At 41.8% G+C, this 72,089-nt stretch overlaps 1 pseudogene; it reads right to left on the reverse strand.

Moving 5' to 3' along the window:
* Nucleotides 1-43,220: 43,220 nt before the first annotated feature.
* LOC147457357 (large ribosomal subunit protein P2 pseudogene) lies at nt 43,221-43,725 on the reverse strand (annotated as a pseudogene).
* Between the last annotated feature and the right edge of the window lie 28,364 nt (nt 43,726-72,089).

Genomic DNA, 72,089 nt, shown 5'->3' on the forward strand with positions numbered 1-72,089 from the left:
AGGAGGAGATAATTTTAACATCATAGGAACAATTACAAGTTGTGATAGCTTATCATGGTAGTGAGATGCTTATCAGTGTTGTGAGGAGTTCATCATGGCTATGGGTTGCTCATTAGTGTACAATAACTTATGAATTCCTTGCCCATCCGCTTGTCGAGTTAATTGTATCTATACAAGTGGGAGAGCTATTCGATTATTACAACCAGAGATTCTAGCACCAATTTATGGCAACACAAGGCCACCAAGGAGCCAACTCCCACTCTCGCTCCTCCCCTCCTTGCGTTGCCGACTCATGGCTCTCTTGCTCCCTTGCATTAGTATCAGCTTCCCCCGCAGTTTCCCACAAGTAAGCTTGGTTGTACACCTCTTTGAAGGATGATCATATGCTCTGATACCACATGTGAGAGACTTTTCCTCGTTTCTCTTGCTCCAACTTGGCTATGGCTTCCATGCCTTCTTCTCCCCTTGCTTCCCCTCCGTTACACACCCTCTCAAGCTCTCAATTTTTCTCCTTGTTTTTTTTCTCTTCTAGAATTACAAACACATTCATTGGCACACTTAAATTCTTTTTGACCCAACCATTTAATCCCTTTGAGAATCTTCTATCCCTATTCACTCCTAGCTGGTCCTCACTTGGAACAACCCTTGAGCTGACATTCATGGTCGCTTTAGCAAGCTTCTCGATAAACTCAATCGGCCCTCCTAACTAAGAATGTTGTCATTGTCTAATAACAACATTGAAGCTTCAAGGAAATGTCTTGTGCTCATGATATAGATTATAAAATCTGCATAGAGCTGGAAGCCAACATTGGTTGTTCTGACAAAGTGTTAGTGTCACAGAATTGGAATTTAACTGCAACAAAAATTATGGATTAACTAGAATAATTATTCAATTCTATAACACTGAGCATGTTTGAGCATGATAATTGCAAAGCAAGTAGTAACTCAGATTCAAATCACACATCATATACATATGTTGAAGCTGAGTCTTGCCATACACCGAGCGACATTTTTGGAACAAACCAAAATTTGAGTGAATATTTATAGTGCATGGGCCTAGTTGTTGAGCCCTCTTCTCCATGAGAGAGAGAGAGAGAGAGAGAGAGAGAGAGAGAGAGAGAGAGAGAGAGAGAGAGAGTTTACAATACTCTTGAATGAGAAGAGCGATTTGTCTTATGTTTATGTCACACTAGGGCAGGGAAGCAAAGGCCACATGGAGGTGGTAGCCAGTCATTTGCAGATGAAAAGAGAAAAGTTAGTTTCCATTCCTTGTCCGAGGGATGGCCTCACAAACTCGATCAAGTTTTTAAAGTAGTGGCCAACAACAAAAAGTACATGTGGGAGTTCATTTCAGAGGCATTGAATCTTGGCTTCCAAACCGGAGGTTTAACCACTTGGGCTACTCCTTTAAGAAAAATGTGCAACTTTTGTTTTTGACTCCAATGTGACATAGGGTTAATACCTATTTGCAAAAGGAGGGTGGGACAAGTGTCCTTGTGTGACAAGGGACTTAGAAGCCCTTGCATAATACGAAAGTCAGTGGACCTTTTTTTTGAATTTTTTTTATGTATATAAAAAATGAAAAGAAAGAAGTGAGACTTTCTCTCCATGTTAGAAAAAAACGGGGTCCAATGCATTTTAACAGGTTGAAATTATAAAATCTTGACTCTATTTTGAGCTTGTCTTTAAGAAATTCAAAGTCTCAAACAACTTTAAGAAAAAATATTAAAACAATTACACAAACTTTAGTGTCATTACCAGCAAAAGCTTCAAATTTTGACCTAAGTATCGAGAGAAATCCAAGTTTGCCCTTATTTTCACGGATTAGAGAAAATGTATTTTTCTATCCTTACTCTCTCTCTCTCTCTCTCTCTCTCTCTCTATGTGTGTGTGTGTGTGTGTGTGTAGTATAATCTTCCTCACAAGGTGTGTCGGACGTGCAACCCTTTCAGGGATAATTTTTTTTAAAGCACATTGAAGAGCTTTAAAAACAGTGTATTCACTTTTGCATTTAGAACAAATAGAGAGAGATAGTTACCGTACATTAAGCATTTTCTTTTTGACAAGTAAATTTTCGAGTCCCTCCATGCACTGGTACCCGCCACTTGTGTGTATCGGTCCGACCTACGACCCAACCTGCATGTGCGACGTTTGTCATCTTTCCATTTTCTCCCCATCGTACATGGCTCGGCATCACCCCAAGATTCACTAAAATCACCACACTTTCATTTAACAAAACGGGGTACCCCCCTACTCACTTTGTGTTCACTACAAGAACACTTTTTTTTAAAGCCTTTCTAAAGGACTTTAAAAAAAAGAGATTAAAAAAAAAGACCTCCCTAAAGATCTGCGTCCACACAAATCCCTTTAGGGAGGTTTATTAAAAAAAGGTGTTTTTGTAGTGAACACAAAGTGGGGAGGGGGGATCGCAAAGCTGCAGTGATGGTGGCATGTCCTCATCAGTTTGTATGCTTACTAGATGAACACATGAATGAGACGATGATGGATGCGGGCTTACAAAGAAGTACCAGATTGGGATACAAATCAACTCAAGCTATCACCTAAAGGCGGGCAACTCATTGTTCCAATTGTACCAAGCAAGGAGGAATAAAAAGGAAGCAGTTAGCAGACCAAACCATGAAGTAATCAATCTTCTCCATCCTCTTGACAAGTAAATGCTACAAGTAGCATGCAAGGAGTCACACAAATTTGGGTACCAAAAGCACAGCTTCAAGACAAGCCGATTCAAATCTGGGTGCCCAAAACATCACTGACAAAACCAAAGAAGGTTCCAAAGGTCAAAACACAGAGACGAGCTTCTCTGAGCAAGGAACCTAACTTGAAAGGGATTTGGTAGAAAAAGGAGCACTTATCTTCTCCACAAACCGTAAAACCAATCAAGCAATGGAGAGTTAAGTCTCAGAAGACTCCACCACACCATTCCAGACCAAGTACACCAACCTACCAATGGCGAGAAAAAGCTCAACAACAGTCAAAATTGCTACCAGTAGCTCAAAAAATCAGCGTGTTGAAGCATCCTGATGGTACAATCAAACAGAGATCACACAAGCTATAGGATTTGCTCTTTGGAAGACAACATCAGAAAGCCTCGACATCAAAAACCCTTGAGTTAATTACTCAAGACCCAAGTCTTGCACAACATATTGGTTTGAATTGTATTGATCTTCAAAGCATAGTAGAGCTAACCATTTCTATGCATAAGACACGATTGTTCAACCCATGCACACAGTCGTTCCAGAGTACGCCATCTAGGAGGGGTGGAAGGGCACTAAGTAATTAAGGGTAATGTTTGAAGAGGGATAAAAAAAATTTAATGTTAACGTGTGATTTTTTGCAAAATTACATAATAATGCCCTTATAATTCATCATCAAGGAAAAATTCACTGATATATCTTCCCGATGAGTGTAAATTATGTATATACTATTAGAAAATCATCAAAAAATAGTCCTTCTTGGTTATTTTTCATCATTTTTCTTGATAACGAGACTTAAAAATGAAGAAATCCAACATAAAATAATAAAGCTTGGTTTTTCAATAGGTTTTCTTAATTATTGGATTTTCACTTTTCTTTTTTAGCCATTTTGTTATTTTCTTTGATTTTTTTAATAAACAGGTCAAAATTTAATAATAAATAGCAAAGAAGCTCAGATGGAAAAATGGAAGACATGGTGGTGATCAGAAAGACAAGGCGGACAAGTACAAAAAAATTCAATGGAATCGAAAGATGGAAGTGGGAAGCCTAAATTAGGCAGCCAAACCTACTTTTGCAAAATTCTTGCAGAATGAGCTACAAGGATTCCGATCGGGGAAATTTTTGAGTCTAACATAGATTTCACGGCCTAGTAGGACTAACGGGGGAATTTGTGGAAAATGGTTCAGGAAGTCCGAGTATAGATATCCCAAGTAGGCTAAAACCGCCTCATTCCACTTGTTACCTTTGCAGAGAGAGCTTTGTTGAAGATGATGAAACAGGAAACAGAAGGAAGACAGCCACTCAGAGTAGGAAGAAGATGGAGAAGGAGAAGACACAGAGCGGAAGAAGATGGAGAAGGAGAAGACACAGAGCTTGTGTACGAGATCTCTGTAGTCTCTCTCTCTGTATTGGAATAATAATATGTATACAAACTCAGAGCTACAAAGCTTATATGAAACCCTAAGAGATAAGGTGTCCTTTCACACCAGATGTCCAGGGGGAAAAACCCAGTGGGAGAAAAGTGCCCCTGGTGAAGCGCGTATACACACTAACACTACTACATGTCTACAAATCCCCCCTGTAGTGATAGTGTGAATCCGTACAAGGTAGCAGATCATCATGTGTATGAGAGTAAGCCCAAAGCTTTTCGGAAAGCTTCAAACTTTTCTCGTGATAACGCCTTCGTAAATAGATCTGCAATGTTATCCTGTGTAGGACAGTAAGTTAGTGTGATCTTCCCTGCATGTAGCCTTTCCCTGACATAGTGGTAGTGAACCTCTATGTGCTTTGTTCTTGCATGGAATACTGGATTCCTTGCAACTGCCATAGCACTCTGACTGTCAGTGAAAATGGTAGTGGGTGCCTGTTGACACTCACAAAGATCTGCCAATAACCTGCGTATCCATACACAATCAACTGTTGCCGTGAAAGCTGCCCTGTACTCAGCTTCACAAGTTGATGTAGCCACTGTGGGTTGCTTCTTGCTTAGCCAAGATATACATGCATTTCCCAAGAAAAAACAATTGCCACTTGTGGAATGTCGTGTGTCAAAATCACCAGCCCAATCTGAATCGCTGTAACCAAGAAGCTGCATAGAACTGTGCTTTCCATACATATCCCCCCTTGGAAAGAACATGGCAAGATTAGGGGTACCTGAAAGGTAACGAAGTATGCGCTTCACAGCTTGCCAATGATGCATACCTGGGCTGTGCATAAATCTGCTTGCTTGTGAAACCCCAAATTGAATGTCTGGACGAGTGTTGCCTGCCAAATATATCAAGCAACCAACCGCTGCTGCATAAGTATGTACATCAAAAGGTTCTCCAGCATCGTGCATGCTCAAATTTGATCCAGTTTCTACGGGTGTAGAGATTGGCTTACAATTTTGCATACCAAACTTGTCCAAAATTTTATGCAAATATTTTGCCTGCAACATGTATATGCCATCCTCTGATTGCACAAACTGAATACCCAAGTAATAATGTAGCAAACCAAGATCAGACATCTCAAAGGTTTTTCTCAAAGCATCTTTAAACGCTTCAATTTCATTTGCATTATTGCCTGTAAGAAGCATATCATCCACATAAAGTGTTAGCATAATGAGAACTCCATCTCTCTTTTTGACATACAAAGTACTTTCTGTTGGACTATTCTGAAATCCCTGGCCAATCAAATAAGTATGTATCTTCTCATACCATGCTCTTGGAGCCTGTTTGAGACCATACAAAGCTTTACGCAATCTACATACCTTTTGCTCTTGACCTTTTACAACAAAACCACTTGGTTGAATTACATACACTTCTTCCTGCAAATCACCATTCAAAAAAGCAGTTTTGATATCCAACTGATGCACTTTCCAACCATGATTAGCAGCAATTGCAACTAGTGATCTAACTGTGGACGCACGAGAAGTAGGAGCAAAGGTTTCATCATAATCTATGCCTTTCTGTTGCGCATAGCCTTTTGCCACAAGCCTTGCTTTGTACCTATCAACAGTACCATCTTGTTTCCTTTTTACCTTAAAAACCCACTTTGTACCAATAGGCTTTTTACCTGTAGGTAAGTCCACTAGATCCCATGTATGATTCTTATGAATAGAATCAATTTCTTGCTGCATAGCATCTTTCCACTGAACACACTCTAAAGCTTGTTCAAATGAATCAGGCTCATCTGCATCACAAAGAGTGCTAAAGCAAGCCAAATCTACTTGCTCTCTGCCAAAAGTAGTACCAGCACGTGTTTTTCGTGGCAACGGTGCATCCAACTTGCTATCCTGCAAAGTTTTTTGAACCCATTTAGGCAAGGTTCTTTCTTCCCTGAGAACTTCTTGCTCTTCACGCACAATTTCCTCTACATCATGAGGTGTCACATGCTGATCAAAAGATTGATCAAGATTATCAACCTGTTGTGATTCTTGATTCTCCACAAAAGAAGGAAGCAAACCTTCAAATACATCATGTGTCTGCATATGAGGTACATCAAAAGCAACCATAGGTTGAGCAGTAGTTTCTGCAAAAATTACATCACGACTTTCAAAAATCTTGTTTGTAGCAGGATTGTAAAGTCTATAACCTTTACTTCCACTACTGTACCCCACAAATATACATTTGATTGCTTTATCATCAAGCTTCCCACGTAACTGGTGAGGGATGTGACCATAAGCAAGACAACCAAAAACACGAAGATAACTGACTGAAGGTTTTCTGTCATACCAAGCTTCATATGCAGTAATGGTCTTCAAGGCACGAGTAGGACACCTGTTCAAAACATGTGCTGCACAAGCAACTGCCTCCATCCATAGCTTATGAGGCAAACTCTTAGCCTTGAGCATACATCTAGCTGTCTCCATTAAAGACCTGTTCTTCCTTTCTGCAACACCATTCTGTTGTGGTGTGTATGGCATAGTGCATTGGTGTTTAATGCCTTTCTTTCCCAAAAAATCCTTAAATGCACCTGACATATATTCACCTCCCCGATCGGTACGAAGAGTCTGTACTTTGCAACCTGTTTCATTTTCAACCATGGCGACATAATGTTGAAAAACTGCAAACACATCTGACTTTGCTTTGAGTGGATACACCCAACAAAACCTGGAAAAGTCATCAATGAAGGTCACAAAATAAAGGCTGTTTCCCAAAGATGGCGTCCTCATAGGACCACATACATCACTGTGTACAAGTTGCAACTTTCGTGTCGCTCTAACTGAACCATCCTGCGAAAATGCAAATCTGTGCATCTTTCCAAGAACGCAACCTTCACATACATGTCTTGGTGGCATCTCCAATAAAGACAAATCATGCACCATATTATGACGTTGTAAAGTCATCAAACTGCCATAACCAACATGCCCAAATCTAGCATGCCACAACTCAGCATCCTGCATGGCCTGAGTCTTTGTTTCTGCAATACATACCTGAATCTGCTTTTCATAACGATCTAGCACAAATAGTCCATTTTCCAGCGTACCTGTAGTGATAAGAGAATAACCATTCTCTCGATCTCGTACAGCACATCTGTCATCCTCAAAAATGACCCGAAGACCATTTTTTGCAAGAGAGGATACAGACAACAAATTCTTCTTGATCCCTGGAACATATAAGACATCTGGCAAGCATAAATCTGAACCATCTGAAATGGTAATCAAAATCTTACCAACGCCTTTGATTGGATAAGAAGCATTATTTGCACATGTCACCTTCTTTCCTGCTGGAGCTGCATCCAATGAACAAAACAAATCCTTCCTTGAAGTAATATGCATGGATGCACCACTATCAAAGTACCAAATCATTTGTGTCTTGTCAACACTAAGAATCACCAGAAGCTGAAACAACCAAACTTGACTCTTTCTTCTTTTCTTTAGCAATTCGCTTTTTACACTCACTAATGTAGTGACCAGGTTTCTTGCAGTAGTGACATTTACCTTTCTTCTTGGACTTGTCGGAATCACCTTTAGACTTCTCTGAAGATTGTCCTGCACTAGACTTGGAGTGATGAGCACTCTCTTTACCCCTGTTTTTGTTCTGTACAACAAGAGCATGATCCATACCATCCACTTGTAAAGACTTGTTCTTACGTGATTGATCCTCCTGCAATAGCAAAGCCACTAACTCTTCAAAATGAAGAGGGTCAGGATTAGCTCGCAAAGACAGAGTCAAAGAAGTCTGAAAAGTCAAATAAGATGGTGGTAGTGAATTGAGTGTTTTGGAAACCAAGTCCTTCTCTGGAATCACTTCATCAATGCTAAGCAATTGCTCTTTAAGATCCCTGATTTTTGTAAGATGCTCGACAATATCGTCACCTTCGTCCATCTGTATTTTGTCAAGTTGTTTCTTCAAAAACTCTATTCTGGCAGCGTTTCTTCCTACAAACATAGCTTGCAGAGTGTTCCAAGCATCCTCAGAAGTTCTGCAAGATCTGATATGTGGTGTGATTGTCCTCTTTATGGTTAAGGCAATCACAGCCATAGCCTGTGCATCTTTAGTATCCCATCTCTTTTGCTCTGGAGTGACTTGTGAGGGTCCTGCACCAATAGCTGCACCACGACCAGGTGTGGCAAGTGCAATGCTACCTGGACGAACTTCATCTCCAGATACATAATCCCACAATCCTTTACCAACCAAAACATTTTTGGCCATAAAAGACCAAAGAGAATAGTTGGTACCATCCAATTTGTCTTCGGATGTAAACGCACCAAAAATCTCTTTCTCCGTAGATTGAGCCATACTGTAGATGCACACAAGAGAGCAAAAGAACCTCCAAGAGATTCACAAATCTCCTCTCCAATCCAAGCAAAACTCTACACAAAATCTCAGCACAAAGCTAAGACAAGCTGCTTCCCAAAAGAACTGTTTACCTGAAGAAAATCTGTCAAAAAGCACACCCTCTTGATCTAAACGCCTCGGAAAAGTAACTTCTGCTACGCTGCTCAGAACGAAATTCTGAGGGCTCGAACGGCTTCGAAAGGGGGGTAAAACCTCAGGTCACCTATTCAGAATACTCCCGGAACGTCGAGGATGCTCCCACGAACAAATTTTCCGAAAACTGCCTGAAAACTGCGATTGCGCGCGCGGACGCGAAAACGCAAGTAGAGGCTCTGGAAATCACCTTGCTCTGATACCAATTGTTGAAGATGATGAAACAGGAAACAGAAGGAAGACAGCCACTCAGAGTAGGAAGAAGATGGAGAAGGAGAAGACACAGAGCTTGTGTACGAGATCTCTGTAGTCTCTCTCTCTGTATTGGAATAATAATATGTATACAAACTCAGAGCTACAAAGCTTATATGAAACCCTAAGAGATAAGGTGTCCTTTCACACCAGATGTCCAGGGGGAAAAACCCAGTGGGAGAAAAGTGCCCCTGGTGAAGCGCGTATACACACTAACACTACTACACGTCTACAAGCTTTTCGACCTCTTTCGCGTGTACTTTTCAGAGTCTACAATTGCCCGTTTTCAGCACCATCTCACACGAGACATGAGGGTAAGTTCTTTACTCATCAATGATCGATTTTGTACGGCTGGAATCTAGTCTAAACCTCTAGAAAAAACCCTAGAATCCGAGCAGTGCACAAAGACCTACGACCAAAAACTGATCATAGCGGCCTGTCAGCTCGACCAAATCAGATGGGATTTGAACTGTAGCATGCCCTAACATAATAGAACCTTTCTATATCATCAGTTTACCATTTGGCGAGGGGGCGAGAGGGTCCCCAGTAGAAAAGCTAAGTTTTTGGCAGATGCCAGAATTTGGTTCTGACTCCATAGACAGCTTGCCTATGAGGTTTATATACAATGTATATGATTGGTTTCGTGAAATCAATCAAGCAAAGCCCTCAAAAAGCATAAAATGACTCAAAGGCTACAAACCTTCAAATTCAATATACGAAATCAAACTGACCCCACATGAGCCACGATTGGATGAGTTGCTTCACGACTATGTTGCGGACAAGTCCAAAGCCTCACAAGTGACAAACCAACTCAACAAGTAGTGTAGTCACAGAAATCAGTGATTTCAGAGTCGATAAAGCACAAAGTGATGCCGACAAGACCAAACTTGACCAAATTCAATTTAGGACTTGTTTTAGGTGTATAGAATGTTTAGGTCAAAAAATTTAAGTTTTGTAAGAAAATTGTGACTGCTGTAAATAATCGTGATTATTTACTTTTGCACTATTTTTTCTTGGAAATTGTATCATCACCTCACCTATCATGTGTACACACCTATTACATGCCAACAATCAAGTATGAGCCAAAATGAGCACCCATAACTTGGAAAATTGCCAAAGAAACGCAGAGAAGTCTTTGCAAGTCAATTTTTGAGTTATGGACCACAATTCTTGATCCAAATCACCTCATATCACATACACAGGGCCTATACAATTCCTAGAACCAATTTGTACCAAAAAATGTTGATTTTGGTAGAAAAGTTAATAATCACAACTATTTACTTTCTAGCCAAAATGGGAGAATTTTTCTATTTTGCCATCATACATCCAAAGTATATGATGTGTTAAGCCCACTAGCCAAGTTTGAACCAATTTGGAGCTCAAAATCTCAAAGTTCCTTTATATCTACTGATTCAGAGACCTAAAGCCAAAATCTGGTACCATTTTCACCCTATGCATCCAAATCAGCCCATATTTCACTCAGAGAATGTATTTGGTATATACTTCAAGCATGTGATGCCAAGTGTACAAAAAGTTGGAGAAATTACTCAGCTATAAATAATCGCGATTATTTACTTTGGTTGTAAATTTTTGTTTGGACTTTACAATTTTGTTCCTTACATGTTTTTATGCACCTATGCTTGTTCAAAAATTGATTTGAATCAAATTGGACCAAAATTGTCAATATTTCATACTAAAGGATATTTCAAAGACAAATCTCTCAAATCTGCTAGCTTTGACACTCTATTCACTGAACAAGATCCATGCAAGCATCAGAGAGGGCCAAGAAGAAGCTCAACCAGAAAGAAAAGTTGCAAGAACTACCAGCATACCAACTGGACCCCGATTCAGTCAAAACCGCCAAGGCAACCTATCTCTCAAAGGCACAGCTTGAGGATCATCACACCACAGTGTTCACTAGCAGATTCAAGAGTGAGGAAGGAAATCAAGTAGAGTTGAACTCCTACCAAAAGAAAGGGATGTCACCGCAAAACTTGAGACCAAGGAAGCCAACCGCAGGCTAGGCCTCAAATTTTATGAATAGGAGCCGTGTGGAGTGGACTTACAAAAGGCTTATGAACTTTTGTCCATGATCAAGGAAGATGGAACTGTGCAGATTTGTGACCCACAAGGGAATAAAGTTGAAGCGGTGATAACCAAGGAAATAGTGGTAGAAGCACTCAGACTGCCTACAGAAGGAATGACAATGAGGGCAAGGGATAGGAAGACGGCCGAAACTTTCACAAAATAAACCACCGCGGCCACCTTTCAGACCTTATTCACAAGCAAGTTGAAGATCCAACAAGGTTATACCACCAGCACTTCCATTTCCTTGCTAAGAGGTCACCAAGGTATACAACACCAAACCATGCGGTTGCTGCCACCTTCATGCAAGTCCTCAAGTCAACAACCAGGCAATCGGTTAACCATGCACAATATGTCTTGACCACTTTGAAAGGAATAAAGAAAGAAGGAAAGATCCCATACCTGGGTGCACCAGAGGCGTTGACAAGAATTGTATACCATGCCATCGGCATGGCTAACAACCTACCACCTACCCCAGATCAATACACTTGGATAGTGTTAGCTCAACCATCTCCTTGAGCTACAAGATCTTCCAAAAGATCATACAAGTCAGGGGACGAGTCTGCTGAAAGCTTGCCGGAACGGCACAACAGTGAGAGCTCGAATAACGAAGAAAGGAGAGCGCACATAGAAGAGATGAAGAGAAAAGCCATGGCAGCACACCAGGAGGAGCCCATTCAAAAACAATCCTGGTTTGAAAGAGAGAAGCACTCATACCAACGCAGCCACCAAGCACAAGGAAAGGACCCAGAAAAGTGGGTGCCCATTGAACTTAAAGGACCAAGAATCAAGCATCACACCAGGAAGCAAGCTGAAGAACCCACGGAAGTACTAGAATGGATGTATCAAGAGGCAGAAGCTTTAAAGCTAAAAGAAACCGAAGAAGCGACAAGAAAAGTGAAAGAGGCAACAGAACATCAAGAGCAAGCAGAGGAAGCCACTGCACAAGGAGAAGAACAACATACTCAAGGTGATGTGTCTCCCCGCATCTCTTCTCCTATCTCTGAACACTTTGATCAACCAATCCGAGCCCACCACCACACCAACAGTTACAGCCACAACAACTGAGCCAATAAAAGAAGCAAAACTTGAACAGTAAGAAGCAGTGGAATCAGCACAACAAGTAGCTGAATCTACTCAAGAGCAGCAAATAAAGAAAGAGCCAGAGACAGAAAAGGAAGCCAGTCCTCCACCAGAAGAGAACACTGCACAATTTGAGCACACAAGAGAACAAGAGGCCGAGGAAACACCCTCTACCTCAACACAACAAGAGAAGGCCAAGGCACCACCCTCTACCTCAATGGACAAAGATCAGCAGTCAGAAGGGCATAAAGAACAACCAGCAGCCATGACGCAGCCAGAAGTAAAAGAATCTACAAAAACATCAAGACAACTAGCACAAAGTGAAGATTGGCAATCAAATGATGAAGTCATCCTATAAGTTAACGAATATGCTAAGCAAATGCAGGAGATGACAGAAAGACTTCGCTCAGCAGCACTTGGTCGTAGCACAAGGGCCAAAGAGTTAGAGATGGTGATTGACGCACTCCAAGGGGAGCTAGACGACAGACTAACTTTCATCACCGATCTACAGAGGCAAGTGCAAGAGTTGAGAGCGGAAGCTGAACAACATCAACTCGCAAGAAATAAGCAACAAAAAGAAATGGAAGAACTGGGTGAGTTACTCACAAAACTATCAAATGCATGCGAAGCAAAGGATGATCAGTTGACGAAAGTTACAAATAAACTTCTAACTACAACTCTATCAGCTCAAAAGATCCAGGTACAGTAAGATGTAGCCAATGCTTCCCTACAATACTCAGAACAAAGAATCAATGATTAGGCGATATTCTTGCGGCAAATACGAGATAATCCAACCGTTGTCTCAATAAAGGGAACAGACGAGTTCTACAAGGCATTAGAAAAGAAAAATAAAGATCTCAAACTGGAGATGAAATTAGAGCAGTCTTAGTGTAGAGACCTGGCTTTAATGCGGGTCCAAAGAGAAGATAAGCTGCTAAAGGAGATAGCTGAACTCAAACGAGTCAACCAGCTACTGAGAGAGGGAAGGACAGAAACGCAAGAAGAGGCAGGCACTTCGGAGCAACCTCAGATAGAAACTCCCTCAGTATCATTTGTTTACATGGAGACACAGTCCACAGTAGAGATGAGTTGCGAGGAAGAGTTTCAAGTACCAATTACGGAAGCAGACACAATGCCCATGGTCCAACTCTCAAAGACTGAAGAAGATGCACTGAAAGAAAAGATTATACAAGAGGTAGATGAGCAGTGGAAGGCAGCAATGGATTGGGAACTGAGAGTACTTCATTCCGTCAATTTCACACAACTCACTCCCAATTAAATAATGTGCAATGCCACTAACAATCCTTGCCCTACCCTCTGATTAAAGTTGAGTTGCTGCAAGTAAAAGAAAGGTTGCAAGTCGACGGTGCAGATAGAGACCACCCAAAGTGGAGGTTGAGCTGGCTAAAAAAGAATCCCAAGTACTTGATTCTGTTCACAAGAGCACCTGCAGCCCTACAAAAGGATCCCGCCTTCTGTCCTGTAGCAAGAGTAGGGACCTGGATAGCACATGTGGTACTACTAAAGAAGCGGCCAGCTTGGCTGAGTTACCTGAGATTGCCTGCTCTAGAAAAGGGACAGCCAACTGAAGAATACATGGTGAAAACCCTAAAGGGTGCCATGTCATTCTTTAAAAGTCTGCCAGATTTGTCATGTGCTATGTTATAAAAAATCTATCAAATGCTTCTCACCAGCATCAAAGTGTTCAATGAGCCAGAGCAAGCAGGTGCCCCTTGGATATCATTCCTCAAAGGTAACAAAGGTTTGTGCTATGATCTCAATGGCCAACCTTCTGAAGAAGTCCTCTATGTCTTCTATGCCAGGTGCATGTTTCTACCTTCTCACAATATGCTGGCATTCGAGGAAGCGTTCTACACGGGATTCTTCAGGCATAGTGAAAGAGAATTAAGCATTGATTAGTGTTAATCACGTCATACGAGCAAGGAGAAGCTCAAGGAATCCATAGCCACACACCTCCAGATCTCTCACCCAAGAGTGCTCTCAACAAATGAGCTTGAGAACCCTAATTTCTTTTACACACTACCTTATGTACCTAGGGTAAAAATATGCATTTCCCGGGCACCCAAGGCCTTTAGGGCTCCACCACTTACTGAATTTGCAACCTAGGCACACTAATAATTGACCTGTTCTTTACAGCTTGGAACTCCCATTGAGCCCATAACACATTAAAAATATTACAATGGCTTGAAATAAATCAGGAATTTACAACACATGACCATTTTGGGAGAACGTGAAAATGTGTAACTCCAATATTTACTACTTCTTTGTATTCATCCTTGATGTGCATTCGTACTTCTTCAATCTTTAGCAGCTTCTGTTAACTGACGTTGACTCAGTTAACATTCCCCCCTTCCAATTTTAGTGCCCGTCCTCGGGCACAGTTGAAAAGTGTCCGTGGAGACTGGAAGGTTTTTGATTGGTTGTTGATGGCTGATTTTCTTCATTTGTGTTGGATTTGTTGATGAGTTTCAATTTGTTGCAGCATCTTCATTCGTCCGAATATGTCTGATGTGAGAAATGATGTTGCATTTTCCCGTTGTAACAACACAATGATAAGTATACTGTTTATTTACGAAAAATATATACAAGAGAAGTAGAATGATGAGGTTCTAAATTAGGGTCTAATACCTGGATGAACAAAGGAAAAAAACCCAATGGGAAAAAAGTGTCTTTGGGATACACGCATTATTGGAGTACTTATTAGCATGGAAAATATTAATAAAGTACTCAAGGGATTATTTGTTGATAGATATGGAATTAAAAAGGCAAAAAATATGAGAGGGTAGCATGATAGAAGATTGGTTTGCCTGTTGTAGTCCACTCAAGGTGCATAGGTGGAAGCAAAAAAGAGTGTCTAATGCATATGTCCAATGATGGGGCATCCTATATATGCATACACAAAAATGCATGGAAAACAATATGCTGTGCAAGAAAGATTTTAAGGGGTTCTTCAGAAAGATGGTGTAGCTATAAAAGCATATGACATGGCTTTGCAAGCTGGTGACGAGGATATGTGCTCTCACCTTACTATGCACTGTGCATGAGTATTGGACTCTACGACACTCCACCAATTGTACGTTAATAGACTTTGACTTTTATGCTCATCTCATTCAGCATGAGCGACACGATTTGAATATGCTCAACTCTTCCAGCTTGAGCGTAAGCCTAATACCTACGACTCTTAGCACATAGTTTAATACGACTTGAAGCTTTGGGACTAATGCTTTTCTCATTTTATGGCTCAACAGCTCGACTTTGACTATGCCAAAAAGTGTTTTTTTGCACCTTGGTGACTTGACCTTTTACATTCTTGTGCTTACTACAAACATTTCTTCAATTAAAATTAAGATTGAATCCTCAAAAAGAGGATTAGTAAAGGACTAAGTTGGCATTGCAGGTTTCTTTTTCCATACATGTTTCATCATCTTTGAATCTGCATTCGCGTGGGTTGGGTTGTCCTTCTTTGATGGTATAGACTCCATTATATGTTTGATTCTCCAATTAGGCCTGTTGATAGGAGTCTTTGATGTTGTTGTAGGCCTCTGTTCACTGTCGGCATCTGGATTTTGACTAGGAGCATTGGAAGACTTAGGAATCCAAATCTCTTGATGACCTTTGTATCTCCATTGTTGACTTTGCTTCGCTCTGGGTCTTGTTGAGTTCTTGAGATCTTCATGCAGGTTTGGTGTAGTTGTAGTTAGCTTGCGGTTGACTAGTAGCCAAATCTTTGTATAACCTGTGTAGATTCCTTGTCTAAGAGGAAGATTCCTTGAGATCCTTCTTTGTTCTATATCCTCTTGCAAGTTGTGGTGGACTTTAGCATCTTTTGATTGTGTTCTGTTACATACCTGCTTCTTAGGTATCCTGGAATATTGTTGAGGTTGATACCTAGTGGGCCTTCTTTCTTAGGAGGGTCTTGATTTCACTTCATATGCTCTAACCTGCGGTTTTGGTACCCATATCTGTTTGTCACCTCCATAGTACTCCTATTTTTTAAAGCTCCATTATGATGCTATCCATCCCATGTGTTTGTCTTTCTGTGTTGATTTTTCTTCCTTAATCCAAACCGGGTCATTGACTTTGACTAAACTGCTCAAAACAAACACTTGCTTGACTTTCCTTTGCTTTCTTGAGTACTTTGGCTGAAATATCTTTGTTTTTCTGAGTGTCTCCTTAGAGGTTTCAGTTGGGTCAGCAATTGACTTGAAGTTTTGAAAAGCCTAACAACTTGCTAGAAGTATCTGATCCACGAGGGTTCTTTAATGTAGAAGCATATGATGTCACACCTTTTGTGCTAATCGGTGGAAGTTCCACTTTAGATTTACCTTTGTCTGCAAGATTTGTCTTTGATTCTTGTGACTTATACAACTCTGAATCTAGCATTAACGGTCCCTCTAAATGTTACTCACTACCTCTTGGAAAAGAAAGTAATAGCATTATGTCTTCTTTGTAGACATTGTACTGGTCTTACCATTGATGTCCAAGGATGACATCTGCAAGCATTTCCTTTGAAGACTTTACCACAAACTTTACCTGCTCTTCATGATGTTGGATGCTAAGGGTAGCAACCATCTCTTTTTTACTTGTAGCCTTACCCATGATTTCTCTATTATCTGGTTTGCCTTGAGTAATCTCTAGAATACTCTGGATGTTGTCTGCATCCATATTGCAATTTGCTTCTTTATATAGTAGAGCATTGCATCTGACACTTTCTCTTTTTGTACTACTGAGAACTACATATATTCTCATTGCTGGTTCTATTGAAGATCTTTGTCCTGCTTTTGCCATGGTCTCATCTTGATCTAACTGTGTCTCTATGGAAGGTGTCTTGAGACTTTGTGTTCCAATCTGATCTATAGAAGCTGATTCAACTGTCAATGTCTGGATTTGTGGACTTCCTACAACTTCTTGGTTGTCTGAAACCCCGTTCTTCTTAACTTCTAGCTTTGGTGGCATTCTCGGTTCAATAGCTATCATGGTTTTTGTTTTCTCTGTTTGATCTACACTTGCTATTTCCTGGTTTACTTTAAGCTCTTTTGCAGTTCTGTTTAATGGAGATGAATCATCTTCAATAAGATCTGCTTTGATATTAGTCTCCATTTTAACTGTGCTTGAGGACTTTGTGCTATCGTCCGCGGGTGACCATTGTTGGTCTTCATTCTTGGTTGTCTCAGAAGAGTGCATCTTCATTGAACTCTGTATCTCTAGGACCTTTTGGTCCATTGGCATTCCCATTATGATGTTATCTGGCATATCCTTTGCTGTGATCACGTGGAATTGAGCTATGATGATCTGTGAATTCACTTCAATGATAGTGGAGATGATTCCCCAACATTCTGCTCGTTTGTCTCCAGATATGATCACAAATTCAAGAGCACCTTCCAATTGTGGTTGGCCACATCTTTTCCAAGTGCGAAAAAACATAAGGTTCTTGTTTAGCTGAAAATCTAGTTTTACTTCTCTTGACAACTTTTCTTCATTTTCACCAACAATGTTGCACTTGATCGTCTCAAGATTTCTTTTTGAAATGAATAACTTTGTTTGGTTGTGTCCTTTGGTTGAGCTTTTTCTGCATTTTCTTTGCTTTGACCACCTACTTCAATCAATGTTGACTCGTCTAACTGTGATATTCAACACTTTTTTGCAATTTTTGAGCATTGTATGTCTACATCTTAGTAACCTTTGATCTTAAAAGATCCAATGTACTTTCTGGTAGACTTCCAACAACCATGTGATCTTTCAATGGTTTCTGATTTGAAGGGGTCTGTTGGCTAGAGGCTCTAGGGCTTCTAACTCGTGTAGCATTTCTTGGTACTAGAGTTGAGCTTACTGGATTTACATCTCCCCCCTTCCTAGGGTGATCACTATAGCCTATTTCATGTGAGAGTTCAAAAATGTTTGGCTCTGGTTTAGTCTCACCTTTTGGGATTGTGAAGACACACTTTGGGTAGCACTACTAATGTTTGACATCTGTAAACTTTCTGCATAGTTTCCTATGTATCTTCGTGAAAGATGACAAATTTTTTCCCAAGTCAAGCTGTAGATAGCATTATCTTTGCCCTGGTATTTTCTATCCCATGGGTCTCCTATGATATGAGCTTCTGTGGTTTCCGGATCTAAGGCATCATAGATTCTAGACTCTCGTCTATATCTACGCCTGTTTTGGTCAAAGTATATGCTTGTTTGGTTACAACGTCGAAATCTGATTTTTGATGGAGGAGAGTTTGGCTCTAAACAGGATTTTGGGTTCACTCGGGTAATATCCTTTAGCTCTAGAGAGGATGGGCTATAATAGATTCTATCCTTTGAAATTGACCATCCTTTCCGAATTATCATTGGAAGCACTTCTATGAGCTGGTACGTGGGCCGTTCAAACACTGCTTGATCCTTTTTGTACAGTTGCCCTTTTTGGTTTACATAGTGTGCATATGAATTATGGGTGCCATACAAAGCTAACATCATTCTGTTTGATGTGTCCCTCACACTTGTGAATGATTGCACACTTGTGGAAGTGGATGCAGAATCATTTTCAAACCTAACAGTCTTTTCAACATTATGTGATATCTGGACACCTTGACCAAATTCATACAGGAATTTGTTGTTCAAAGAATCAATTTTAAGCTTTTCAGGTGTCTGTGCATCTTTATGTTCATTTTGAACCTGCAGTCGTTTTACTGGTGCTTCTAACGGTAATGCTGAACTATCTGATTGCATTAAAAGTGACGAGTTAGATGCACTTACATTGAGATTCGCATTTCCAATTCTCTGCTTGCTTGGCAGTTGATGTGTCCTGTTGTATGGGTTTCTTGGACAATCTTTTGAAAAATGTTCGCCTTTTTGTCCACAATCTGAGCAATATGCCATGACTAGTGGTATTTCATTTGGTTCTGTCATGTCAAGCTCTTGCACAGGAGCTTCTATTTCTGTGCTTGCCAAGTTGTCGGCATCTTCTTTTAGAACACTAAGCATCAAGTTGTAGACTGCTCCATCTTGACCTTTTTATTGTCTTTGACCTGGTTCTCCAATCAGATTGGCTTTTATTAGTTGATCTATTGGATTTGGAAATTCTGGTTCTCGACTATAGATCTGACCACTCTAATCCATGTACAATGACCCTGATTGCATATGCACCAACTGTATGTTTTGCTAGCTTGTGCATATTTCTGGATAAACACTTGGGTTGATTTTCTGCACTTCATCTTTGAGCTTGCAATACGTGGCTCCACTGAAGTTTATGAACATCTGGGAGTTATCTGAATCTAGCTTCACTCTAATCAATAAGATCTTGGCTCCTATGCTGCTTTTGCTGCTCGCAGTTGTACTTGCGTTGCCACTACTACTCGCTTGCTCTGCTGTACTTGAACTCTCGGCTCGGTTTGAGTCCATGTTGGTTGTTTTTGTACAATCTGTCTCCTAGCAGATTTTGACTTTGCCTAGCAGAATTTCTGCTGCTCGTACTAGCTTAATCATCACATGTGAGTGGTGCCCTTGTTCGTCCGGTTAGAAGCTAATTTGCACGCTTGAGCTGGATAACTTTAAAAACTTTTTGCCCCTCACGACTTTGAGTTGGTCTTTTTGCTCGCTTTTTTTGGCTGATCTCTTGTTCGCTTTTGCGGTTTGTGATTTTTTCGGCTTTGCTTTTTTTTTTTTACTTGCTCGTGTGTGATTTCCCCGACGTCGCTTTTTGGTTTTCGGCCTCTTTTGACGGCTTCCTTTTTATTTTTACTATTTTTTGTGAAATTTTGGATTTTCTAAAAAATTTGGTATTTTTTATGAGTTTTTATGATTTTTTTTACAGTTTTTGTGATTTATTTGTGGTATTTTTGATATTTTTATGAATTTTCTATAAGATTTTTATTTTTTTGTGAATTTTTATGAGTTTTGTAAATTTTTTTGTAATTTTCTAGACCCTTTTTGATTTTTCATTGGATTTTTGAAAATTTTTATTGTTTTTTATTCTTTTTTGGTGATTTATTTAGTTTTTTTTTAATTTTAAGAATCCTTTTTTTTATTGTTTTTTTTTGTCTTTTTATTGTGTGTATGATTTTTTAAAGGTTTTGTTTTGTTTTTAAATAATCTATTTAAACTAACAAAATAAAAGACAACATAAAGACTCAGCTGCAGCGTGGATCCGGGCCTGGCAGCGTTGACTGTTGAAGGCGGGGTTTGCTAGCGCTCACCTGTGGGTTGACAACAACGTGCAAAACAAGGGGAGAGGAGGAGTGCGTGTTACTAGCGCGTAGCCGTGAGAGAGATAGAGATAGATAGATAGATAGATTTTATTATCGTCCTCGGAGGTCAAATATGACCTATGGGACCAAAGTTACATGTGATGTAGTATGTGTATGGCTGATGAGTGATTCTCGATGCTCCAAAATTGTAGTGATGAGAGTCGCAATGGAGAGCCCACACTTTGGCTGGGAGAGGAAAGTGTGTAGGTCTAAGTTATGGCTGAAAATGTGAGAGAAGCAAGTTTGGATGTGATCAAAAGCTGAGCACTCTAGTAGTGTGGGGTACTCAGACTCTCGAACTTGCAGTGAGCATAATGTGCACAATCGATTTGACTCTTCTCCATTGCCCCAATGCCCTATCTCGCATCGAAGGAAATGGGAGCTAAGCCGAATTGCTGCGATAGTGCGTATCGCGGACAAGGGAATAGGCTCAAGCATGTAAGTGTGAGTACGGTTTCCTCTCTCAACGAAGAACATGGTTTTGTAGTTGGGGGCAATATAGGTGGTGTAATGTATGAAGCGTGACCCACCGGATTTCTCCCAAGCCGTAATACATTGGCGTTGTAGAAAAGCTTCATTCATTTGAGAGTCAATTGAAGCATCATGTAGCAAGTGTAATGCATCCCATCTCCCAAACCACTTCTTTATGTCTTGCATCCATCCCGTGCTCAAGATCTTGCTTTTATGCATCTTTTGAACTTTTTTGCTTGCTTCCCATGCAATTGTAGGAAGTCGATGTGAGGGGTTTTGACGCATCTTTATCATGTACTCCACAACCCTTTCCATGCCCATAACCTCAATTGGAAGAGATCCCGACTCAAGAAGTAGGAGCATATATGGTGTTTGTGTCTTAACTTGGAGAAAGTTTGTAAGGAAACGCTTTTGGACATTCTCAAACTCTTTCCAAGTAGACTTTGAGATGCTCCCGCCCCACACTTCAACTCCATAAAGAAGAACCGGTGTCACCAATGCATCAAAAAGATACTTCTTGAGAACCCAACACTTGATGTTTCCCGCATTACACATGTTCTCAAATGCATAATATGCTCTCTTTCCCGCTTCCAAACGATGCATAGCACATTCATGCCACTTGTGATTGGATGGAACCTCAAGGCCAAGGTACTTAAAGCTCTCAACAACTTCAAGTATCTCGTTGTTGTACACAATGCATGGCTTCTCCTTATGGTTGGTTTTCACAAGCATAACCTTTGTATTGGATTCATTTACAATCAGCCCACTATGCAAGCAAAAGTTCTCAAGGACAACCATAAGCTTTTGTGCATCTTCTACAGTGTGTGCTAGAAGCACTACATCATTCGCATACAACAAAAGCATGATTACCACATTGCAAATAATGACCTCTTCAATGCCTTCTTCTTGCATAAAGTCAAGTACCATTTTTTCCAATTGATCGATGCATAGACCAAAGAGAGTTGGTGACAATGGACATCCTTGTTTAACCCCAATAGTGCTTACAAAAATTTCTGAAATTTCTCTTCCCATGCGCAATTGACAAATCACCTTCTCATAGATTCGAGAAACCGCAAGCATAAACTCACTTGGCACTTGGAGTTCTTCCATCCTTCTCCACAAATTGTTACGTGGAATCATATCAAAGGCTTTCTTAAAGTCCACAAAACAACAATACAATCGCTTGCCTTTCAACCGACTTTCCTCCATGAGAACACGAAGAGTGACAAGATGATCAATGGTGCTATGGCATCGACAAAAACCCGCTTGTCCCTTTGCACGCTTGTCATTCTCTTCAGCCCAATCACTCAATTTCATCTCCATTATGCACCCAAACAACTTTGCTATAAGAGACCCAATCATTATAGTCCGGTAGTTGCTTACATTCTTTACATCCCCTCCTTTATGCAAAGGCTTAACCCAATTAGTACTCCAATCATAAGGCATACCATGTTGAAGTGCAAGGTTGAACATATCACAGATCCACTCATGGGTAAAATCTCCCGTCCATTTGATCATCTCCGGCTTGATACCTTGAAGATCTCCCGCTTTGCGAGTGGCCAACTTTTGAAGCCCACCGCATACATCCTCAATAGTAAAAAAAGACGGCATACATGGGAGTAAACCATAAAATGGCATTTTTTCAGTATTTTCTTGCTCATATAATTGCCTACAATGTGTGTACATATCCACTAGACTCAAGTTACCAAAATTCTCAACCCGCTTGCCTCTCAAGTTTCTCCAAAATCTTCCACATGCATGTGCCTTTTCTTGGACTTGAAATTCTTGTTGCTTTACTTCCCATCTTCTTCTCTTCTTTTGAATCAATGCCTTGTATGTATGCAAATGACTTTGATAGTTGTCTTTGTCCATAGTTGCATCAAGATTTATCAAGGACTTTCGAGCATCTTGACATTCTTTATCAAACCACCTTTTGAGAGAGAGAGAGAGAGAGAGAGAGAGAGAGAGAGAGAGAGAGAGAAGGCTTAGCGTGCAGCAGCGAAGCGAGGAGAGAGAGAAAGGGTACGGGTTGACAGGATGACGTGGTGGCCTAGCGCGGCAGGCGACGGAGGACAACAAGGAGCAGCACGAGTGAATGCGGGGAGTACGCACAGTGGAAGAGAGAGAACAGAGAGTACACTCTAGAGAGAGAGAGAGTGTGTAGATGATTGGCACCGTTAGCGCTGATTGCGGGCAGAGAGGGGCATGCGACAGCGGGGACTTCGAGAGTGAGAGCGAGAGAGTGTGTGTGTGTGTGTGTGTGTGTGTTGACTCTCAAGTCGTGCCACCAACCACGAAGCCGTAAAGTAGACAAGAGAGGGAGCGTGTAAGTGTGTGTGTGTGTGTGTGTGTGTGTTAAAGTCATGCTACGAGCCACACGAGGCAGGAGAGAGAGTATGTGAGAGAGAGAAAGAGAGGGGGTGGGGAGGAGAGAGAGCCTAAATAATTGCGATTGGAGAGAGAGTTAGAGAGAGAGTGAGGGGGATGAGAGAGAGACTTGAAGAGCGTTAGTTTGAGAAAGAGAGATAGAGAGAGTTGGGTGTGTGTGTGTGTGTGTGTGATGGGGTGGGTTCACACTGAGAGAGAAGAAGAAGAAGAGTATTTTAATGTCAAAGGAAACTATCCCAAGAGACGTAAAGATCTATCCGACGAGGAAAGTTCATGTGTCGCAAGGCAAGGTGGGAAAAGACAGATGTCAAAGCTCCAAAATTGTTTTTCTAAATTATTATTTTATTTTCAAACGTCCAAAAATACCAAAATTAGGTCAAAAATCACCCGAGAACACAAAAAATCAATTGAAAATCCCAAACATTGCCAGAAAAATCCAAAAAATTCTCAAATTTTTTAAAAATCCCCAAAATTCATCAAAAATCATAATCAAACATTTTTGACACTCATAAGCACATCAAAAATATCACTTTTATCGAAAATGCAATTTACGACAAAATCAACAACCCGGTTCTCGAAAATAGCGAAATGCTCAAAACTCGTCCAAGGAGGGCACAAATGCGCTCAAAATGATCCCATCAATGTGCACACAAAGCAACTTGTAAAGATTAAGCACAGATTAATGCAAAAATTAGTAAAAATTACCAAAAAATACCGAAATTATCCAAAAAATATCCAAAATATTTTTGAAAATTCTCCACACCTAGGGGATTAGTGCAGAAAAATAAAATCACAAAAACCACATCAATTCAATTACCAATGATTTGATCAATAAAATCCAAATTAAGCAATTAAATTGGCAAAATTAGGTCAAATTTTGACGCATTTGGAGTGTGTAAATCCCTATTTTGAGCTCAAAAACATAGCAATTAACCATTACACACATCAAATATGCAATCAAAATTGAATCAATCATGCACATTAAGCACTGTTTAGACACACACACACACTAATAATTGACAGTTTTTACCAATCTTTAGGTGGACACACAAAAGGATTAACCTTTGTCAAAATTGCAATGTGATTTCAGAAATCTCTAGTTGGACATGACCACAACAAAAATTAATCATCACAATTGAAAAATCATTAAGCACACAATGATTTTTAGGTGCACAATCAAGGGAAAAATAGTGCACACATAGCTAAAATCGGGCATGCACACACTCAATTAGAATGCACACACACTTGATTTTAGTGCACACACACTTGCAATTGACCATTCAAGCATGCAATTAACTCAATTAGGCACCCAATTAGCAATATACAATCACCAATTAGCAATTGAACTTGTCAATTTCATACGCCACCAAATTTGAAAAATTTTGGCATTACGACGACATGAAAACGAACAATCCAAAAATTTTCAAATCATAACATAGCATCAACATGGCATTGGCATCACATCATGGTGGAATCTCTACACAATTCTACACATGTTTAGATTCTAGGGAGGATACCACCTTGATTGCCTTTCCAATGAAGATTGATTGACGGTTGAAAGCTCCAATCCGTAGAAGCAAATTAGTGTGTAGTTAGCCAAATTAGTGAAATTAGCAAGGGGTTAGTGTGAAATTACAGTGTGTAAACACACAATTGGCAAGATATGGTGACAAATTAGAGGAAAATGAACACATTGCTTCATGCACACACATCCAAAATCCACAAAAACATAAACACACAAGTGAAATTAGTGAGGAAACAAATCCGGTTATGCCACAATTATACTAGCGTAGGCCATCGTCTCTGGCAACGGTGCCAAATGTTGGGGGCTCTATCGTTGCATAGCGCCAATGACCAAAAAAATTATCAATCCGGAGGGATGAACTACCCAGCTAGGGAATGGAAACACTCACACGATTAGTGAGCTAATCATGGCAACACAAATGGTTAACTCTATGAGGTGAGTTTCTCGGTCTATGGAGGAGCTAAGCCATAATGATTGGCAATCTCCACATCCACTTCCCTTCACCTCCAATCAACACAATCACACACACTAACGATTGCAAGACGCACACAATGCTAATCCTATCATGCAACACACTAATCACAAGCACACACACACACACAAATCTATCGAGCACCACACTCCAATCAAACCTACATGCATACACAAGCAAAAGAGGGGAATCACACAAGATTAGAGAGGGATTAACCACTAACTAGTTATGATCTATATAATCAAAGCATCATTAGCAATCACAAGAAGAATGAGAGAGGCATAGTGAAAGAGAATTAAGAATTGATTAGTGTTAATCAAGTCACATGAGCAAGGAGAAGCTCAAGGACTCCATAGCCACACACCTCAAGATCTCTCACCCAAGAGTGCTCTCAATAAATGAGCTTGAGAACCCTAATTTCTTTTACACATTGCCTTATGTACCTAGGGTAAAAATATGTATTGTCCGGGCACCCAAGGCCTTTAGGGCTCCACGACTTACTAAATCAGCAACCTAGGCACACTAAGTGACATGTTCTTTACAGCTTGGAACTCCCATTGATCCCGTAACACATTAAAAATATTACAATGGATTGAAACAAATCGAGAATTTACAATACATGACCATTTTGGGAAAACGTGAAAATGTGTGACTCCAATCTTTACTGCTTGTTTGTATTCATCCTTGATGTGCATTCGTACGTCTTCGATCTTTAGCAGCTTCTATTAACTGATATTGACTTAGTTAACACTCAATGCCATCCCTACACATGTCGGTGATTCTTCGTCCTCTTCTTTCTGTGTTGCCCAATGCCCAACCTTATGCCTCTTTGTATTCACCATGATTGAGTCTTTGAACACCTATACGTTTTGTTGCATGATCAAACCCTGGTGTATCCACGTACTTGTCGTACTGATTGCCTCTCCGTGTCTCTCTCTCTCTCTCTCTCTCTCTCTCTCTCTCTCTCTCTCTCTCTCTCTCTCTCTCTCACTCACACACACACACTCACACATTTTGAGCCCTTGGTGGGACGTCCCTCTAACTCTCTCTTTATCTTCCTTTTGTCCATCCCTCTCTCTCTCTCTCTCTCTCTCTCTCTCTCTCTCTCTCTCTCTCTCTCTCTCTCTCTCTCTCTCTCTCTCTCTCTCTCTCTCTTTGTTCTTTGTAACATTCTCTTCACTTCTATGTAGTGTTCGAGGAAAGTGTGCCTCAGCATAGCCTTGAGCCAGTGAGGCGGTCCGGGGCGGGCGGTCCGGGGTGGGCAACAAGAGAGGCGACCTCTAAACACCCCTCAAGGCTCCCGTGCTGTTCAATTGGAGCTGGGGCAACCACAAGAACAACACAACAACAAACCCACAACCAAACCCAAACAAGATAGGGGCACCACCTAGTTATGGTATGCGAACTAGGACTCAAGAGAGATTTTGTCACAACCAAGAAGATGCACCACAAAACACACACAAGAAACCTCACACCAAGACACACAAAAAATGGACCAGAGAGAGCTAGATCAAAGGGAAGAGAGAGAGAGAGAGGAATGGATCTTGTGTAATACCTTACTTGGGACTTGCAATGGAGATGTTCGTTATGATGCTATTGTAGAGCTTGTACAAAACTAACTCAATGCTTAGTGAATGCTAAACATTTCCAACACACACAAACACTGTCTTAGGGTGTGGGAGACCTCTCACCACAATACCCTCTTACAATGGATACAAAATTGGCAATGAAAACACACTAAAAAACTATCTAAAACAAGATCAAACGATAGAAACTCAAAATTACACAAGTCACCTTGAATTCACCAAACTCTATTGCACAAGTGGAAGGACGAAGATTTGAACGTCAAATCACGTCTTTGATGCACCAAACCTCAATTTATTGATGATGGGGGAGCATATACAATGGTGGTTTTGAGATTTTTTGAACTCGCGCTCTCTCACTTGCAATGTGTATCTTGAAAGCTTCTCTTACACCAAAAGTGAAGACTACAAACTGGTTGCTATGCCTAAGTCTCTCCTCATGCACAGAGTGTTGGGATGTTATGTGAGATATTGGAGGTTGTTTTACAAGAAGGAGAGGGGCCTATTTATAGGTTGAAGAACCTCATTAAGATTATTTGGAAATCCTAATTTACAAGCTAACAAATCAGGATTATGATTTTCTCTGAATATCAAAACATTGCGGGCCTTCTTTGTCTACTTGAGTCATGGATGTGGGCTCAAAAGAGAGAATTATTGATGGTAGATAAGGTGAAAGTAGAGATTTAAGGAATGAGAGAGAGAGAGAGAGAGAGAGAGAGTTACTATGCACATATCTTGAGGTGAGGTGTCTTTTATGGTTAGGTCAATGGCTATTTTAGTGTAAGTAATCACTAGAAAGTTAATGATATATTTACAATGGGTAGAATGAGGTGGATGGTTGAAGTAGTATGGTTGAATGAAGTGAGGAAATCCTTGTGATGGTGAAGCTTGAAGAAGTTTTTGACTTACTTGTGTAGGTTCTCAAAATGACTATAGATCCTCTTCTTCATCTTCTCTTCTTTACGCCACCGCCGCCAAGGTTGATTATCGCGATGAAAATGGCAATTCGATTGATGAGATCTCTCAAGTTGCAGAGGTTAAGCATGGTTTACATGCTGAATTTTATGTATATAGAGAAGGGTTAAGATGGAATTGTACTTTGGAAGTAATAGAGAGAGACATAGAGATGGTGTATGTACATGTAAAGCTCATATCAGAGCTATGGAAGTAAGAGGGGAGGTTAATGGTGAACAAGGTGAGATAAACTATGGAAGGTTCAGGTTTGAGTGAGGGATTGAGAGGAATGAGTGTGTGTGTGTGTGTGTGTGTGTGTGTGTGTGTGTGTGTGTGTGTGTGTGTGTAGAAGTGTGGAAAGAGGTGAGAGAAGACTATGGACTACTTGTGAGAAAAGTGGGCAGACTGAGGTCCACCCAAAAACTCCTAGCTCACTGGTGGTTGCTCCAAAAATCACCAAAATTTTTGAGGTAATTATTCAGTTCTTGATCCACATTTTCTCTTTTGACCACTACTTCAAATTTGGAGTGGAAATGGATATAAAAAATCCAACCAAAATACCTGTGTTTCTTCACAAAAGAGTCTTCAGTGGCCCCCCTTTTGTTGAATTTGCATATGGCTCCAAAGATGAGCCCCTCCTTGCATGAGATCATGACCTAATTGATTCTTAGGGATTTGAAAATAAGCATGGTTGTGGATTATGCAAAATATAATATATGGATAAGATGGAAAAAAACAGGCTAGTATATATAAACAATTTATAGAATCTAGAATAGTGTCAGCTATATATAAATATAAAATGAAAAAAGAGATATATGAAAATACAAAGAATCAAATGAGGGAACCCTCATTTGTTTCTATTGAAGTATATTTATTTACAAGAGATAAGAAAAAATACCTCGAGGAAATAGGAATTTCGTGAAAGGCAATGACTGATGGTGAAAGGTATTTTTGAGGTTTTTCCTTGGAGTGGATTCACACCAAAAGTAAGAGGAGCTTGCATGAAATGATTTTTTATAGAATACATAGGTAAAAAATATTATGGTAATGGTGAGTAGATATACATAGCATATATAGGAAAATAACGCACATATAGGTAGAAATATTTAAATAAATACCAAAATAATTATAAAAACTCCCTATATTTAGGCTCTATTTACCATGAAATATTTACACACAATTGGATCATAATATTTTTATTTTTTTTTATTTTGTTTATTTTTGGCTCAACTAGCCCAATGACTAGCTAGCTGAGGGTTTCAAGAAGATATGGGGAAAGTCCCCTAACTCACACACGCCTATGTACAATGAAAAGGTAAGAATAACCACAATGTTTAGGTGATTTTAGTAGGGTGAGGTAACTCACTATGGTAATTACGAAGAGCCGAAAAACAACTATCATCAGTTGAAAAATCAAATCAGTGGATTGGAGAGATGGTGAGAAGGAAAAAACCCAATTGTAAAATTTAACAAAATAGAGTTAAACTGTAAAAAAAAATACCAATTATTTTCACTTGGAATCTTAGAAGGAATTTCCTATGTTTCTGAAATAGATTTTGTTTAGCACTGCTTCCTTGTGAGCGTCCCTCCCAATGAGCACTACCCACGGTTGCACCCAGCAGCCTAGGCAATTGTTCCGACCCAGTGTTTGGGAAAAATGTGTCAGCTTATTATCGTGCCATTTTCAATTTTAAAATTGTCAGTTGAGTGAAAGGGAAAAAGGAGAAATTAGGCCCCAAAATAGAGAAAAATAGTGTAAAACGCCATAAAAATATTTTTTTTAAAATCTATCCCAAAAAACATAACCTAATTTTACACAATGGTGAGGCTTCCGGTGGTGCTCACACATGCCAACACTATCTACATAAGCCCTATATTTAGAAAGAGAGAGAGAGAGAGAGAGAGAGAGAGAGAGAGAGAGAGAGAGAGAGAGAGAGAGAGAGAGAGAGAGAGAGAGCTCATTTGCTAGATCATCTATATCCCACAATCAGTGTATTCTAAGAGATAAAATCTTGCATAGCAAGATCCTCAAGCACTTTTTGTGCTTTATGAAGTGCACCAATTTAGCATATATGTCAACCGAGGCACTGCAAAGCATGACATTTTCCTTCAACAATGCAAGACTAATATCATCATCTTTTGCCCATATCTAAAGGTGCTAGTGTACATCATTTCATTTGGAGAGATGCCCTCACTTTGCATATGAAAATAGCCAAGAGCTTCTTGACCCTGCGGTTGGACTTATCTTACAATCAATGCACTCTTGTGAGACCCCATCACAACAAAAAACAGTTGATAGCTTCCTCTCTCTCTCTCTCTCTCTCTCTCTCTCTCTCTCTCTCTCTCTCTCTCTCTCTCTCTCTCTCTCTCGGACAGGAAGCTCCTCAAGCACTATTTGTGCTTAATGAAGTGCACCACATCTGGCATACATGTCCAGCAAGGTAGAGCCAAGCACAACGTTTTCTTTCATCAACCTCTTGACAAACCATATCATCACGATTTACATTTGGAGATATGCCCTGTCTTTGCATATGCTAAAACATCCTAGAGCTTCTTGATTATGCGTGTCGCCCAAGGCAATGCCAAGCACACCGTTTTCTTTCAATAACCCATGGCGAACCATATCAGCATGAATTCCTTTGCCCTTATCCATATCTTGTGTAATTCCAAATTCCTTCAAGGTGCAAGTCTACGTGATTGCTCAGGGTTTCTAAGGGGAGAAATAAGAGAGAGAGAGAGAGAGAGAGAGAGAGAGAGAGAGAGAGAGAGAGAGAGAGAGAGAGAGAGAGAGAGAGAGAGAGAGAGAGAGAGAGAGAGAGAGAGAGAGAAGAGACCCTATGGCAAAAATCACGTTGAAAGGGGCTCCCATTTCCTATTATGGTGGCCATAGTGCTCAGCTTGGAAGCTCCCCTTACAATTTGGGCTCCTACACTACAATATATGGATCGTGCCTCTTGTTGGTTATCATGCATGGAGGTGATCTTGCTTGTCTTATGCCTTTTAATTGATAGACAATGCATTTATTTCCCTTTCGATGTTCAACAGATCGATCAAGAAAACCATCAGCAGATTGAGATCAATAAGATAAGAACACCCACATGGGCTTGTATACTGCATTTTTCCATGGAGTTTGCACCCAATAAATATGACCCATCAGTATCAAAAAGAGTCAAAGAATGCCCATGTACATCACCTTCACCAAGGTAGTATTCAAATGTACAATACAGGAGACGACATACCATATAGGAAGCCTATCGAGAAGTTGTGCTTTTCAAAAGGACAACACACTATATGGAAATTCCCAAAATATCCTTTTATCTATTGTAGTCAGATTGTTCAAGATTTTGTAATATTTATTCCTTTTTGAGAACCGAGGTCCGTCTTTGAGTGCTTTTCAAGGAAATTCTCTCACAAAAAAGAAGATTATGTCTACAAATATGGAGTGATTCATCTCCAAAGCCTACATTAACGAGCTCAAATTCTAGTTTTAGCATCTTGAGTTGATAGACAATCACTCTTTTTATGAAAAGCTACAAATTTTTTTATCTTTAGAGAAATTTAATCTCAAGACCAGGGGTATTTTGTGAATCTTGGAAAATCCAAAGGGAAATTTGGGTATTTATGACAAAATATTGGGGGACATTTTGGGAATTTTTCAAATTTGAGCGATATTTTGGGAATTTTGATATAGTAGAGGGGTATTTTGGTAATCTCCCAAAAAATGAATAAAAGGGCTGCTCTCTAATATCAAATATCTAACCAACCCAAATTATTTTCTCATATTACACTGATCATTTAATGTGGGAGAATAAACAAGAACAGGGGTTAGAATGTAGACATGTGCTTATGGATCTGTCTCAACACACGGCCAAGGTTAAAGGGGTCCAAATGCGAGATGGTATGTTAAAGAGCAATGCTACCTAATGGAGCTTAAAAAACCTTAGGGTTAGCTTCATTAAAGACCTCCAAAAGTTAGTGTTAAAAAGTCCTTTGACCTTAGGCAAGCTAGGGCTGACCTTGAGGTGGGAACCCTACCCAAGCATGAGGTGCTTGTCGGCTTGCTAACTAAAGTGCTTAAAGTGTTTATGGGAACCTTGCCTAAAGTTTAAGGTGATTTTTATGCTTAAAATGACTAATGTTCTTGAAGTGTTCAATTCAAAGATAAACTCTCAAGAGGCATAAACGGTTTCCATGCTTAATTGACTAAGTGCTTGAAGTGCTCAATTCAAACCAAATGACTTAAGAAGCATAAAAGACACATGTCAAAGTCCTCCACATGTGGCCCTGATGATGTGCTTGAATCCTATTGGAAAGGCTTTAAAGGGGTTCAATGAGAATTTAGATGCATAAAAATAAACAATTAAGTTCTTTCTCTCAAAGAGTAAAAAGAGGACACATGTCCAAATGATATAGTTAAATAGTACGAGAGAGAGAGAGAGAGAGAGAGAGAGAGAGAGGTGAAAACCAAGCATCAGAGTGGGGTATACTCTCCCGCGGGAGATATAAATTTGTGAGCTTCTCATTTGGTGTCATAAAATCTAATATCTAACCAACCCAAATGATTTTCTCATATTAAATTGATCACTTAATGTGGGAGAATAAATGGGAACAAGTGTTAAGATATAGATATGTGCTTATAGATCTATCTCAATACGGGGCCAATAGTAAAGGGGCCCAAATGGGATATGGTCTATCAAGAGCAAGGCTAACCAATGGAGCATAAGACCCTAGGGTTAGCTTCATTGAAGACCTCCAATAATGTGTGTAAAAGTCCTTTGACCTTAGGTAAGCTAAGGCTAAGCTTGAGGTGGGAACCCGACCAAAGCTCAAGGTGCTTGTTGTGCTTGAGGTGCTTGTCCTGCTTGAGGTTCTTGATTAAGATGCTTGAGGTGCTTGACTGGCTCCATGCTTGAGGTGCTTGACTTGGTGCATGATTAAGGTGCTTGAAGTGCCTTGAGAAGCTTGCCTGAGATGCTTGTGGGAACACCCCCTACTTCAAGTGCTTAGTCATGCTTGATGACTGAGGGGCTTGCTCATCCAAAGTCAAAAAGATCCCTACAAGGAGGGGGGCGAGCCTACAAGGGGGGGGGATGAGAGAGAACACACACACACACACACAAGGGAAGCCCCAGCTTGAAGAGGCAGCAAGGACATTTGTCAAGTTCCTCCTCATGTTGCCCTCATGGTGTGCCTGAAACCTATTGGTTGGCCACCCAAGGGGTCCAATGATAATTTAGGATATTTAATTAATTGATTTTGCATTTATCAAGTCCTCTCTCTCAAAGGGGAAAGGGGGACACTTGTCCCAAGGCTACCCATGTTGCTTGTAATGGCTCCTGCTTGTGATTGGCTAGGCCTGGAGGGGTCCAATGAGCTTCAAGCATGAGCTACAAGGGGGGGTCGACCCAAGCAAGCTAGGGGGGTGCTTAGGGGGTATACTCACCCACACACACTCACAAACACTCTCATTGTGTACTATGCAAAGTGCAAGAACTCCCTCTCCTTCTCCAAGCAAGTAGAGGTTGAGAGCCTACACCAACACTCTTGGCTATGGAGTGCAAATCCATCCAAGAGCCATGCTTCAATGCTTGAGCTTGCCATCTATTTCTTCTTCATTACTATGCTATTATGTATGCTAGCACAAGAGTTATGATAAGTGAGGAACTAGCTCTTTCTCGTATGAAATGTTTCTTCTTCCTCTTCCCTACCCTCATTCCCTGCTAGCTCTCTCCACCTTCGAAGGTGTTTGAGGTCTTGGGACTGAGGCTTGGTATAGTTAAAGATTTCTTCAAGTTTAGGTTATGCTATGATGGTGATGCATGAAGGTTTCCATCTTCATTGCTTCACCTAGGTCACAAGGAACACAAAGAATGTATTGTAACAAGTCTCTCTTTATGGGAGAAAGCATAATACAAATGCCTATTGGAGGGGGGACCGGCTCCACATAAATCCGGTCCTCAACTGTTGTCATGTTCTCTAGATTCTCTCTCTTGCAAAAGTATTGTCTATGCCAAGTTAACTAATTGCTATGATTATGTTGCTATCTTCAATTATGTCAACCCGCTATGCTCACAAAATCATTTCTTGAAAGTACTCTCATTAAATTCCGCTACTCTCAAATTGAATAGGCAAATTCCATTACATTGGTATCAGAGCATTTGGTTTCTCTTTTCTTGCTTAAGAAGAGAGGTCCTTAAGTAGCCTATAAATGGTTGATGTTGTTAATTATAATAGAGTAAGTGGAATTGGGATCTAATATCGGTTTTTTTAAGCCCAGTATGTGGGGGATGGTGCACACCTCGGGATGTTTGGACTTAATAATGGAGTCTTTTTAGACTTGCCTACGGCTTTACCATTATTGAGCCATAAGAAGTCCGAAAGGAGCTAGCCCTTGGCAACTCTGCTATGTTAGACCTACTCCTCTACTCTCTATAATTAACCACTTTGAGCCGTGGGTGTAGATACTTAAGAGCTGATTTTCAAAGGCTAAGAGGAGTGGCAACTAAGGTTTTGAACTGCCAAAGCATACACTAAGTATAAACATAAATTTTGTTAACATGGCTGACAATAATCGAGAGAGTAGAATGAACATTGATAGCTTTGATTTTGCAATTGAAGGTGCTAATGATGATGCTCCCATGTTTGTGAATTATCTCGTCGCTAGGTTGCAGCAAGCTATGGGCAACCTTGCTTTGCAAGTCGAAGTTACTCAACAACTTCGTGCTTATGGAATTTCCCTTCCTCTCCCAGAGGAGAGAGAGCTTAGGAGGCCTCTTGAAGACACCCCCAAAAGAAGACTCTCTCCCATTCGAGAGGAGGAATCCAAAGAGAAAGAAAGCAATGAAAGTGTAAGTTCTTCTGAAGAGGTGGCTCCACGAAGACGGCGGTCTAGACGATCGCCTACTCCTCCCAAGAGGAAAAGAGCAACCTATAGTCCTTCTCCTCATCACTCTGAAAGGCAAGAGAGGAAACAAAGGAAGAAAAGGGCTAGGAAGAGGTCACCCTCTTCTCCTTCTTCTTCACCTTCCTCCTCTTCCGATGAAAGTTATGGCTATTCTCCTAGAGAATACAAGAGGGGAGGACATCGCAAATCATTTCCTCCATGGCGAAGGTCACAAAAGCTAAAGAAGTTCAAGGAGGGAGGAAAGAGTATCTCTTTTCTCACCTACGATGGCACCTTTGGTGCTACCGACAAAGTGTTGGCCTTCATCCAGCAATTTGATGCGGCCTTTGGGGACGAGGGCTTCACAAAGTCCTCCAAGCTACGCCATGTAGCTATGCACTTCCAAAAATCAGCTCGTCAATGGTGGGCTAGCCTTCGTGGCAATGGAGAAGCCCCAAAGACATGGAAAACTCTACGAGTTTCCATCATGAAGCAATTTCTTCCAAGCGATACTAAAGATAAAGTTCTTACCGAATGGCGCGGCTTGAAGCTTCTCTCTCATGAGTCTATCAACAAGTATGTAGACAAGTTTTGGGATTTACATCTCAAAGCTATTGTCTTTCAAAAGATAGACTTTGCCGAGCAAAGACAACAATTTTGTGCGGGATTACCTAAAGAGATGGCCAAATACATCAACTCTCAACGGCCTGGTACTATTACCAAAGTAATCCATCCCACCATGGTTGCTTCACGCATCAATTTCCATCAAGGGGCTAGAAGTAATGTCAAGCCCATGGAAAACAAAGATAAAAATGATGCAAAGGGGAAATCCAATGCTCAAAATAATTCCCAAGGCACTTCCAACAACAACAATAACAACAACAACAATCGGTCCAAGGAGAAGGGAGTTTACAAAGGTAAAAACAAACTCTCTCCTGAAGAGCTTGAAGCTTTTCGCAAGGACCATAAATGTTTCAAGTGTGGGGAGCAAGGACATGGCTATCGTTCTTGCCCCAAGAAGAATACTCGCAATGAGACTCCTAGGGCTTCCACCATCGACGCTCCAAAAGAGGATGCTCATTGCAAAGGATCATCACTCTCCTATGCTTGGGGAAAGGTAAGAGAGCATGATGCCTTCATCTTGTTTGACCCTGGCTCTACTCTCAACTTCATATCAATAGAGTTGGCCACCAAGTTGGGCATTCAAGCTTTTGAGATGGGAGATATAGTAACAGCTGATGCAGCTTTCAAGGGACAACAAGCCTCCGTTACTCCCTTGATTGGGAAGTTGAGGCTTCATGTCCAAAGCTATGTCGACAAAGAAGACTTCTTCATCTCTCCTCTCCAACATCAGGATGTTATCCTAGGGGCACCATGGTTTGATCACATGGCTGCCAACATGAAGTTCTCTGAAAGGAGAATTTACTTCACCTACAGGGGAAAGAACATGTATATAGATGCTAGTGAGCGTGGTCGCACTATTCCACTTGTAAATCCTCTTTCTTTTGATAAATCAATGAAGAGCTCAGTTTCTGCGTACATGATTTATGTCAAAGAGTCTCTAAAAGCTAATAATGTTTCATCAAATGAAAATGATAGGAATCAAGAAGAGTTAGACTTGTCTACTTTTCTAAAAGGATTCCAAGATGTGTTCATCGATGATATCCCTATGGACCTACCTCCAAAACGAGGGGATGATGACCATCGTATTGAGCTCCTTCCAGGAAGCTCACCGCCTAACAAACCTCCTTATCGAGTCTCACAAGCTCAACAAGAGGAGATTATGAGGAAATTACAGGAATTGGTAGACAAAGGGATGGTGAGGCCTAGTTCCTCTCCCTTTTGTTCTCCAGTCCTTTTAGTGCACAAGAAAGATGGTACATACCGTATGTGTGTGGACTATCGAGCACTAAACCATATCACTATCAAAAACAGATTTCTCATGCCTCGAGTAGAAGATCTGTTTGATAAGCTACAAGGCTCTACCTACTTCAGTAGGATTGACCTTAAGAGTGGATGTCATCAAATAAGGATAGTGGATGAAGATATCCTAAAGACCGTGTTTTGCACAACATTTGGTCTTTATGAATATCTAGTCATTCCTTTTGGCTTGACTAATGCACCAGCTACTTTCAATCGTCTCATGGAGAAAATTTTTAGACCATATCGTAAATTCACTGGAGTGTTCTTTGATGATATCATCATCTACTCCAAATCTTTGGAGGAACATAAGCAACATCTCCAAGTGATTTTTCAAGCCTTGAGGGAAAACAAACTTTTTCTCAACCAAAAGAAAAGTGAATTATTCCTTCAAGAGATTCAATATCTAGGTCATATTATCTCTCACGATGGTATTCGTATGGATCCATCAAAGTTAGAGGTAATAAAATCATGGCCTACCCCAAGGAATCTACATGAGCTAAGAAGCTTTATTGGTATGTGTGCATACTATAGACGCTTCATAGCAAAATTCTCTCAAGTAGCAGGACCACTACACGACTTAACAAAGAAGAACGTTAAGTTTGTAAGGACTGCTAAGGAGAAAAATGCTTTTGAAAAACTCAAAGAGAAGCTTACTTCCCAACCAGTCCTCGTGCTTCCGGATCTCTCAAAGCCATTTGAGGTCCAATGTGATGCGTGTGGTGATTGCCTTGGAGCGGTCTTGCTTCAAGAAGGGCATGCCATAGCATATGAGAGCCGAAGGCTCAATAGTGATGAACGAGTCTTGGGCATTTATGAGAAAGAGTTTTTAGCTGTTCTACATGCCCTAGATACATGGAAGCACTGCCTATTGGGGACTCCATTTATCCTACGAACCGACCACCAAAGTCTCAAGTATTTCATGACGCAAACCAAACTTTTCGACAAACAAATGAGGTGGGCAAATTTTCTTTCGCAATTTAATTTCCATATTGCTCACATAGCTGGTAAGCATAATCAAGTTGCCGATGCACTTTCACGACGACCAAAGTTAATGCGGTGTCTATAGCTACTCACAATGATCTATCCTCTATGATAGATGAGTATGCTACTGACCCTAACTTTAGAGACATAATGTCAGACCTTGCTTTGGGGAAGAAAGAGGAACCATTCACCTTGCAGGATGGCTATCTTCTCCACGGCAATAGGCTATGTGTTACCCATTCCCTTCGTGAGAAGGTTATGTATGAATCCCATGCTCCTCCATATGCAGGGCATAGAGGTATTCAACCTACTCTCCGAGGCGTAGAGACATATTTCTATTGGCCTACCATGAAAGTGGACATACAAGAGTATGTTTCAAAATGTGTAGTATGCCAAAAGACCAAGTATGATAGAGGGAAGCAACCCGGATTACTCCAACCATTGCCTATTCCAAATTCACCATGGGAGAGTATATCCATGGATTTCATCTTTGGATTACCCAAGTCTATCCATGGGAATAAAGGAATATGGACAATAGTCGACAGGTTTAGCAAGCAAGCACATTTTATTCCTGTCAAAAAGACTATTAAGGCACATCAAATGGCAAGTCTCTTCATATCTCAGATTTTCAAGCACCATGGATTACCCACATCCATCGTGTCAGATAGAGATCCTAGAATGACCAGTAATTTTTGGAAAGGTCTCTTTGAAAATCTAGGATCAAGATTGAATTTCTCTTCGGCCTATCACCCACAAACGGATGGCCAAAGTGAGATAGCCAATCTTATGATACTCGATCTACTCAAGACTTATGTTACCGAAGTAGATCAACGCTCACAATGGGAAAAGTATTTACCTCTAGTAGAGTATGCCTACAATAATACTGTACATACTTCTACGGGGAAAGCACCTTTCGAGATCATAGAGGGAAGACCTAAAAGTCCCTTGCTACTCAAAGTACATGGGAAGATCTTCGCCGCCGATGAGTATAGCCGTGACCTACAAGAATCTTTTCAAAAGATTAGGGAGGCTATAGCCATCTCTCAACAAAGGCAAAAAGCTGCTGCTGATAAGCACAGAAGAGCCTTAATGTTCAAAGAAAATGATTGGGTCTTACTCAAGTTTCCTAAGGCTCGATTAAGGCAAACGACGGGCAAAAATCCTACGGGCCATCAAAAGTATTATGCTAAACTAGCAAAAAGATACTATGGTCCTTTCCAAATCTTGAAGCCCATCAATGAGACGGCTTATCAACTCAAGTTTCCCAACCATTGGCTTATACACAATGCCTTTCATGTAAGCCTACTTAAGCCCTACAAAGGAGATCCACCAACTGAATCAATTATTGAAGACCCTCCCGAAGTTGAAGACCAAGAAGAGGTGCTACAACCCGAAGCTGTCCTTCGGCATGAAGACAAGGTACTACGACATGGTAAGATAATCCGACGGTATCTTATTGAGTTCAAAAATTATCCTTTTGAAGATGCTAAATGGATACAAGGAGTACAACTTAAGGATAGTATGAACCTTGTCAATGCTTACAATGCTACATTAGAGTAAGCAAATGTACAACTCTCTTTTAAATGACTCATGTTTTTGTCTTATAAGACTAATCCTCTTTTTAATTGTGCACAAATTTAACTAGTATGCATGCTTAGAATCACGTTTGTGATGACGACGTCTCTCAAACACCAAGTAGAATTTGTCACTCTACTTTGGGAGAATGAAATGGACTAAAGAGCAGACATGCTTGCGGCAGCTATGTCTCCCAAGCACCAAATGGATTAGTCATCCATCTTGGAAAGATGTCGTAGGGTAAAAAAGGGATCCTCTACCCGCTAAGTACGATTGACTAATGACTAAGACTTTATCTCTTCTACCTCATAGTCGAGAACGACTATGCTTTCAAGAGAGAGGTAATGTCATAAAATCTAATATCTAACCAACCCAAATGATTTTCTCATATTAAATTGATCACTTAATGTGGGAGAATAAATGGGAACAAGTGTTAAGATATAGATATGTGCTTATAGATCTATCTCAACACGGGGCAAATAGTAAAGGGGCCCAAATGGGAGATGGTCTATCAAGAGAAAGGCTAACCAATGGAGCATAAGACCCTAGGGTTAGCTTCATTGAAGACCTCCAATAATGTGTGTAAAAGTCCTTTGACCTTAGGTAAGCTAGGGCTGAGCTTGAGGTGGGAACCCGGCCCAAGCTCAAGGTGCTTGTCGTGCTTGAGGTGCTTGTCCTGCTTGAGGTGCTTGATTAAGATGCTTGAGGTTCTTGACTGGCTCCATGCTTGAGGTGCTTGACTTGGTGCATGATTAAGGTGCTTGACTTGGTGCATGATTAAGGTGCTTGAAGTGCCTTGAGAAGCTTGCCTGAGATGCTTGTGGGAACACCCCCTACTTCAAGTGCTTAGTCATGCTTGATGACTAAGGGGCTTGCTCATCCAAAGTCAAAAAGATCCCTACAAGGAGGGGGGCGAGCCTACAAGGGGGGGGATGAGAGAGAACACACACACACACACATAAGGGAAGCCCCAGCTTGAAGAGGCAGCAAGGACATTTGTCAAGTTCCTCCTCATGTTGCCCTCATAGTGTGCCTGAAACCTATTGGTTGGCCACCCAAGGGGTCCAATGATAATTTAGGATATTTAATTAATTGATTTTGCATTTATCAAGTCCTCTCTCTCAAAGGGGAAAGGGGGACACTTGTCCCAAGGCTACCCATGTTGCTTGTAATGGCTCCTGCTTGTGATTGGCTAGGCCTGGAGGGGTCCAATGAGCTTCAAGCATGAGCTACAAGGGGGGGTCGACCCAAGCAAGCTAGGGGGGTGCTTAGGGGGTATACTCACCCACACACACTCACAAATACTCTCATTGTGTACTATGAAAAGTGCAAGAACTCCCTCTCCTTCTCCAAGCAAGTAGAGGTTGAGAGCCTACACCAACACTCTTGGCTATGGAGTGCAAATCCATCCAAGAGCCATGCTTCAATTCTTGAGCTTTCCATCTATTTTTTCTTCATTACTATGCTATTATGTATGCTAGCACAAGAGCTATGATAACTGAGGAACTAGCTCTTTCTCGTATGAAATGTTTCTTCTTCCTCTTCCCTACCCTCATTCCCTGCTAGCTCTCTCCACCTTCGAAGGTGTTTGAGGTCTTGGGACTGAAGCTTGGTATAGTTAAAGCTTTCTTCAAGTTTAGGTTATGCTATGATGGTGATGCATGAAGCTTTCCATCTTCATTGCTTCACCTAGGTCACAAGGAACACAAAGAATGTATTGTAACAAGTCTCTCTTTATGGGAGAAAGCATAATACAAATGCCTACTGGAGGGGAGACCGGATCCACATAAATACGGTCCTCAACTGTTGTCATGTTCTCTAAATTCTCTCTCTTGCAAAAGTATTGTCTATGCCAAGTTAACTAATTGCTATGATTATGTTGCTATCTTCAATTATGTCAACCCGCTATGCTCACAAAATCATTTCTTGAAAGTACTCTCATTAAATTCCGCTACTCTCAAATTGAATAGGCAAATTCCATTACATTTGGAGTTTTTTTTTTAGTTTTTGATCTTTTCTATTTGTAGGCTCATGTTCTTGCAACATTGTAACAAATCATGTATGATATGGTACTTGATTAAATCTAGAGGATTCTTTGAACTCAAACTTCTCTTCTACATTGATTACATGATTTACTATCTCTTTATATTGCAAGCTCATCAACTAACAACCTCTTAGCGTCACATACATGTCATATTACCTTGATTAAGTTTTGAAGATTCTTAAAACTTTGTAATTGTCTTGGATCTATCAACCTTAAGAAATTCATTTTTTTAGGTGCCATAACCTTAGTGGCCATTGCACCACAAGCTAAAGGTATAACAAATACTATTATGAACAAAAGAAGGAAGGTCTACCCATAAGGAAGGCTTGACAATAATACTCTTGTACATCAAGCATTTAGGCAACACGCATTTAGATAATAGCTTGCATGCAAGAAAAAACAATAATGACACCTTTCAAATGCAATACTCTTGTACGTCAAGCATTTAGGCAACACTCTTGTAAACATTTATGCCCTCAAATGCAATGGTTTCATATGCCAATATATATCAAAATGCAAGAAATTGGCATCAGTAACACAATGCAACAAGGCATGAAGAACATGATGCAATGAAACAGTGCAACGTACAATTTGGACTTGTGAGTGAGTGCTATCTTTTATCCTAGTAGTGCTTGCTAGACCGTGCAATCCAAATTAATTTTTTTCTTGCTAATTCTTCCAATGTGTTAGTCTCTTGGTACAAAAGAGTCCAAAAAATATCCTCATCCTAGTTTTAGGATGCGTCTCGTCTCATGAGTTAAGTTGAGATCCAAGTCAAGAGCAATAACTTGTTACAAATATCTTGCTAGAGGGTTTTTTTCCTTTACATGCTTGCTAACTCTAGCCCAAAAGAGCAAGTAAAGAGCAATAACTTGTTACAAATATCTTGCTAGATGGTTTTTCCCTTTGCAGGCTTGCTAACTCTAGCACAAAAGAGACAAAAGATTGAGGTGCTAGGAAACAAAATTTTTTGGGCAACATTCAATCAATCAAGTGAGAACATGCTCTATCTAAATGTCTTACATGGTTGACCACCATAAAACATCCACAAGGGGGAGGTTCAAATCGTCAAGATATGTGGTACTTTGAAAGTCCTATGCTGCTCTGACCTCCTTTGGTATGAGCATCATCTGCTGGAGTATCTAATTGGTATCATCGCTCCAACCCTAGGTTGCACATAGCATGAGCATGATTGGCAAACACATTAGGCCAATCGGCTAGACTTTTAATGGCTAGGTAAGTATCTAGCATTTCATTACTAGTCAAACCAATCTCACTACCAACATAAGGTAGTCAGTTGTTGTCAATAATAGGATGCTCTATGATACTAGACCTTGGGAATTCAAAACTGGTATGTTGTTGGCCAATATATCAACTTCCAAAGTGGATGGGTGTCCTCATGGTTTGGGGTGATGCTACTCATAATAATAATCAACGTGCATGATCAAGGCACTGGGAGAATATTTAGGTCTAGCAATAGTACTTAGAGCTTTGTCATAGACATTATTGGCTATATTCATGGAATAATCACATGTCATGTGCATGAGGATGCTAGTTATGATCAGAGCTCCCTTGGCTCCTCACCCTAAGCATTTGAGCAACAATTTGTGAGTCATAATTGGTTCCCCCATTTGAATTACTTTTTGTCATCACTATCAAGCAAATTACCACTTATGATCATCTTATTGTGTTTGTTTGTTATGGGTTTGATAGTTTCTACTATCCGACCCAATTTTAAATGATAAAAAACAAACATCCCCACCCTCACCCTATTGCCGGGCCACTTCCATTTTTTGTGATCTTCTTGCATTGCTACTTCTCTCTCTCTCTCTCTCTCTCTCTCTCTCTCTCTCTCTCTCTCTCTCTCTCTCTCTCTCATCTTGGTTTGCTGCATTTTCTAGAACTAAGTTGCCCTACATCTCGCTCTGTCTCTAGAAACATTAGGAATCTTTCCACAAATTAAAATATTTGTTTGTTTTAAGGTGAAGCTAGGAATTATAATAAAATAAAAAATGAAGAATCTTTCAAAGATGCTTGATTTTTCACTTTTCATTTTCCACAAGGGCAGTTCTCTCTCTCTCTCTCTCTCTCTCTCTCTCTCTCTCTCTCTCTCTTTGATCACAAAACTGCTCTATGATTAAAGTAATCCAAAACCTAGACAAGTTCATTTCCAGAACCAGTATACAAAGTTTGAAATATCATTGACTTGTAAAGCATCCATGAGACTTCCAGTTTTCGTCGAATCACAAGAATAACAATTTAGTCGAAGAGACTGAAGCCCATGTCATCATCAGATTCCTCCTCCTTCTCTTCTTTCTTCTCTTCCTTCTTCTCCTCTGTAGCAGGAGGAGCACCAGCACTAGCACCAGCACCGCCACCACCACCACCACCGCTAGCAACAGCAACTCCAATACCTCCACCGCCTCCACCACCAGCTGCGAACCTTTCCCTTCCTAGAGCTAGGACTTCATTCACATCCTTGCCTCCCAACTCCTTGAAAAATAGGTCAAGTTTATCGTCGTCAACCTCAGCTCCAACACAGCCAAGAATGGACATGATGTCTTCAGGGCCTGGAGTTGCCTTGCCGCCCAGAAGTAGTCGCAGGTACGCGGCCACAACCATCATTTCAACCTCGCTCCTACCTCAAGCTCTGTAGATACCTTTGGTCACGAAAAAGTCTCTCTCTCTCTCTCTCTCTCTCTCTCTCTCTCGTTTGGCAGCCTCAAATAGTGAGCTTAAATACTCTTGCCCCCTTAAATACTCATTTGAGGAGCTGCAGGCGAGCTCTCTGTGCATCTTATAACTTGGAGACTCTCTCTCTCTCTCTCTCTCTCTCTCTCTCTCTCTCTGTTGAAATAGGCATCGCAAAGGCAGGTGACAAATTAGCTAGCTCCTGCGTACCTTAATTCAACTACTAATTGTGATGTCGCCCATAACCAAGATGAAGGGAACGACATTGTTGACTCTCTCTCTCTCTCTCTCTCTCTCTCTCTCTAGATGTCAACCAATGCTAAAAATAACATGCAACACTACTGTAGACCAATACAAGCCTCTCTATGATACTTATGTGTCTCTACCAGTGTCGCTCCTTCCTGCGCTCTATGTGCCACTCTCTCACTGTTTGCCTCCTAGTTCCAGCGCTGCTTTATGTGACCTGTTTGATGAAGATGGCTACGTGGGGCTTGCAAAGCATAGCAATCCACAACATGAAGCCATTGGGAAAAATCTTTTTCTGATAACCACTGTCAAGCAAGCACTGCAACAGTTAACAAAGACTTGCAATATATATCAGTGGCGGATTTATCGGAGATCAAATTAGGCGGTGACTCGCTAATGATGAGGGCAATGCAAATATTGGAACCAGTGTATCTTGTGCTTTGAAGCTCTCTCTCTCTCTCTCTCTCTCTCTCTCTCTCTCTCTCTCGGAAGCAATGATCATGGCTTACTTGATCTCGTTACAAGAAACCGTCAACAAGCAAGGTGAAGAGTTGTGCGCACTTGCAATGGAGAATGGTACTTTAAGAGTTCTCGTTGTGGAAAATGAGCACCTCAAGAAGGTTCTTGAAATGCAAACAACACGCTTGATGCATCTTGAGAATGAAGTTCAAGAATGTAAACGCTCTCTTGTTGACATGAATGTAGTGAAAGAGCGCTTGAGCAAAGTTGAGAGTGATCATGTATTGAAAGAGGAAACGATAGATACAATACGACATGATGTATGTGAGATGAGAAATGCATCCAAATCATGGGCTGATATATGTAAGGATAATGTGGTTTCTACATCTCCTATCACGCAAGCCGTTGTCCAAGCAAAGAATGTAGAGAATGTGGACACTCAAGAATTGCAAGAACGACAAAAACGCTCAAAGAACATCGTCATTCGTGGAATCAAGGAGGAAAGCATGGAAACACCCCAATCTCTTGCGGTTGCTATTGAAGAGTTTTTTGCTACACACTTTGGCATGTCAGGAATCATGGCTTATGGTGCACATCGAGTTGGAAAACAAGGAGTCCCTCGCTCGGGAGAAAGACCTATTGTATGTACCATGGCTGATGAGGTAAAGAGAAAGATCATCCTTGATAATGGTTGGATCTACCTCAAAGGAACGGGTTGTAATGTATATGAGGATCGCACTCTTATGCAACAAAATGTACGTCGCAAAGCATACGAGGAAAGAAGCAAGAAGGTTAAGGTATCATCTCAAGAAGAAAAGGCACTTGAGGAGGATGCAAGTCCACCCAACAAATAGGGACACATGATCTATGAGACCAACTCACGCTTGCGAATAAGCTTTTGGAATTGTAACGGGTATCCATGGAATGCGGGAATTGGCATTGATGAGCTTACCAATGACTCCGATGTGATACTTCTTGTCGAAACATGGGAGCATGATGCGCAACGAATTCTTGGATTTGACAAATACGATGTGTATTCTTTGATGTGGGCCAAAAATGCAAAGCAACGAAGAGGCCAAGGAGGCGTAGCATGTATGAACAAAAAGGGTTTGAAAGATGTTTCCATTGTCAAAGAAGATATGTATAAACGCTACTTATGGCTGAAAATCAGCCCACCAAATGGTCAAGTCATGTTTGTGGCCGGCTGCTACATTCCTCACTATGACTCCAACTTTTATGCTCACTTGAATATGGATAGAGATCAGCCCTTTGTTGAACTAGAGGAAGACATTGCTCATTACAAGGATCAAGGTGAAGTCATTGTTTTTGGAGACATGAATGCTCGCACAAATATGTTACAACACGACACACAACAAATCGACATGCCGCATGTCTCAAGAAGAGTGGATGACTCATACATGTATAATCGAAGTTCTAATGATGCAAAAGAAGTGGATCACTATGGAAAGTCACTTCTACATATGTGCAATAGTACCGGAATGCTCATTGCAAATGGTGTATCTCTATGGCAAGGCACCAATGACTTTACATGTAGAAAGCACAATGGTGCTAGCGTGATTGACTATATGTTGTTCTCAAAAGCCACTCTAGAATGCATACAAAGCTTTACACTTGGTGAATGGAATCCGGAATCGGATCATAGGATGTTATGTATTGACCTCAAGTGTGGTAAACGGCCCGAGCATGTAACCTCCAATCATGATGTGAATCATTTGTACCTACGTCTAGACTTCAAACGAGCACTTATATATGCTGATATGGTGGACCAAATGTTAAGCATGATAGAGCATCAAGAGAGCCCAACATTAGAATGCAAGTGGAAAGTTTTCAAAGAAGTAATTTTCTCTTGTGCGAAGGAATGCTTTTCGGCGAAACACATGTCTTGCAAAAGGTCTAAGAAGGGTAGCACCAAGAAGAAATGGTTTGACATGGAATGTAGTCAAGCCCGAAAACACTTGCTAAGATTGGATGCAATCAAAGACAAGGAAGTTTACTTGGAATTTTCACACACATACAAAGCACTTGTTCAAAAGAAGAGGAGAAGGTGGGAAGTCGAAAAACAACTTCTTTTAGCACAAGAGAAAGCACATGCATGTGGCGAGTTTTGGCAAAATCTAAAAGGCAAGCGCGTTGAGAGCTTTGGTGACTTGACTCTTGAAGATATGTATATGCATTGTAAGAACCTCTATGAGCAACCCAATGTTGATAAGATGGAGGGTTGTAGCTCCCTTCCATTTATGTCTCCCTTCTTTACCATTGAAGATGTATGCCGCGCGCTTGAGAAACTTGCTACTCGCAAGGCAGGTGACCTTCAAGGTGTCAAGGCTGAAATAATTAAATGTACAAGCAAGAAAACACGATATTGGATATGCGATATGTTTAACCTTGCACTTCAGTATGGCATGCCTCATGATTGGAGTGCAAATTGGATCAAACCTTTGCACAAAGGAGGAGATGTAAACAATGTGAACAACTATCGCACTATAATGGTTGGTTCTTTGATGGCAAAGTTATTTGGATGTATCATGGAGATGAAGATAAGTGAATGGGCTGAAAAGAATGGAAAATGTGCGCTTGGCCAAGCAGGTTTTCGAAAGCATCATAGCACTATTGATCACCTTGTCACTCTTCGAGTTCTTATGGAAGCGTCTCGATTGAAAGGAAAAAAGTTGTATTGTTGCTTTGTGGATTTCAAGAAAGCTTTTGACATGGTACCGCGAGGAAATCTTTGGAGACGTATGCAAAGCCTTCAAGTGCCGAGAGAATTTATGCATGCAGTCTTTCGCATCTATCAAAAAGTGATATGTCGATTACGTATGGGAGATGGAATTTCAAAATTTTTTGCAAGCACTATTGGTGTCAAACAAGGATGCCCACTTTCCCCAACCCTCTTTGGGCTACTCATTGATGAATTGGAATACATGGTTCTTGATTTTATGCAGCAAGAAGGCATAGAAGAGGTTAAGATTGGAAATTCGGTGATCATGCTTTTGCTTTATGCCGATGATGTAGTGCTCTTGGAACATACCTTAGAAGATGCACAAAAGCTTATGAGTGTCTTGGAACGCTTTTGCCTACATAGCGGGCTGATCGTGAATGGATTCAAACCCAAGGTTATGCTTGTAAAGACCCTCAATGATGAAAATCCATGCATTGTATACAACAATGAGAAACTTGAAGTGGTAGATCACTTCAAGTACCTTGGCCTTGAGGTTCCATCCAATCATAAATGGAAGGATTGTGCAATGCGTCGCTTGGAAGCCGGAAAGAGGGCTTATTATGCATTTGAGAACATGTGCAATGCACGAGAGATCAAGTGTTGGGCTCTCAAAAAGTACCTCTTTGACACATTGGTGACACCGGTGCTTCTTTATGGAGTGGAGGTGTGGGGTGGAAGCATCGGGAAGTCTACTTGGAAAGAGTTTGAGAATGTCCAAAAGCGTTTTCTCACCAACTTTCTCCAAGTCAAGACACAAACACCCTACATGCTCTTACTTCTTGAGTCCGGATCGCTTCCCATTGAGGTCTTGGGCATGGAAAGGGTTGTGGAGTATATGCGTAAGACACAACGTAGCCCTTTGCATCGACTTCCTAGAATCGCATATGAAGCAAGTCAAAAGGTTCAAAAGACATGCAAGAGCAAAATACTAAGTTCGGGGTGGATGCTTGATATCAAGAAATGGTTTGGAAGATGGGATGCATGTCACTTGGTCAAGGATGCGTCGATCGACTCCCAAGTTAATGAGGCCTTCTTACAACGCCAATGTATCATGGCTTGGGATAAATCCGGAGGTTCTCGCTTCAGCCATTACACCACACACGTTGCCCCAAACTACAAATCTCTCTTCTTCTCGGAACGAGGTAACCGAACCCATTCCTACATCCTTGAGCCCATCCCGTTGAGTGCGATCTGCACCATTGCCTCCATTCGTCTTAGCTCCCATTCTCTACGCTGCGAGACAGGACGTTGGGGCACTGGCGAGGAGTGTCATCGACTTTGCACCTTATGCCCTCGTCAAGTGCGAGAGAGTGAGTACCACACACTACTTGAGTGCTCAGCTTTTGACCACATTAGGTCCTCTTTTCCCCATATATTCAACCATGAGCTCTCCCTACATACCTTCCTCTCCCAACCACAATGTGGACTCTCTATTGCGACGCTCATTTCAGCCATTTTTGAGCATCGAGAGTCACTTATGAACTCCACTCACACCACGTGACATGTTCATTTGGTCCCATAGGTCATATTTGACCTCCCAGGACGATAATAGAACTATCTATCTATCTATCTCTCTCTCTCTCTCTCTCTCTCTCTCTCTCTCTCTCTCTCTCTCTCTCTCTCTCTCTCTCTCTCTCTCTCTCTCTCTCTCTCTCTATGGCGAGACTGTTTTGTTTATTTTGGGGAAAGGAAATCTCCAACTTATAAAAAAAAATCCCTCCCTCCTTCCCACACACACGAGCTCGCAAATGGTCCGCGCGCGCGGACGAGTTGGGAGCTCGTGCATGTGGGAAGGAGGGACAAAAGGCTCATTACTAAATTTTTTGGTTAATGCATTCTACTCACCACAAACAAAGAACTCAACCAAGGTTTGTACTCAACTACTTGAGACACAATGAATTGTAGCATAATTCACCAACGACTTGAGCCACAACAAATCGTAGCATAATTCACCAATGAAACCAGCATTGAACTCAGCGTTATTCAGGGAGAATCAATGAACAGCCTTTTTATGAAATAAAAGATGCACTCCCTCCTCCTTCCATGCACGATCTTGCAGCTCATCCGTGCGTGCGCGGATGAGCTGCGAGCTCGTGCATGGAAGGAGGAAGGAGGACATAGGTGCACGCAAACATGCTGCAAGCTTGTGCGTGGAAGGATCAAGGAGGGCAAAGGTGCAAAGGTGGGGGAGTATAGCAGATAATCCAAGAAAAAAACTCTAATTTCTTTTGGGTTTCGAGTCTTGATTTGCATTAAACACATTAGCCTAAAGAAAATTATTGTTTTTTTTGTTATTAGTATTATTTTTGAAAAGAAAATTGGAGGTTCGAGGCTAGCGAGCTGTCCTTTGCCTATTCCAATTTTACAAATATTTAGTTAAAAATATCAACATTATTTGGAATTTTCTTGGTCAAGTATAAATAACGTACTTAACAACAAAACAGAATAAAACACTAATTGAAAAAAAAACCGTACTATCACGTTCAAGTTGACTACTCCCAATGTTGGTGTTGGGTTCTTGTTGCATCCTTTTATTGTCGCTATTCCTACTGTCAATGCTTGACTTGTTGCTTTCTTGTACATGGAATAACTGACTGCATTTACTCTAGCTCTTGTGTGAATCAAAGCATTTGTGCTATAATTGTTGAGATGTACTTTGATGCACAGGTCCGTTCTGTCTAACCATTCATCATTTGTTGAAACTGCATCTTTAGGCAATTCCCATTGTCGGTCATCTATTTCTAGAGTGTTGATGGGAATCGATATCTGTTGATTCCTGAGAGCAACTTTCCGTTTGAGTATCCGAAGCCTAGATTCTTCTTGGGCTTCATCAATAACCTGTTGTCGTTTAATCCTCCTTTTCTTGGCTGCATGCTTTCTTTCTAGCAATTCATTGGTTAGCGTCAAATTGTATTTCTTTAAATGACTTCCACTAATCCAATTAGCCATTGGTTCACCATCTAGGGTGGAGAACTTTACTGTTCCACTTGGAGATACATGTTCAATGAAAAACGGTTCGTTTCCCTTTTTCTTAAACTTGGGAATGTGTTGCTTAAGGAAATAGACTAAAACTAAGTCCCCTTTCTTGAAGATTTTTTTTATTAGATGGGAATCAAAAAACTGTTTTTGTTTTTGCTTTTGTGTATAGATGTGAGCTACGGTAGTTAGCCTTTGCTCATCTAGCTTTTCTAAATCTTCAAGTCTTTCTGACAATTCATGTCCAGTCCACTCAAGATCCTTAGCTACCCTTAATGTCGACAATAGAAATTCTATTGGCAGTATGGCATCAAAACCATAAACAAGGTTAAAGGGTGTAGCATTTGAAGCTATTTTGAATGAAACTCGCTAAGCCCATAGAGCTACATGGAGATTCATTTCCTAGTCTGTTCTTTCTTAACTAACCACTTTAGTCAGTACCGAGATAAGAATTTTGTTCGTATGCTCAGCTTGTCCGTTTGCTTGTGGGTGATAGGGAGCTGATTTGTTATGGATGGCCATAAACTCATGAAGCAAATACTTGATTACCTCATTGAGGAAATGAGTTCCCTGATCACTGATAATTTCTATTAGCAGTCCATATCTCGTGAATACATCCTCATATAAGAATGCGTCAGTGGTTCTGGCATCATTCTTTTGAGTCTCTTTAGCCTCGGCCCACTTGGTCAAATAGTCCGTAGCTATAATGATATATTGCGCTTGGGTTCTATAAGCAGGTGGCTGTATCGGCCCAACAAAATCTATCCCCCATTTCGCGAAAGCTCTAGCTCCCATCATTGGTCTTAAGGGCATGCTATCTACACGTGTTGGCATTTTTGCTCGTTGCCAAGCATCACACCTTCAAACATATTCCTTGGCATCTGAAAAAAGTGTTGGCCACCATATGCCTGCCATTAAGATTGCTCTTCCGGTGGTCTCACTAGAAAAGTAACCTCCAGCTAATCCGGCATGTGCGTGTTCTATAAACGGAATATACTCATCTTCATTTGCACAAAGAAGCAAATGTTCATCTTTACCTCTCTGATACAGTTGGTTCCCAATAAGATCATAGTCTCTTGCTTTAGTTTCAATTGCTCTTTGATGGTGTTTACTCATGTCCTTGGGAAATGTTCGGCTCAATAAGTAAGTGACTACATAGCTACTCCACTTAGGAACAGGTGACATTTGAAACAATGTTACATGAGGTATGGGTGTTTGTTTTAAACATTGAGGACAATCTTTTACAAAAACAATGAACATCACGTCTCATAGTCGGCCAAAATACTCCAAGTCTCAAAATTCATCGCATAGTTTGGTTTTCCGCAAAGTGAAGTCCTACTATGGTAATATGTGCTTGACTTAGGTACTGTTTTTTCTCCTCAGGATTAATGCATAAGAGCAATATTCCATCTCAATTTCTTTTGTATAGCCTACCAGCTAGTAATTGATACATAGTCGATTTCTCAATTAATACGATTGTAATAGGAAGTGGTATTTGTAAATCCACTTGAGCTATGGTCATCAATGATACCATGTTTTTCAACAATCGAAGTATCATTTCCATGGAGAACAAATAGGCATCTGGTAGATCATCGTCTACCCCTTTAGGTGATTCTCCTGAACAATCCTTGACAAATGATCTGTTTTTTGATGTGTAGTTCCCTTTTTTACAACCACAGTGAAATCAAATCCCAGAAGAATGATGAACCATCTCACTATTCTTCCTATGATGCATGGCTTGTTGACCAAATACAAGAAAGGTTGGTGGTTTACAAAGAACACAAACTTGTTGGCTAATAGGTAATGTCTATACTTTTTAATGGCATAGATCATTCCTAATCCTTCCCTTTTTTTTTTTCCAAGAAAAAGATCCTTCTATTAGTTAATGAAAACTGCCCATAGGGCTACATCCACCTCTGCAAGAGAGGGCTACAACAAGCATGATGGGGAGACTCTCCCAATGAAAAAACAACATATATACAATGGGGCTAAATCAAGAAATGGGAGGAGGGAAGAGCCACACAGGTGGACAGTAGTGCCATTTGAGCACCCCCTGGACCATGGTGTAGAAAGGCCCAGGGCGCCAGAGTCGAAGGAAAGCCTCGCGGCGCTCCCGCATGCGGTCGGAGCTGCCCTGTAGTCCCTCAAGCTGTCCTCTGAGAGTATGGAACAGATCTAGCCAAAAGTCACGAACAGTCTCTGCTGGTGGCACAGGGCGAGCCTCAAAGATGCGGAAACAACGGGCCCGCCAGATGAACCAAAGAGCTAGGCCACTGATGAGCTCCCAGCACTCCTCTCTCTCACTGCACCACTCCTGTGGAGTAAGGTCTGTAGCAGGCTGGAGTGCAGGTCGCCCCCCCTGTATCACTATCATCCTGTTGGTGGAAGATAGTTCAAACTGTAGTGCCGGGCCCGTGAGGGTGGACCAAGCCGCTGCCCCCCAAGTGTACTGTCGAGCCGCGGAGAGGGCAGGCATCAGCTGAAGAACTCATAGCCACACCTGTTGGGCCGAAGGACAGTCCCAAAGACAGTGTCGCTAACTCTCCACCAACTAGTCACAGGCTGTACATGCGGCCGAGAGACCACTATGCACAAGCCAGCTCCCTACTATTGTGGCTCTGTATGCAACCAACCACTGAAACAAAGTGACGCGCCTCGGCTGTCTGGAGTCCCACAGCCTCTGCCAAAAAGCTGCCAAGAACTCAATTGTGAGACCCTCCTCCTGCCAATGACGTGCTGCAGCGGGGCGGGCGTCTCTCTGCGCTGCAAGTATATGATGTCCAAGCCGAACAGTGTACTAAAAGAAAGGGACTCCTGGGCGGTCTGCAGAAGAGGAGGGGTCCCTCCATAGCCACTCACCAGGATCCCACTGTACTCGTGTCAGTGGAAAACACTCCCAAGCCCATAGCCTCCAGTGTCCTGCCTCGAGAGCTGCTGGGTCAGGGTCTATGACACAAGTCCTCCCACAGATTCCCACAACTCAGATCCTCTAGAAACAGCACTCTGCTACCTACTGTAACTCGCTGTAATCGTCCCCCACCCTGAAGCTCAAAGAACAGGGCTGGGACAGTCTCTGAACAAGCCCTGACTGAGATGAGAACCTCCAGTCGTGTGAAGGCTCCCATCCATCGGGGTGCTACAGGCTCGAGAGGCGTGAGCCACTCAGCTGGAACTGACTCTGAGATGTCCTGATACATGCTCTGAACCCCTCTCATGCCCTGTAGCTGGACACCCTGCACCTCCTCTGACAAACCTGTGAACTCTAGCCAGTCACCTAGAGAGCGTGCTGGACCTACTGCCATGGGACCCCATGAACCATGAGGCCTACTCCCAACCAGGTGGCCTCTCTGAGTGCTAACCATGGGGTTCCAGATGAGGGGCTGTCGTAGGCGCTCCTCCGTGCATGTCGGTTGTCTCTACTCTAGGCCACGCCGTAAGAGCTCCCAAGAGCGAAGCAAACTCACAGCGAATCGGTCCTCCAGTCTCCTGCTCAAACCAACTCGGCGCAACATGTAAAGATCCATCTGGTCGAAGGTTGCCAAGGGCCTCCTGACTGAGGCACCCTGGCACGAAGCCTCTGCAGCAAGAACTCTTTCCAGGGCTCCTCGCCTGGAAGAAGTCCTCTGACGACGAACTTCCCAAGAAGGGCTCTGCTCTGCTGTGCTGGATCAATGATCCCAAGCCCTCCCTGAGAACAAGGAAGTGTGATGACCGACCAAGCCACCTTGGCTCGGGCAACCTGAGTGTCTCGACCTGACCAAAGGAAGTTCTTGATCAGCCTCTCTACCTGGTTGATACAAGAACTCGAGAAGATCCAGCAAGAAGTGATGTACCACATAGTTGCCAACAACACCTAGTTGGCAACTACTACTCTACCAGCCAGCGAAAGTCGTGCTGAGCTCCAGTGGAACAGCTTTCTCCTGATGGACAGGAGAAGAGGAGCAATCTGCTGCTCGGGGGACAAATCCAAACCAACCTAACAACCCAAGTATCGAACTGCAGTCCCTGGGGGAATCCACCTGAAACCCTCTCCTGGCATCCACTCTGGCACAGGAGCACTGCCAACCGAGAAAGCCACTATCTTTCTCCAGTTGATCAATGTGCCTGATGCACAGCAGAAGGTCTCAAGAGCCTGCCCACACCTGTGTAAATTGGCCTCCTGGCCCTCTAAGTACAAGGCTGAGTCGTCGGCAAACTCAGTGTCCAGAAGCTCATCTCCCCGTATCGGGAGTGCTAAGCCCCTCAAACCAACCTGCTGTGACACCAAAAATCTGCTCATCGCCTCCGCATAGAATAGAAAGAGAAAGGGGGCAAGAGGACAACCCTGTCTGACCGATCGTGTGAGCATGAAGCGCTCACCTCTACCTCCTGCCAAAAGCACCTAACTGTGAGCCTGTCTGTACAAAGCCGACACCCCTCTGATCCAAGCATCTGAAAAGCCCATCCTGCGAAGCGTGCCCTCTAGAAAGTCCTAGTCAACTCTGTCGTATGCCTTCTCAAAATTGATAAGAAGAATCACAAGGTCCTCCCCACGGAGACGTGCCAGGGCAGAAGCCTCCCAGAAAGTGAAGATGTTGTCAAGGATACTGCGTTCCTTGACAAACCCTGTCTGAGTCCCATGTATAAGGCTCTCCAAAAGTGGCTGAATCCTCAAACTCAGAGCCTTGGCAAGAATTTTGTAGGCTGAGTTGAGGATGGTGATGGGGCGCCACTGTCGAATCTCATCCAAGGAGCCACCCTCCTTTGGAATGACGTAAATCAGGCCCTCACTCATGCTATCCGGAATCACTCCTGTGTGCAGAATGTACTAAAAGGCACTACAAAGATCTAGGCCAAGCAAGTCCCAGTACTCCAAGAAGAAGCTGGGAGTCAGCCCATCCTCACCTGGACAACTACCACGAGGAAGGGCCCTAAGAGCCGTGTGCAGCTCCTCAAGCTGAAGAGGTATCTCCAGCCTCTGGTGCATCTCCTCAGTCACAAGACAAGGCATCTGCGCCCAAACCTGCTCCCTGCATGCATCCTGTCTCTCTGACTGGGGCTCAGCCGTCAGTAGCTCATGGTAAAAGTCAGTAGCAACTGCACGCATATCCTCAGGCTCACAAGCAACTGACCCATCGGGTCTCCTCAGCTGAGTGACCTTGGCATGCGAGTGTCGAGGTCCTACTGTCTCAAAAAAGGCACCTGTCACTCTGTCACCTACCTGAGTCCACTGAGATGCCTGTCGGTGAAAGGCAAACTCATGGCGCCTCTCCTCTATGCAAGCAAGCTCCTGTCGAGCCTGCTGTAACTTTTCCTCCAACCATGGACTGTCTGGATGCTGCTCCTACATCCTCTGTAGTGAAGCAATGCCTCGTCTGAGACGCTGCTCTTCCTCTCTCGCTGCAGCCCGTCGAGCCAAAGACTCCTGGAGAAAAAAGTGGCTAAGCTGAGCTAGGCCTAAGGCCACTCTGTCTGCCGGTAGAGACTGGCTGTCCATGCCCTCTGTCCAAAGAGCCTCTACCCTCTCTCTGAGTGCTATGTACAACAAGACCCGCTCTGGGATGCGAAGCATAGTGCTCCCACTCCTTAGCCTGTCTGCCACTGTGAGGATCACTGGTGCATGGTCCGAGAAGGATGTCGCTGCCAGGATACCCACTGATCCCCCCAAGTCACTGAAGTGGTCACTAGTGTAGAAGCAATCTATCCGCGATAGATTCACTCCTCCCACTCTGCGGTCTGATCTAGAGAAGGCGAGACTCTCTGGAGGCCTCACAAAGCCAGAATGCTGCCATGTATCCGAGACCCTCAAGGTCATACACAACCTCTCCCAAGCTGCTAACTCGACTCCATGCACAGTAGCATGGCTGCCTCCGATCCTGTCAGAAGGGTCCTCCAACATGTTGAAGTCCCCTCCTACACACCAATGGTCAACCTGTGGCAAAGACTCAACAATCTGTGACCAAAACTCTGCACGAGCACTCGCCACATTGGGCGCATAGATGTTTAGGAAGCCCACAAGGCCACCCTGAACCTGCAAAGTAATCCACTGAGCCCTGCCTGGCACAATAATCCCTCTGCCCACAATGGCCTGCTGCAATGAGTCCGCAATAGTCATACAAACCCCACCCTGGATGCCTCCAGGTCCAAAAGCAGCTGACCAAAAGGTATCATAACGTCCACGCAAAATCTGACCACAGCGCCGGATGCGGCTCTCAGACAAATGGTGCTCCTGAAGCATAAGGAGATCAATCTCTCCTCCCACAAGGCAACGCTGAAGCTCCTGCCGCAATCGGCCCCGCTATCGCTGAAACTGGGGCCCACCTAATCCCTGCACGTTCCATGAGACGATCCTCATGGGGAGCGACAGAGAATAGATGCTGCAGCAGCAGCAAGACGGGCTATCTTCGAGGCAGGCTTGGATGGGGAGTAATCCGCATCCGAGCGTCCTCTAGATAGGCGAGCCTGTAGTGAGTGCCTGGCCCAAGCCCAAGCAGAGGGAGCCGAGCGTAAAGCAGCCTCCTCTGTCCAGGAGTCCTCATGTATGTATACATAGCAAGGCAAACACTATGTCACCGCAAACTTGGCCAGTGGCCACAAAGTCACCAGCAAATCTGTAACTCCAAGTTCTCCCATGTGGTGAGAGAACTCGAGAACCTCTGTATGCAACCATCCCACCACTGAGTCGAGGGACCACTCTGTCTCGGTCTTACCGCAGAGAGGAAAGGAGAAACCAACTGTTGAGTCCAAGGCCTCTGTCCCCCTAGCGGCGAGGAACAGAGCGTGGACCCTGAAGCAGGCTGCCTCGTGGTCTGCTGCGGAATCGCCGAGAAAGCGAGTGAATCCGTAATCGAAGAAGTCCCAGCGGCGTCAGAGGTCAATGCTCGTCAGACCACGAGGGATAGCTGCAAGGGAAGATGTCTGAATCTGCAAAGGGGGTCGCAAGAAGGGCTGACCCTCTCTCGCTAGGTGACCTGTGGCAAAAGCGCTACCAAGAGATCTCCTAGCCGCCGGCGAGGGACCAGTCTCCTGTGTCGATTGTGGTACTAAAGCAGGAGGAGGGGGAGAAGGAGCTGGGGGGGGGCGGAGGAGAAGAGAAACGGGGCGGGACGACAGAGACAGGGGGACGAGGTGGGGAGTGGGCGGGAGCAAAGGGCAGGGGAGGGGATGAGGAGGAAGAGGGGAAATATGAAGGGGGAGGGGCTGGCAAGGGTGAAACGGAAGAGAAGGCTGGCGTAGGAGGCTCCTCCTGCTCAAGAGGACCAAAGCGGTTCCCCGTGGGAACCCACTGCTGCTGAGTAGGCACCTGAGTGCCAGGTTATCGCTGTGGCCCCTGGCGTCGACGGCCACGGGCCTGCTGCCACCCCTCCTCGGCTGGAGCCCCAGGCTCGGAGGGTGGCTCAGAATCTATGCGCTGTGTCGCTAGCTGCGGCCCAGCCTTGGTAGGTTGGGGCTGAGGCTGAGGTGCAGGTCGCTGTCTCCTCCGTGGACAGGCCTTCGCTAGGTGGCCCATCTGTCTGCAAATGAAGCACTGGTTGCCTAAACCAACCCCCACTCACCCGAGGCAAAAGGATGACCTTCGGGAGCGTGTGGGTATCTCTGACCAAAACTCGAACTGAAGGGATGCCGGCCGCCTTGGCAGCTACTGATGCTGCCGTACGAGGTGTCTCCAGAATAGTCCCGATGGCGGAGCCAATCCTGGAGAGCAGTGGAAGGTACTCCCTCCGTAAACCCGGAAAGCAGACTGAGATGGGGATGTCTGCCTCCTCTACGAGCACATCCGAAGTCGGGTCAAACCGTGTCGCCACTGTCGAAAGTGGGCGCGTGATGCTCGGATAGCCAGTGGACTCATAGCTATGACCTTGGAGGCCATCTCGGAAGTCTCAAACTCGATCTGGTAGTACCCTCATCCGAGGATCTGGACATCCAAAATCTTGCCCACCTCTGCGAGAAGGCAGGGCTGGAGAAGGTCACGCAGCTCTCCTCTGCTGGGTCGCGGGTGCCGAGAATCTTGCAGATGACCGAGGTCGCCTGCAGACGCTCTACCTCATCGGCTAGGCTCGCTTGCTCTATCAGTGAAAGAGCAAGTCAAATGGTGGGCTCAACGGTGTCGGGCGAGGGGACTTCAGAGGAGTCCCTCTGAGGTGGAGCATGAGCCTCCATTAGTGTCTGCTGCTCTGAAGGAGAAGGGCGGACGAGAAGGCCAACGCTTGAGAGCTCGGCAAGGAGAAACCAACTGAGAATCCACTGCTAGGCAATTCAAACGAGGCCTTCGGAGGAGGGGGGGGGGGGGGATAAGGGGCTGGAGCGGCGAGGCAGCGGGCAGCGAACAAAAAGGGGGGCAGCGGGCGGGGCTACGCGCAGGCTGGGTGTAAGCTCAGCAGCGCGCGTGGACAGACAGCGCGCAGGCAGGGGCAGCGCGCAACAGGGGCAGCACGAGGGCGAGGGCGAAGGGGGGGCTATGGCGCGAGGGAGCAGGAGCAGGCGGGGGGGGGAGGGCAACGCGCAGGAGCAGCAGCGAGCTCTTTTCATCAATCCTTCCCTTTTTGTGGTAGTGTAATTCTTTTTTGCCATGTTCAATTGTGGGCTAGCATAAGAAATAGGAAAGTCAATTTTCTTGTCTCCTAGTTGAGCTAGTATACAACCTATGGCAACACTAGAAGCATCTACATGTATGTGGAATATCTTATTCCAATCTGGTGCTTTCAAAATTGGAGCTGAGATGAGGATTGCTTAAGCTTCATGAAGGATTCTTCACATGCCTTGGTCCACTCAAAGTGTGTAATCAAGCTATATATGGGTTTTGCAATTGTAGCATACATGTAGATGAACCGTCTGTAAGGCAAATCAGCAATGACATGAATTTTTTCAATATCAGTAGCTATGCCATTTTTAGACACTATATGTCGAAGAAAATTTCCTTGTCTACCCATGAATGTGACTTTTCAGGATTTAGGCAAATCCTATAAAGTCTACATTTTTTGAATACCTTTTTGAGGTGTTCAAAATGATTAGCTCGGATTGATGAATGTGCGCATAGATCATCCATATACACTTCCAAGAATTTCCTAAGATATTCTTTGAAAGCATGGCTCATCAATCTTTCAAAGGTGACAGGAGCATTAATTAACTCAAAATGCATAACTTGATAGGCAAAAATACCCCATTTCGTTGCAAAAGCAGTTTTATGCTGATCTTTTGGGTCAACCAAGAGTTGATTGTATCCCAAAAATCCATCAAAAAACTGTAAGCTTCTTTTCCTGCAACTCGTTCTAAAACATGCTCAGTGATTGGAAGAGGAAAGTTGTCTCTAATGGTAGCTGCATTCACTTTTTTGGGATTGACACACACTCGTAATTTTCCATTCTTCTTCGGTACTACCACAATTGGACACACCCAATCTGTGTGTTCAATTTTGTAAATGAATTTGGATTCCTTTAATTTCTCAATCTCTTCCTTGATTTTTTTGGCAAATGTTTCATTATATGTTGTCGAGAAATTTGCGGTCTTGCCGGGAAAGCACCGGGCTTATGGCTGTGAGAGTTTGTGAGAGAACTCAAAAAAAACTATATGAAGGAGTTAAACCATAGATGCCATGAAGACTAGGGTTTGGAAAGAAGTGCAATCAAAGAAAACTCACTCTTTCTCTCTTGCACTCACACACACAAAGAAAGAACGCAAAAGAGAATGTCAAAACAATACGAAGATGAAAACATCAAGGCTATGGTCATATCGTATCATGGGTAATATGAAAGGGTTAATGGATGAGTTAATGGCATTCAATCTTGGCTGACCAAATAGGCTACGAATTGTTCTTTGGAATTGTAGTTTTGTGCTTACCATAATATATATATTTTGTCTAGTGATTGGGATTAATTGTGTGTACAAATCCTCTTGGTTCACAGCAAGATAACTACACTTACATCAAAAGAAAAATTATAGTCTATGAGAGGTAGTATGATGGGATCTAGTGATAGAAGTATTTCATTGAGCCTTTCAGGGCCGAAGAGAAACACTATACGTTGTTGAAAGTGTATTTTACAGCTAATCCATACGTTAATTCTAATAGATCGTACAGAGTGAAAGCGATAGAAATGATCATCATGTGGGTTATTCATCTAGGATAGTATGTGAGAAATGTAGATATGAGAGAAGTGAAGAGATGAGAAGTTTCCCTCCCAAGCCCTATTCTTGCCCGTAGGCAATAAGGATACTACGGGGAGAGATGTACCTGTAGCAAGAGAGCCTAGACAGGATGAATTACTAAGAATGAAAGAGATAGGTTTGGTTAAGGAGATGAGATTAGATACATATATATATATATATATATATATATATATATATATATATATATATATATATATATATATATATATATATATATATATATATTGGATTAGAGATGAAAATGAAAACAACAAGAAATCAAGAAAACATCAATGTAGAACACATCTTACTTGACAAACCCTTTGGCACCATTATTGATGGAGAGAGAAGAAGAGTGGATAATTCCACTTTGATTGATACACCAAGTGCAAGACCTTCTTTGATTAAAGTTGATCTTCCAAGGTTAGCTTGTTGCAAGAATGGCTAGTCTCCCTCTAGGAGAAAGTGTAGGCTTGGGCTTATGTTAATGGCTAAGTACAATTAGGCATTACTACTCACTCCCTCAAGAATTCCTCTCATCAATGGCTTGAATGCTTTAGTTCCTTTTCAAGGAAGAAGAGGTCCCCTTTTATAGGTGAAGGGAACCCCCAAGGGTTTACACAAGAAGAGAGGAGCCAGTGTGAACAGGAATTGGAAAAGTTGGAAATGAGCTGTCCCTGCATGATGTGGGCAGATTGGGGTCCAGTATTTTGATTATATCTCCTCAACCGTGGCTTCAAATAAAAAAGTAAAAATATGGAAAAAAACTTCAGCTCATTAGCTACGATTTTCATTTTAAAATCGTTTTCCAATTCGGATTGGAACCTTGTGTAAAAAATTCATCAAAATAGGGTCCATTTATGGCAGCAAAAGTCTTCATGTGGTCTCCTTAGCCTAGACTTTCATTTAATTCCAAAGGACACCTCATGCCATATGAAAGCATGACATTGCTCCTTGACAAAGTTTTGTAATCATGCTTGCAATAATGCATTAAAATAAGTGTATCTTTGAAATCATGCCACCTAGTGTCCCACTAGGATTTGATTCTCTCCTAGTAGCTATTTAAAAAGAAATATAAGAAAAGTATAAAAAATACATAGAATATATATATATTGGAGTTTACCCTAGATATAGGATCTAGCTAGGGTGTGAGATGATAATGAAATAGTAGAAATAAAGAATCAATGCTTTTTGCCCCAAGTTAAAGAGGCGGAGCTATTGATGCTTTTCCCATAGTATTTTCTGATGGTAAAGTAAGAATAGGTTACCCTTGAGAAAAATAATAGGATGAGATAGAAAGCTTATTATTATACTTAAATATGCATATGTACATTATAGGAAAGATAATTATGTATCTAAAAAATTACAAGATAACTCTTGTAGCATACGTTCCCATTATGTACGTATCATAGCACGACATCCACCCCCTCTAAACCTGCACATCCTCCGGCATGTGCCAACCTCATGGTAACTTGTGAAAGCAACTGTATCCCTTGTCATCCCATGACCTCCTCCAGGATCATATGGGTAACTCAAAAACTTGTATTGTACTAAGCATTGAGATTCTCCGCATCTTTTAATTGCTCTCGGATCAGAAGGAATTGTTATATACATCTGTCTCCAAAACATCTGTAAAAAATCTCCATTATGCGCAAAATCTTCATGACGTAGAGACATAAGTTCCTCATCCTTCTCTTCAAAAAACACTTCCAGGCTTCCTGTAATATACTTGAAAGATTTTTGAAACTGCACTTCAACCTTCTGACCAACCTGTAAATCCATATGTACCTCTTTCGCATAGAAGTTTGAATCTGCATCTTCATTCTCAAAAGAATCCTCTAGATAGCCTTTCTCAACATCGAGAGAAACCTCAAAAATATGCATGGTAAACCTCTCATCAATTCTCTCACCTTTTACCAAATATCTCTCCAGCTTTACATCATAAAACTTTGCATACCTCTCAAATATGGTGTCTAATTCCCTTTCCAAATCATCCTAGTAGGTATGCTCCCGGTCACTTGTAACCGACTGCTCAAAAACCTCCTTGGAGTTAGTCTCTGACACAATATCTTCACCCCTTCTTCCTTTTTGACCCATCCCTAAATTATCTTCAACTGAATCATGTCTCCACTCATCTAGGGAGAACCCTTCTTCATTACATGACTCTGGTGTAGAGCTAGCATCCTCTTCTTGCTTCAAGGCATCACCATGTATACCCTTTCTATCCATAGCAGATAGATGCTCACAAACCTACTTGCAATTTATACCCTGTGACACAAGACATAAATCCATTTTATGCCTCAGATATTGTTTGCATACCTGCAGGCAACCGAATTTCTTAGAACCCTGTATAGTAGGCACTTTATGGCAAGCATCTTTATTTGCATCTTCACACAGATAAGAAATATCACCCCCATCACAGACCATATCCGAAGAGGTTTCTTGCTCTTCTACTCTATCCTCTAATGTCACTTCAACCTGTATAGCATAACCAAACACTTTTCTATCTTTGATTTGTGAATCTTGAAGATTCATAGCTTCAACTGCAGAACCCCAATCCTCATGCAGAGAATCTGCATCTGTCATTCCTTCCTCTACCATGGAATTGTGAAAGCTTGCTGCATCTAGCTCTAAATAAGGCCCAATTTCATGAGTCATCTGCATCACATCTGCTACTCCATATATACAAGACATACATATTACTCTGTCAATGCACTCCTCTTCTTCCACCTCGTCTAACTGAGGTACTTCACAATCCGCAATGCTACTAGCAGAGCTATACTCACAAAGGAAGAGATTTTCAGTCACCCCCTCTAAATTAGCACTTTTGCAGCTAGGCATATCCATTTGGGTAGTACCACATGCATCAAACTCGCATAGGAAAGCATTGATAATGGCTTCTTCATCCTGGTATATGTCTTCAGTATAGGCATCCGGCTCTTCTAAACTTGGTAAAAGTTCCTAGATCAACTCAAAAGTAGATTGTAGCACATCACTAATATAGCCGTCTTCCACCTGTTTTCCCTTCACATCCTCTGTCAAAACCATAGCATCCTCATCCTTGTATATACACTCATGTGCATCTTCAAACGAATCAAAAGGAGAATCCAAATCATCTATCATAGCTGACCAGTTTGCATCATCCTCTAAGTCGCTTTGAGCCGTTTCAGGCGCTTGGATAGCATCATGAGAGTCATTATCTTGAGATACGAAGGTTACAAGACCTAAACGTGCATAAATAGCTTCCACTATGTCTGCTTCATCTACATACAATAAATTTGCATCTTGCAAAAGATATGCATCTATTACTGCTTCTAAATTAGCCTGTATGGATGTGCTGACACTTACATGGCTTACAGGAGACACCAACTCTAGCTGGTCACATCCACTTCCACTCTGCTCCATCTCTTGGTCTTGATGTTCCAAGCATACCTGTGTAATAGCTGTAGAAAACTCACCCCAGTTGCTTGCATATACACTTGCATAGTCTTGAACTTGGTGCTTGAAATCATCACTCACAAGTTCAACAAATGCTGAAATCATCCGAGCTTCTGGAATTGCTTGAAGCCTCATCTCTGTCACATAGCACTCAAGATATCCTTCTGGATCATAGCCTTCGAATATATTAAGCTCATTATATACGGATTGAATAGTGCTTTCAATCGCTTTTTAAATCCGGTCTTCTTCTTCAAGCCATTTGCATCTGTCTTCAAGCTCTTTCATTTCAGCATATAGCTGCTCCACTTTGCTAACCATCTTTATGTACTCTCACCCCGGCTTGTTCGCGTCGGGTTCACCAAAACTATGTCGAGAAATTTGCGGTCTTGCCGGAAAAGCACCAGGCTTATGGCTGTGAGAGTTTGTGAGAGAACTCAAAAAAAACTATATGAAAGAGTTAAACCATAGATGCCATGAAGACTAGGGTTTGGAAAGAAGTGCAATCAAAGAAAACTCACTCTTTCTCTCTTGCACTCACACACACAAAGAAAGAACGCAAAAGAGAATGTCAAAACAATACGAAGATGAAAACATCAAGGCTATGGTCATATCGTATCATGGGTAATATGAAAGGGTTAATGGATGAGTTAATGGCATTCAATCTTGGCTGACCAAATAGGCTACGAATTGTTCTTTGGAATTGTAGTTTTGTGCTTACCATAATATATATATTTTGTCTAGTGATTGGGATTAATTGTGTGTACAAATCCTCTTGGTTCATAGCAAGATAACTACGCTTACATCAAAAGAAAAATTATAGTCTATGAGAGGTAGTATGATGGGATCTGGTGATAGAAGTATTTCATTGAGCCTTTCAGGGCCGAAGAGAAACACTATACGTTGTTGAAAGTGTATTTTACGGCTAATCCATACGTTAATTTTAATAGATCGTACAGAGTGAAAGCGATAGAAATGATCATCATGTGGGTTATTCATCTAGGATAGTATGTGAGAAATGTAGATATGAGAGAAGTGAAGAGATGAGAATTTTCCCTCCCAAGCCCTATTCTTGCCCGTAGGCAATAAGGATACTACGGGGGGAGATGTACCTGTAGCAAGAGAACCTAGACAGGATGAATTACTAAGAATGAGAGAGATAGGTTTGGTTAAGGAGATGAGATTAGATACATATATATATATATATATATATATATATATATATGTGGATTAGAGATGAAAATGAAAACAACAAGAAATCAAGAAAACATCAATGTAGAACACATCTTACTTGACAAACCCTTTGGCACCATTATTGATGGAGAGAGAAGAAGAGTGGATAATTTCGCTTTGATTGATACACCAAGTGCAAGACCTTCTTTGATTAAATTTGATCTTCCAAGGTTAGCTTGTTGCAAGAATGGCTAGTCTCCCTCTAGGAGAAAGTGTAGGCTTGGGCTTATGTTAATGGCTAAGTACAATTAGGCATTACTACTCACTCCCTCAAGAATTCCTCTCATCAATGGCTTGAATGCTTTAGTTCCTTTTCAAGGAAGAAGAGGTCCCCTTTTATAGGTGAAGGGAACCCCCAAGGGTTTACACAAGAAGAGAGGAGCCAGTGTGAACAGGAATTGGAAAAGTTGGAAATGAGCTGCCCCTGCATGATGTGGGCAGACTGGGGTCCAGTATTTTGATCATATCTCCTCAACCGTGGCTTCAAATAAAAAAGTAAAAATATGGGAAAAAACTTCAGCTAATTAGCTACGATTTTTATTTTAAAATTGTTTTCCAATTCGGATTGGAACCTTGTGTAAAAAATTCATCAAAATAGGGTCCATTTATGGCAGCAAAAGTCTTCATGTGGTCTCCTTAGCCTAGACTTTCATTTAATTCCAAAGGACACCTCATGCCATATGAAAGCATGACATTGCTCCTTAACAAAGTTTTGTAATCATGCTTGCAATAATGCATTAAAATAAGTGTATCTTTGAAATCATGCCACCTAGTGTCCCACTAGGATTTGATTCTCTCCTAGTAGCTATTTAAAAAGAAATATAAGAAAAGTATAAAAAATACATAGAATATATATATATTGGAGTTTACCCTAGATATAGGATCTAGCTAGGGTGTGAGATGATAATGAAATAGTAGAAATAAAGAATCAATGCTTTTTGCCCCAAGTTAAAGAGACGGAGCTATTGATGCTTTTCCCATAGTATTTTCTGATGGTAAAGTAAGAATATGTTACCCTTGAGAAAAATAATAGGATGAGATAGAAAGCTTATTATTATACTTAAATATGCATATGTACATTATAGGAAAGATAATTATGTATCTAAAAAATTACAAGATAACTCTTGTAGCATGTGTTCCCACTATGTACGTGTCACAGCACGACAACGTGTATGGCCTTTGTCTACTTGCTTTCGCATCATCTCTCATGGGTATGGTATGTTGACAAATTTCTGGATCAACACCCTTGAGATCCTTGTAAGACAAAGCAAAGAAAACTTAGTATTCTTTAAGCAAGCTTAATAAAAACTCCTCTTCTTCATCTGTTAGGTCATTTTCAATGTATGTAGGCCTAGGTTCTTCCCCTGGTTCAGCCAAGTCTATCTTTTTCGCGTTCTCTGGTCCTTCGTAGGACTCACCCTGTTTTTGTAATTCCCTAACAGATTGTTTGCCTATGATTTTTTGATCTTGGAGAGTATACTTTTTGTAATGGGATAGAACATTCATTATATCCTTACCATCCTTTTTTGTGGTTTCCATTTCCGTCGTATATATCTCCTTTAGAGCTTTTTTTAGCTCTTGATATTTTCTTTTTCCGCTCAACTCGTGTCATGGTTGGCTCCTTATCCTGTTTGTATGGATTTGCTTGAGTATCTTTCCTTGTTTTTCTCGATGTTTTTAACATTTCTGGATTTTTGTTTGAAGGATATCTGCCAGTGATTTTGTCCTTGACACAATCATGTGCCTCTATCTGCATCAAAAATTTTGTTCTACTGGAGACTGATGACATAGGTCTAGTTTTCACGTTTTTAGTGTCTCTTTTGCGTCTATACCATTTCTATCTTCTAGGTTTCTGGTTTGGAAAGTCAAAAAACTCTTCCGCCCCTCCTTTGATGAGTAACTTATCTCTCACATGTTCTTTTTCTGACCCCGAATCTTCTGAGGTAGTTGAGTGTTCGTCTAACTCATATGTTGCATCGTAGTAGAGGTCTGAAAAGACTTGTTGAGCTTCAATCAAGTCCTTGGGTTCCTCGTTTTCATCTTCAATGTTGAGGGTTGAAATCATATGGATGGAAATTATGTCGTAGCCATCTTCATTGCAAAATTGAGTAGGCATAGACATATTCACACATACATCCATTGTCGCTAAAATTTGAGTCCACTCAAATGGCTCAAACAAATGCTCTGTGAAGGGTTCTGGTACATAGGCTTCGTCTGTGCAATCCCTTTCTAAAATACATTCTTCTTGTTTTAAACTCCCGTTTTTTGAAGCTCCACACATCCAAATAGGAGAGTGTCTTTGTTTAACCAGGATGGAAGCTTAGTTTCAGTCGAAGAGACTGAATCAAACTCTTGTATGGGCGTTTCATGACATCTCCATAAGTGTGATCTTTTAGATTTACCCTTGTTATAGATCCCGCTTTCTTCAAGTACAGATAATTGTTTTCCCAATTTTGGATAAGTTCTACATGTCACATAAAAGGTCTTCCCAATATGATTTTGTAATTGAGTTTCTTCCCAAAGTCTACTATGGCAAAAGTGTGTTGATATTCAATCCCACAGGAAATAACTATCACTTTTTCAAGCATTCGTAAGGGTCTTTCAATGTGTCCATCAGCCAATTGCAATTTCATTCAAGTTTGTCTAATGGCTGGTTGTCCCCAGGATTCCTATACTGCTTTCGTGGCTATGGCTATGCCTACTCCACTATCCAGTATTTCCATGGTTTCAATGTGATTATATTTCACTAGAAGGGTTGTGTTTCCTTCTTTTCCTTCGTAGTATTCTCCGGCTTTGTTCAATCCAGAACAAATAAAATCTCCTTGTTGTCCATTTTGTGTTTCAATTTTTCCAAATTTTGTGAGATTAGCCCCGTTATCCCCACCTTCTCTAGGGTTTTCTATAGATCATTCCATAAATATGGTTTGAGTTTTAACAGTTCTCCCAAAGTAAGAGTGCATTTGATGGGTGTAGACATGATTGAATGGATATTGTCTACTTCTAGGGTCTGTTCCACTCTTTGTACTTGAGTAGTCTTACACACTATGGATTCATCTTCGTTATCTCCCATGTAAGAGGGTAATGTTTTCAAGGTCAATGGTTTAGACATTCCTGAAGTTTTAGATCCGCAATCCCCATACAAGGATTGTACATCCGCGTCCATATCAAGAGGTAGGTTGTCCAACCAAACTTTCTCTATAGGAGTTGACTTTAGAGTGAGGCTCCCATCATTGATCTCTCTAAGCTTTTCCCATAAGTGTCCTGGTGAGTCTTCCTCCACGAATGGAATTTCTTCTAGGGCATCTTCACTATCCGGCACTATAAGTTCTGGTTCTTTTGTTTCTAGGTGGGGTTCTACCATCAACTTCAGATTTTTCTTGAGTGTCTCTTACCACAAGCTCTTCAGGTTTTGCAATACTTTCAAGCTTGTGTTTTTGTTTTTCTAGCATTTCTTGCGTGATTCTTACCAAATTCTGATAAGCTTCAAGCTTAGCTGCTTCCATGTCTGGAGAAGGATAGTTTTTCCATTTATTTTCCATGTTTTGGCTTGCTTTAAGTCCTGCTTTGTTAAGATTCCAAGGCTGCATTAATAGGCTCAAAAATTTTATCAACCAAAATTGATCCTCCAGATTTCAAGGTTGTTTCTTTGATTTCGCTTCCAGTTTCTTACACCTTTTCCTGGAATAGCTATTTTGCTTTCTCCTCAATTTTTGCCCGTTGTTTTTGTTTTCTCGTCTCATATCTTTTGCTTCGGCTTCTTTTGATCCTCTGAGAGGAAATTTTTGTATTTTTCGAATCATCAAAGGAGTTGTGTTTTTTTTTCTTAGCCTGGGCTCTAGTGATTCCCTTGATTGGAACAATTGGTTCACTCTCAGATGAGCTACTAGGTATCACTTGGACTACGTTTACTACTGTTTTATCCTTGTTTAGAGGATTTTTAGGACAATCTTCTGGGAAGTTTCCTCTCTTTCTGCAACATTGAATGCAATAAGCTTCAACTGGCTTGAGGTTTTTGTCAGGATCTGGGCATTCATTTTTCTAATGATCATCTGCACCATAGTTATGACAGTTTCTTGTTCTTGGCTTAATCATGGGTCTTATCATGGGAGGCCTGACACCTTAATTAGCTACATAATACATTGGTGCGAGCTCTGGTGGAGCATAAGTCATAGGTTCTTCCATTGGTGGTGGATGTGAATTATACCAATCTCCCTCTGGCATCATCGTAGATGGACTAGGCTCAACATAAGGTGTAACATGCACAAGTGCTTGTTCATCTATAACTCCTTTGGAGTGCATGTACTTTACAGGCACTACATTATGTCCTGGATATGGGGGTTGTTGACCCAACACAGGTTGAGGTCTTTCTATACCCATCAGCGGTCTTTGAGGTTAGGCCATATTAGGCTGATATTTGTACATGGGTTGTCCTTGTGGCCTCATAGGCACGTACTAAACATTCCCATCATACTTTGGTCGGAATTAGCACTCGTGGGTCTCATGGTTGGTTCATTTACCCTCGATTGCACACCATTTTTGTGGCCTAATTGGTTGTCTCTATTGAGGTATCCCTTGTCGTGGTCCCCTCATAGGTGCTTTTTGCATGTTGTTCAACATGTGGTTCATCCTTTTGAGGATATCTTCTATGGCTGAAAGAGGTGATGCAGCAGCTGCTCCCACTTGTGCTGGATTAGTGGATGTTGTTTTCTCACTTTGGTTATCCTTAGGGACATCTTCTTCGTTGAAAATATCACAATTTTCACCTAAGTCGATCGCATATAACACACATGCTTCTAGGGTTGTATGCTTCTTGCTATTGAGTATAGCATGAAGTTCTTTGTTTAGCAATCGCTCTAGAAATAATAATACCAGTCGTTCTTCTGCAAGTATCTCTAGCTATGGGCATCTGGTAATGTATTGCTTCATTTAAGTTTCACAATCCCTAAAGACTCACCATGTTTCTATTTAAAGCTGTAAATTTGGGCTACCGTATTGTGTTTGATCCCCGTTTTGGAACAAGCAACTACAAATCCTTGAGCTAAAGTGTTCAAGTCCATGTGTAAGGACATGGGTCCTATGGGCAAGGCCATCGGCACGGCCGAACAGTGTGTACGCTACATGTGTGTGTGATGTGTTGCTTCTCTCCCATGTTCCTTAGACAGTGATGTCTTCATTACGTAGCAAAATAAGACATGCACGCTCTCCTATGCGTAGCGCGTGGACAGACAACGACAGCCGATCGCCGTCGCCCCACCTACGCCCTCCACAACGCACAACTAAGCGGGAGAACAAGGTAAACTCAATGACACCGAGGCTCGAAGGCTTTCATTGGCGCCGTTGGCTACACGCATAGGAAGGCTTGCTTAACTCTTGCATGAAGGAGAGTCAAACCCACCCCATGAGGGTAAGAGGCCAACACTTTACCATCAAGCTATTGACCCTTGTTGTGTATAACAAGGAAATATAGCATACCTGTGTTGAAACGAAAACTAAAAGAAAACTAAAAGAAAAGGGAAAGCTTCAAACTTCAAGGAAGTAGCTTCACTCTTCCTTTTCACTTCTTGGAGGAAGGCAAGTTTTCCTCCAAAAATTCGTTTTTCCTCAAGGAGGTAGCTTCAAAGTGAACAAAGCCTTCACAAAAACGACGGGTTTTTGTGAAGAATCAACAAAGGTGTTCTTACAATGAATGACAAGTGAAGCACTCAAATTTCTTGCAAGGCGAGGTTCGCATGCAACACAAATCACGGAGCATACAAAACACAAAGACTTCAATTTCACAAGGTACAAGTTGTCGTTTTTTTTTCTCTCTTTGCATTAGTGTGTGTTTACCATGGCCAGTGAGGATATCCCACCTATACACATGTTTGACTTTGAGCACGTAGATCAAAATCAGGGCACCATGGGTGCAACTAGCACTAATGTGCATGATGACAATAATCTAGGATATCATGGCCTTGTAGGTATGGCTACTTTCAAGACTTTGGAAAATCGCCAAAGCGTACTTGAACGCAACCTCTCTGCACTTAATGCAAATGTTACCAATCTTACGGAGTTACTTGTGAAATTTATGAATTCACAGACGACTCAAGGAGCCACAAGTGGCACGGTTCAAGGGAACCAAGCTCGCATGACTCAAGGAGTCCAAGAGACAAATGCTGCAGAAGATGCAGAAGCTAGCAATGCATTACTTAAGAATATCACCATTCCTGAGTTTCACGGGGAAGAGCGTGATCGCAACAAGGATGCGGTCAATATGTTCTTACACAAATGGAGTGATATTCATAGATTGACACACACCCCGGATATAAAGACGGCTGTGGAAACAAGTCTATCTCTTAAAGGCAAGGCCTATAAGTGGTGGATGACGTTTCCAATAGATGCTCATCCTCCGTCTTGGGCTGCGTTTCAATCTTCTTTCTCCAAAGAGTTTTTGGACTCCAACGAAGAAGATAAGAAATGGTTAGTATGGGATGCATGCCGCATGTCTGGCCTCTCTCTCACACGGTACCTTTCGAAGTATCAGGAAAGCATATGAAAACTAGAAGGTCTAGATGAATTCCAAAAGATACGGGGTTTTAATAGAGGTCTTGACAAAGACTATCGTCTTCACGTCAAGACCCAACATCCAAAAACTTTGGAAGAAGCCATTAGTCATGCCCAAAGATATGATGATGACCAAGAGAGGAAAGAAAATGTTCCCTAGTCATACTTTTGCTAAGAGCAATGTGGCTAAGAGACAATGGTGAGGTAGATCTCCCACACGTTCCAAGAGAAATAAGAGAAAATCTACCTCTCCATGCCCACAAGAGGCTAAGAAGCCTAAGCAATCACAAGATACTCCACGTGGGTCCCTCAACATTGCCGATTTTGAGCGTGCAAAGAAACACAATTTATGTTTTAGATGTCTTTCGGACCAACATAACAAGAAAGATTGTCCTCTTTTGCAAGGCAAAGAAAAGGGTGTGCACACGGTGCAATGCCTCACATTAGATTCATCTCCTAAATATTGTGATGTAGAGGTTCTTCATATGGAAGAAAAGCACAAGTATTGTGTGCCTGCTTCAATGTGGTAGCCCACCTTTGGCCC

Source organism: Adiantum capillus-veneris, chromosome 5 (genome assembly GCF_014529385.1).
Source record: "Adiantum capillus-veneris isolate H3 chromosome 5, ASM1452938v2, whole genome shotgun sequence".
NCBI classification, from domain to species: Eukaryota; Viridiplantae; Streptophyta; class Polypodiopsida; order Polypodiales; family Pteridaceae; genus Adiantum; species Adiantum capillus-veneris.